Here is a 72,089-nt window from a genome sequence, read left to right on the forward strand (position 1 = left end):
ATGTGAAATTTGAAATTGCATAAGAGCAGTTTCAAATTGATTTTGTGATTAAAAAAAAATTTCAAAGACATTTGTAGGTATACATAAATGTATTTACAGTACAGTGCAAAACCGAGCAAATGTTTTGTGATTTTAACTTCAACACTCTACGAACATAAAAATACATAACCAAATTGTATGAAACTTCGGTATTTTATTCTTTAATGCTTGTTAACAATAACAAAATACAAAATATGATGAAAAATTTAATGGAGAAGGAGAATACAAAACGATCGTCAAAGAAACTCTATTTGCTCAGTTATGCACGTTTCGAAATTATGGTCTGTCTTTATGTTCTTAATACTTTGTCCATAGTCCCTTATTTTTTATGACGCTTGAACACCTTTTGGGCAAACTCTCAACTAAATTTTGAATAAAATCATTGGGTATTTGGTCCCGCTCATGTTGTACACGACGCCACAGTTCGCCCCTGTTCTCAGATGCCCTTTGATATTTTCCGAGACGCTTTTTCACAATCGCCCACAAATTCTCAATTGGATTTAGATCGGGGGATTGAGCTGGCCACTCCATTACCTGGAAATGTTGCTGGGATAGCCATTCCTTGACTATTTTAGCCGTGTGTTTTGGATCTCCGTCCTGTTGAAAAATAACTTCCTCCTCGGGATACGCACATCGTTCGAAAAAGTCAGGCAAATTGGTCTGCAAAATGTTCAGGTAATCTTCATTCTTCATAATACCGTTTATTTTAACGAGTGGTCCAACATGCCACCATGTAAAGCAGCCCCACACCATCAAACTGCCTCCTCCATGTTTTACAGTCTGCTTCACGTGATGTCTTTGAATGGTTTCTTCATGTCGACGCCAGCAATACCGTATTCCATCTGACTGAAATCTGTTTATCTTAACTTCGTCAGACCAAATAACGCGTTTCCAATCCTCAGCGCTCCAATTTTTATGATTTTTGCAGAATGCTAATCGAGCTTTAACATTTTTTGCAGATAAAGCTGTTTTTTTCTTTTTAATAGCTGATACGAGTCCGATCCTATGCAAGGCTCTGCGTGCGGTCCACTCGCAAACAGTTTTATTTAAAACATATGCAGCCATTTTTGGGGTCATCGAACTGTTTTTCAGCATTTCCCTTTGCATTAAACGAGCATCCGAGTCTGAGAGTAGCTTAGGCCTTCCTCCAAGATGTGGCTCACATTGAAATTTTCGTCTTTTCTGGACATTTACTACTGTGCGTTGGCTAATGTTTCATTTTTTGCAATTTTTCGTGATGATTCACCTCTTTCGGTTAGCACAACAACGCTATTTTCTATTTCAGCAATTATTTTTCTCATTTTTGCAATGTTTTAACTTTAAATTGTTTTTTACTGCTAAAATCATGGACTAATAGCAAGCAAAGTCTAAGTGTAGAATCCAAAACAAATAACGGTACATTTTTCTATTCGTATATTCTATTCTTTCTTTCATTCTCTCAGAGAAATTGTAAGTTTATGAGCGTAAATGCGAAAGGTGCATAACTGAGCAAATAGAGTTTCATTGACGATCGTTTTGTATTCTCCTTCTCCTTTAAATTTTTCATCATATTTTGTTTGTTGTTATTGTTAACAAGCATTAAAGAATATAATACTGAATTTTCATTGAATTTGGTTGTGTATTTTTATATTTGCAGAGCGTCAAAGTTAAATTAACATAACATTTGCTCGGTTTTTCACGCTACTGTATATAATTTGAATGTATTTTTTGTTGTTTAGTTTCCAGACTATTTAATGAAATAAAGGCTGATTTTTTGAAACATTTGGTAATTCTGTTAGAAAAAGTTTGGCAGCCTTAAAAAGTTGCGGACTTTAGGTTATTCTCTAAAGTTTAAATACAATGAAGCTAAAATTCAAAAGGTTTGTTATACCAACAAACCAATATGACATTTAATTTTATTTGGCATACGCAATAATATTTACAGAAAAATGAATGAGAACCACGCACGAAATATTCATATGAATTATTTTTATCTTATATTATTAAGCAAAATTTAATATAATTTATGTAGCTCTGTATTTTAGCTTTTTTACCTTATTTATTATTTATTTATATTTTTCCTGTTTTTTTTACCTTAAAAATTTTAGATTCGCCTTAACAAATCCTATTGGCCTTTTTTTAGTATTATTATTATCATATTTCAAGTTTTAATTAAAACTTCATGCATCCCGCTAAATTTTCAGACCTTCAAGGATTTATATATTACTTAAGTTTTTCCTTTTTCGGAAAAAAATGTTTACTTTTTGCAAAAATGACCTTAAAATCTTAAATTTTGAAGTTTACCGGGGAGGTTATTAGTAAAGCCGTTGAACAATGGACCCACATTTCTATCCAAAACTATTTGAACATCTCCATATGTAAACCCAAGAATCTAAAAGTGACCTCAATATCAGATTTCAGAAATTAGTAACATATATGGATATGTTAGAACAATCTCCACTGCCCATCCAAGACACCAAGAGTGGTCAATTATTAGTACCAGTTTGTACTTTCCGAACAATTATAGTATGAATTTGCAAAACCACTAATGGATTTCAACACCAGATACAAATTATAGACCTCAATATCGAATTTCAGGATTCCAGCTCTATCCAAACCAAAACCAAATTTCGTACCACTTAGTACTTTTCGAACAATTATAGAATACATTTCCATAACCACCTCTATATTTTAGCCATAAAAACCAACAGTGACAACTATATCAAATTTCAGCTCTATTTCTTTACCCAATATCAAACTTTGTATAACTCTCAGATCAGCATAGATCTCAATATCAAATTTCGGGATGTCAGTTCTATCCCCAGGCCCAATGCAAAATTTAGTACCATTTAGAACTTTTAGTACAAATAAAGAACGCGTTTCCAAACCACCACCAAATCTCGCACACAGACACCATCAGTAACCCAAATAGCAAACATTAGAATTACATATATTTCCTATTCAGTACTTTTCGTTCAATTACAGCACACATTTCTGAAACCACGTCCATATGTCCAGGCTACACGTGAACAACAACCCCAATACCAAATTTCAGATTTCCAGCACTATCTATTCACCCAATTCCAAATTGTCCCAAATGTAGTACTGTCTTGTGCAATTTGTCCACTTCTGGTAAAGAATTCCTTTTTATCAAAAACCTACCACCAACAAGGACCTCATCCTCCACTATTCTATGGAGGGAACTCTTAGAAATACTGATGTCAGAGCCAATAGAGTAGATTTAGCGATGTCCGTCTGTATGTTGCAATCACACTATCTTTCGAACGAATTGGGATAGAAGCTTAAATTTTTGCACACATGTGTTTTTTGCCAGTAGGCAGGTTATGTTCGTAAATGGGCCATGTCGGTCAACGTTTTCATATAGCTCCATTTAACGCTACCTCCCAGTATTCCGTATTTAAATGATTTTAGCGACATTATTTACTGGAATTGTTTCAAATTACGTAGTTGAAGTTCGTAGTGATGATACAATCTATGGCAAAAAATTGTTTATGCAGGTCCACGTCTTCGTATCTACCCCATATAACGGTACTTCCTTATATTCGGTATTATGATTATTTTAGCGACACTTTTTCCCGGAATTGTTTCAAATTTCGTATTTGCCTATGCAAGTCCACGTCTTCGTATAGCCCCATATAACGGCACCTCCCTATATTCGGTGTTCTGACGATTTTAGTGGCATTACTCTCCGGAATTGTTTCAAATTTCGTGTTCGTAAGTTCTAAAACGGTACTACAGCCTATAACAAAAAATTACTAATGAAAGACCACGTCTTCTTATAGTCTCCATATAAGGATTTTCAGTTAGGAGGTATTTTTCTACTTTTTTTTTTTTTTTGTTTTTGGAAAATTTTAAAGTTCCTTTAAAATGGTGGAGGTTATTAAATCTGATTTTTGTTTGTTTTAAATATATTTTGAATTTGTGGCTAATTAAGGGGTAGGAACCAGTTCATCGAGACATGTGAGTGTTGTGACTTCAAAAAAAAAAAAAAAAAATATCAATTTATGAAAGTTATGATTGTTCCAAAATTTGACCACTTGTGGAGAAGGAACCAAATTTTTGGCGGTTCGAAAGATTGAACCTATGTGGACATAATTGTTGAGACACTGTGGTAGGAATTCATAGAGCTTAATTTAACTTCGTTAAAAATTTCACCAAATGCTAAAATTAGTCCTAATTAGGGATTTCTTTCGAGGTTTATCGTGCAAACCAGCCAAATAAACTGGTGAAAGTATCGACACCCCTGTGTCAAATTCATGCAGTTATTTCGATATTCTGTAACTATAAGACTAAGAGTAAAAACATTTATAACATATAAAGCGGATGGAAATTCACGATTCTGTCCATACTTTGTTTTTTTTTTTTTTTTTTTTTTTTTTTTTCTTACTTCCAAAAATATAAATTCAGTCAAATATTCCTTTCTCTGTGATTTACAGACAAATCACATTCAATGTTTGTGTTGTCCTAAAAATAATTCACTTTTAATTGGAACTACTTAATTTACTTAATTTTCTTCAGTAAAACGAAGATTCACCATTATGTCAATATGTGTCAGTATGTGCGCACATTCAACCCTACACGTACATCCACATTAAAATGCCAGTCATATGGTCAAACAAAATTTATTGATTTCACTAAATGATGAAGCACAACAATACAAACAGCAACTCGATCTCTGACCACTAACCGAGAAAAGAAACGAAGTAAATTGATTAGTCTCCTTCTTCATATTGTTGTTGCTATTGTACTTTAATATTGAATATCATTCATTGAAACAACATATGTCCTTGTTGTAAAAAACATTAATTTAGTGTCACTGCCCCTCAAATTAAGTCAATCGTTTTCGTTTCGTGCGTTCGCCCCGATGCTCTCATGTCTGGCAATTTATCTTGCGAGAAGTGTTCAATTTGGAGGGAACTGATTTATGAGCGAAATGGTGAACCACGTTCGCCTTTAACCGTTACTTCGTATCGATATATCTTATGATGTTAGTTAATGGGAATTTACGTGACTTGGATTTATTCTCTAGTTCGGATGGCATCAGACTGAACAGATTGTGAGTGGGTGTGTGTGTGTGTGTGCTCCATGAGATAGTTGTTTTTTCGAGGGGAAGAAGTTTGAGAGATTAGAGACAAGAGAACATAAGAATCATTTAAAGTGGGTGGGTGTATGGTGTATGGTTGAAGCAAATTCTGAACATATTTTTGTAATTCAAAACATTGACGTTTTGAGTAGTTCCGCAAGGAAGAATATTTCAATATCTTATAATCTCTCATCTAATATTACAAATAAAGTGCATACAAATAATAATGCGAATAGTTTGGAAAGTGAAATAAACCAGACACACAGTTTTCCATATATTTATTTATTTATTTTATTTATTTTTTTTTTTTTTTTTTTTTTGAGAACATATCATGTTATAATGATAAAACCGAAATTTTATAAATATGAAATTTTTTCAACGCTACTTTATTTGTAAAATTATAATAAAAAAATATGTAATTCACTCTGTGCGACAAAAAAAAAATAATTATAGGGAAAACTCGGTTCAGAGGCGACAGAGTTCCCCCCTTCCACGACACTTCTTTAAATTTTCGTTTGAGATTCTATGGAAATCTTTTATTTTAGGTATACAGTGTCTTCAGTAATATTACTGATAGCAACATGAGGATTATTTTCGTAGAAGTTGTTTACCCTCTAACGAGACATCTTTTGGTCCTTTTTTCAAAAAAGGGTTAATGGTTTATGGTTAAAAACTCCCTTTAAACGTGATCGTAGGAAGTCCAAATATTCTACAAATGTCTTTGTCATAAAATACTACTATGGATCCCGGAATACACAAAAAATAAATTGTACCTTATCGCCTGGGATTAGGAATATTAAAAACACATTTTGGGATTGAACCCGTACTTCATGCGAATTTGTGCAAAATTCTCCAATAACGCATAATTTTGGAAACACATAAATATTTTTCATATAATTTTACTTAAAGTCATATATGTCCGACTTTTTGGATTTTTTAGCCTATTTCGGGTGGATGTTTATGAGTACTATATAATCTCGATTCAGACTATAAGTGTCAAAAGAGGAAAAAAAACAACGTATCTATGCATAGTAGTCTTTTAAAAAAATGTGCATTCCCAATTTTTATAGCCTACACAACATGTTTGTAACATGGAGAAAGAAGCGAGATAGACCCATAGTTACTTTTGAGGATCTTCATAGAATCACTTTCTGAGTCGATTTATGCATGTCAGTCCGACCTTCCATATATTCTTGTGAAAAAAATGCAGGTCGCATTTGTTATCCAATTGGGATGAAATTTTCCAAACAATATTTGTTGGGCTTAAGGACGAACCCTATTGAAATTGGTGAGAATCGGTTCAAATTAAGATATGGCTCCCATATATTGTCAACCGATTTCGGGTTAATTGTGCACAAAATGGCCAATATAAGTCCAAATGACCTGGCACATCCAACCGAATTCAGTATAGAAGCAAGTACAGCAATTTAGTAAAAATCGGTTCAGATATACAGGGTGAGATAAAAAACTGCAACAAAATCAGACGTAATCATTTTTAATGTTTTTTTTTTTTTAATTTTATTGTAAGAGAGCAAAAAGTGTTGGAAATAGCATCAAATTTTAGAGTAAGTTTAGATTTGTTCGAATTGGTCACCTTTGGCACGAATTATGGCCTTCTAACGGCCAATAAAACTGTCACACTCTGCCCGAATGTTACTCTGCGGTATTTTGGCCCATTCCCGGCGAAGCGTTTGTTTGAGGTGATCGACATTTAGTATTTTTTATGTTCAACCTTGCTTTCCACGATAATCCAGACTCAATAGTCCAAAGGCAAGGATTGGTATCCGGAGATTTTGGTGGCCATTGTGCGCTGGAAACGAAGCGAGGAACCTCATTTTGTAATCATTCTTAGATGGCGCGTGCTGACTCCTGTTGGAATATCCAAGGTCTGCGGCCAAAATGTTTGAGTGCCCAAGGCTTTAATACACCTTCCAGAGTATTTTCGCGATAATATTCGGCATTTATTCTGATGCCACGGTCGATTAATACAAGCGTAGAGCGACCATCGGCTGTTAATGCGGCCCACACTATCACCATGGCCGGCGCTTAAGTTCTGGTGGCCAAACGAAGTTGCACATTTTCAGCTGACCTCATTGGAGAAAACCTTTCTGTTTTCTCATTGGAGAAAACCTAAAAACCAAATTCGGCAGTTCACCAGTTTCGGCCAAACGAAGCAACTTTTTAGCTCTATTGAATTTTGGAGCCAAAAGGATATCTACCTTCTTCGCAACTGGTCTTGTGTTGATAGAAATATTGAGTTTGAAAGGAATCGGATGCTCATTACGTTTTTCAAGCTTTAAGGCTATTAAAATTTTTTGTTAAAAAAATATTGATATGTTAGAAGTTTTAAGATAATCCGTCTCTTTTTCATATTTTATAAGAACCATATGGAGTCCAAATTTTGAACCTTTGTGGGGGAGGTACTTGATGGAGTGGGCCGATATTATTAATTTTGCACTTGACCTAGCACCGAAAAAAATGTTGGGACTTGCAAAGTTTGCACAAAATATACCTTTTGTGGAAGAAGTATCAGAGAGAATTTACGTATTACCCATCTCCGAACTCGATATATGATTGACAATAATATTACGATGTACCAAGTTTAGACCGAATCATATACTCTTATCGGGAGTTATCATGCGCACCAGCCAGACAGACTGACGGACAACCCTAGATCGACTAAAACTGAAACGGATTTTGACCAAAGGGAGCCAAAGTCTAAAACCGTTTTTTTTTTTTTTTTTTTTTTTTTGATGAAACACTTTTTGGCCGTATCTAATTATATATACTCTTTGTAGCCATATGGCTGAGGTTGTAAAAAAGCCTGTAACCGAACCATTTCATAATCACAAAATAATATATCTCATAGAAAGAAAAAAGCTTATCCGATTTGGATAAATCTTAACAAAACCTAATATTCAAACCCTAACAAAATCAGGCCACTTTTTATAGTATCTCCTCCACAAAGGGTTACAATTTTGAAAAATTATGAAATCTTCTAAGATGTGACACAAATTTCCGATGGTCTTAAAAAATTGTTACATGCCAATATAGACGGACCACTCATTTTGGCACCTTCAGCACAAAGATTCGAAATTTTGAACAATAGGGTTAGCGATTTTCATACACCTCAATATTTTTAACAACAATAGTTATATTGTGGATTCAAAAACCTCCCCCACAAAATGATAAAATTTAATTTAATTTTTAATTTGAATATAAATTTTTCATAATAATAACTCTCTCAACATGTTTTAATTCTTTAAATTACGTGTATAGAATTTTTTAAATCTTATATTTGTTATTTCAACTTACAGCCGCTCGAATTCGAATAGAGAGTGAAATTCGACTGAATATTTCGCTGCTCTGATTTAAACATATAACACTATTGCTGGTGAACTGTTTAACATAAGATAACTATTATATTTCCCTATTCAAAGCACACCCTTAAAGCTTATTGTGTAAACGTGAGATTCAGTTAAATTATATATCAAATAAATAAATATATTTATAAAACGCAAAAAATTTAAATATTAAATTAAATATAACCAGGTAGCAATTTTGGTGTCGAGTTTGTTACAAAAAAAAATGAATTTTGAACTACAAAGTAATTTTATTTTAAAAACATTTTTGGTTACTTCTCTAATTTTTTGAAACTGCAACACTGCACATTTTATACTGTATCAGAAATTTTTATTAATTTCTTTTTGTAAACTTCTTGTTCTTTATGCATTTTTTCAATCGCTCAGAAGTCAATATTATTTCAAATGCAATGATTTATACTTTCACTTAACTACAATTTTCCAATTGGCCAACCTCCATAGATGCAGCTATTTACATTTTGTAATGACCTGGAATAGAAACTTTTTAGTGTTCCACGAAAAGTGCTACCGCTTGCTTGCAAATATTTGCTATTGGCAATATTTTTAGCTTTTTTCCGTTCATTAAATTGAGAACACAAAAAACTTTCTTCCCGGGGCAAAGTAAGCAATTGCAACAGCTGTACTGCTGAATAAACAAACATTAAAATAGTTAATGGCAAGTGACCTTGAGAGCAATTATTGATTCAATGGAATTGTTTGTTCGTAGAACTATTGAAAAGTAATTGAGGTACTAGTTTTCTTTTGCATTTCGTTGCACTCGTTGCTTAGTTGGAAAAAGAATTGTAAATGTTCCTTCAAATTGTGAGAATTGGTAGAAAAATGTTTGCAAAATTAAATGTGAAAAAACCAATTAAAACAAGAAAGCAAAGGCTATAGTCGTGCGGGGCCGACCATGTGATACCCTACAACACTATAATAGATTAAAAGCCCCCTTATGTCCAAATCCAAAATTTTGGAAGATTTCGCTTTTGAAATTATGTGACGGAGCACTGTCCAGATATTACCCTTGGCATTTTGACAAGGGACATTTGCCCAATATTTACGCACTCCGTCGTATTTTTCGATCATCTCCAAAAGCAAGAGACCCCTCTGTATCTCCAAATTTAGACTCTTCTACGATATTTGGCTATATTCGTCAACGAAATCAGCAAAAAAAGGCAGAAGTTCACATTGTGTGAATTTCGGCTATCGCCTGTAAGTAATGTTGGTATTTTTCAGACAAAAGTAGTGATCCATTCTACCCGCTGTCCTAAACTCTAACTTCATGCGAGATTTCGTGTCCTTTGGTTTCTATTTATGACCTTTATAACGGCTGCAAAATCAGGAAATTTTTTAGTTGTTGATCCATTTCAACCCCTAAATGTATTGCGGATATCTTTAAAAACAATAGGTCAAGTCCTTCTGAGCCTAACCCTACCCTTTTCGTGAGGATCGGACGATAATTGCAATCTGTATATAATATCCCAAACCTGTGTTGTAATGTGAAAAATATTACAAAATGTACACCTTAATATTATAAGTCAAATTGAAAAAATCGCATGCGATAAAAAATATGAAATAATAAATAAGATAATTTTTGACTTATTTTTATGCGATTTTTTTAGATTTTATACTTTTATGTCAAGAGGGCATTCTGAATTGACAAAATTTGTCAAAATCGATCCAGCCATTCTTGAAATATAAGCATTCCATCTAACATTCCTTTCCTTTGTGTATACACATTGTATATATTTCGCTATATATATCCGATATGTTTACCATCGGCATCTACGTAACGGTCAGAATTGACCTGTTCGTCTATTTATGATTTCGCCGGGACTAAAAATATTCGCAGTATAATGGAAATTTGACTTTTTTTCACCCACTAAATATTACCCGATGACCATCAAAATCGGAAGGCTTCTGCCCAGCCCGAAGCCTTAGCCCCATGCTAATTTCCGCGTCGATTGCTCCATAATTGCGACCTGTAGAGCAACTGCAAAATCAGGATTTTTCAGTTTTTGGTCCATTTCGACCCCTAAATATTGTGCGATCATCTTCAAAAGAAATAGGGTTCTAATCTGACCTTATCCCCACCTCCATTCTAAACTTCGTGAAGATCGGGCAATAATTGCGACCTGTAGAGTGATTACAAATTAACATGGACAGACGGACGGATGGACGGACGGACATACATAGCTAGATCGACTCAGCTCGGCGAGCTAGGAAGATCCATATATACCATATACTAGGAAGATCCATATATATATTTTAACCAAATTCCACAAAATTGAAACGAATGTCCGAAATTCACTCTATTTGGGCTGATATTAGCCATTATATCCAAATCTAAACCGATCTCCATAAAATTTAGCAAAGGTATTTTCGAGATCTATAAGATATCTGGTATCAAATATCATTGTTGTCGAATGAATTTGTTGTTGCAAAATGGTCAGGCTTTATCCCTTTATTGTTGTTTTTATAAAAACAACGTTTGTTTATTAGTGGGGAACGATGGTAATGTTTACCAGGGGGTAAGGCAGGGAATACCTATAACATAAATGTGAGCTATATCCAAATCTGAACTGACATCGATAAAATTTGGCAAAATCATTTCTGGGCTGTATCTGATATCTGGTACCAAATATCACTCTTTTGGAGTGCACATTACGAATGTGAGGGACTTAAACACCAGATCGGATGAAACACATACAGGGTGAAATAAAAAACCTGCAACAAAGTCAAAGCCATGATTTTTACTTTTTTTGTAAAATTTTATTGAATGAAAGCAAAAATGTCGGAAATAGCATCAGATTTTAGAATAAGTTTAGATTTGTTCGAATTGGTCACCTCTGGCACGAAATATGGCCTTCAAACGGCCAATGAAACCGTCACACGCTGCCCAAATGTTGCTCTACGGTATTTTGGCCCATTCCCGGCGAAGCGCTTGCTTGAGGCGATCGACACTTTGGTATTTTTTAGTGCCAACCTTGATTCCCAAAATACTCCAGACAAAATAGTCCAACGGATTGGTATCCGGAACCTCATTTTGTAACCATTCTTGGATGGCGCGTGCTGAGTCCTATTGGAATGTCCAAGATCTGCAAAATGTTTACATGCCCAAGGCTTTAATACACACTCCAGAATATTTTCGCGATAAAATTCGGCATTTATTTTGATGCCACGGTCGATTAATACGAGCGTAGAGCAATCATCGGCTGTTATGGCGGCCCGCACCATCATCATGGCCGGCGCTTGAGTTCTGATGGCCAACCGAATGTGCACATTTTCACCTGACCTCTTTGGCAAGTAAAGACGATAATTTTGTTCGTTTACAAACTGCTGGACAACGAATGTTTTCTCATCGGAGACGGAGAAAACCAGATTCGGCAGTTCACCACTTTCTGCCAAGCGAAGCATCTCTTTAGCTCTTTTGAGTATATTTTCTTACTGTTGCGGTGTAAGTTCTTGCACTTTTTGGAATTTTAATAGCTTTACTCCGAGCTCATTTTTCAATATTTGCCGAATGGAATATTGCGATATGTTCAGCTCACGAGCCATTTTTCGGCCACTACGACGCGGCTTTCGATCAAATCGCTTCTTTACTTTTCGAACCATTTCTGCTGATGTTGATGTTATCTTCCGTCCACTTCCTTGACATCGGGCTACGCTACCAGTATCACGGTAACGAACGAGGGTACGAGACACAAAAGATTTATTCACATTTAAATGCTGGAGTTCTTTAACGATAGCCACTTGTAGTTTTCCAGTCAAATATAAAGAAATCACACTATCACACTTGAATTCTATTACGAATAATTTTTTTTTCTGGAAAATTCTCACCAAAATGTTTTTGTACGCTTGTAAACAATATAATGAGCTATCACTGGAATAATTTTAACAGCTGTCGGACGAGTAGTTTAGAAATGACAGCAGTTTGAAGTTGGTGGCAGTTTTTTCATTTAACCCTATATACTTTATGGAGTCTACGACGAATATTTAGGGATTTTACAAAGGGAATGACAACGTTAATATACCCTCATTTTCAAGGTGGAGGGTATAAATATATAAGTAAGAATTATGGAAATTTTAAAATTATTGTTCCTACTTCATTATTATTATTGATTATTCTATTATATTACGATGAAAAAAATCTATTCTCTTTTAATATCCGCTCCCACTTACCTGAAAACCTCCCTCCAACTTAAAACCCTGTCTCACTTAATTACTCCATCATAATCCCTGTCATAGCCAACTTTGGCAACCTTTGGTTTGTGTTTCTAATTACTTCCTTTTAATTTCTCAATTGTATTTTGTGTTTATGGACGCCATTATCAGACAACTCAACTGTCATTTTTGGTTTATCTTCAAGTGACACTTATTCTTGCGAAAATAAATATAATTTGGCTAAGTGAGCACGTCTTTTGTGTGTTTCACAGCACAACTATTTTCCTGAACTTGAGCACACCCCTCTCCCACCAACCACCCAACGAACTTGTTAAAAGAGAGATATTTAACTACAGAGTAGTAACATAATTGTCAGTAGTCTTGTAAATAAGCAAAAGTTTTATTTCGTTTTTCTTGATTGTGTTTGTCTACCAAATGGTTAGCTGCTGCTGCTGTTGCCGATTCTTTTGTTCCTCTGCAATTCTTAGGAATCTGCCACTAAAGGCATCCTATATATTTACTTGCAAACAATGAATGAATGAACGAGTTCTTCCAATCTTAAGGGTTTAAGTTTTGCCAAAAATGATTTGTTTATTGTTTTGAGAGATTATTTTAAGTGCAATTAAGCACAATTAAAAGCACAACAACACAAGCTTATCTTTATTCAAATGGCTTGGTATTCCTAGGACCAGCATGTGCAGACCAACATATTTAAGATGCTAGACAGAAACTAGATTTGTGTATTGACTAAAGTATGAAAACCACCAGCACTTAGTTGGAATTTTGTAAGTGTAAGGAATAGAATTAGAATAAACTGTATATACCTGGGATATATGCTCCTTTTTAATATATGCTGTAGTAGGCTATTTAATGAAGATTTCGAGAGCAAATTAATATTTTAATATCAGAAAAAAAATTCAGAATATATTTAATATATGTCCAATATTCTGCATATCATCCCAAATCGCCCCTTCAATTTCTGTAATCTATATTAAAAGAAGGATTAAATAATTGACTGACTTAACGATTCATCGACGCCCAGACGAAACGGCTTAAGCTACGATCTGGGAAATTTTTGATGAGGGTTATTTTTGGTCCCAGGCTGGATTTTTAGAAATCCGTATGCAAAGGATTTGAGGAAGCAGTAAAGCTAGAATTCTTCAATTTGGAATGAGGGTCGCTGATGGAGTGTATAGAGTGAATAGATGTACCATAGGGTTTTGTGTAAAAGTACTAATATGTACCGTTAGAGCATTCAAATGAGAATCAAGATTGATGAGTAGAGTCGATGTACGGTACTAAATTTAGTAAAATTTGAACTTTGAACTAAAATTACTGGCGGAGTGTAGGATTGGAATATGGAGGAAGTTCTTCTCAAAAATTGTACTTATGTATACTAAATAGTACTAAATTTGTAGCGTTGGAATATTGAAATTTGAAAATTAGGTTTTTGTTGGACTGTAGTTATGAACATTTGTACTTAAGGGTACTGAAATTGATACAATTTGGATATGGGTGAACCAATAGAACTGGTATCTTGAAAATAGGAAATAAGATTACTGTTAGAGTATAAAATTGGGATATATAGGTAGTTTTGAAAATGTGTATTTTTTGTACTAAAATATACTAAATAAAATGCAATTTGTATTTGGGCGAACCAACAGGGGTGGAATCCTAAAATTTGGAATTGGAATTACTGTGGGATCGGCGTATGTAGGAAGCTTTGGAAATTCGCACTTATATGTACAAAATGTTCCTAAATTTTGGTACAAATTGGAATTGTGATGAACCTTTCAGACCTGGAATTCTAAAATTTGGAATGAGAGTCAAAGTCTATAGGGGTCGAATCCTGAAATTTATTATTGGGATTATTGTAGGTGTGTAAGATTGGATTATGAAGAAAGCTTTAAAAATTCGATGATACAACTTGTATTTGGGTGAAAGCGCTGGATATATATACTGTAGGTTTGGGGATATGAAATTCTGAAATTTTATATTTAGATTTGAAAGATTTTTTTTCGAAAAGTACTAAATAGTACTATATTGGTCTGTTTCTGTTTGTGTTTGGAATTAAAAACATGGATGGGGGGCTTCGGAAACGTGTACTAAATTGGGGATTGGGTAAAGGGGTAGTGCTATAATCCTAAAATTTTATATGGATGTCGCAGTTGGTGTCTGTGGTTACGAATTGGAGTTGTTGTTGAAAATGTGTACTATACAGGGAGAGATAAAAAATTGCAACAGTCAAACGCCACATGAAAGCAACAAATGTCAGAAATAGCATCAAATTTTAGAATAAGTTTATATTTTTTCGAATTGGTCACCTTTGGCACGAATTATGGGCTTCAAACGGCCAATGAAGTCGTCACATGCTGCCCCTATGTTGCTCTGCGGTATTTTGGCCCATTCCCGGCGAAGCGCTTGCTTGAGGTGATCGACACTTTGGCATTTGTTAGTGCCAACCTTTCTTTCCAAACTACTCCAGACACAATAGTCCAAAGGATTGGTATCCGGAGATTTTGGTGGCCATTGTGCGCTGGAAATGAAGCGAGGAAACTCATTTTGTAACCATTCTTGGTTGGCGCATGCTGAGTCCTGTTGAAATATCCAAGGTCTGCCGCCAAAATGTTTGCGTGCCCAAGGCATTTCGGAATTTAATCTGATGTCACGGTCGATTAATACGAGCGGAGTGCGACCATTGGCTGTAATGGCGGCCCACACCATCTCCATGGCCGGCGATTGAGCTCTGATGGCCAACCGAAGGTGCACATTATCAGCTGACCTCTTTGGCAAGTAAACACGATCATTTTGTTCGTTTACAAACTGCTGGACAACGAATGTTTTGTCATCGGAGATAACCAAATTCGGCTGTTCACCACTTTCGGCCAAGCGAAGTAACTCTTTAGCTCTTTTGAGTCTCTTTTTCTGTTGTCTTTTTTCTGTTTGTATGGCTTTACCCCGAGCTCATCATCATCATTTCAATATTTACCGAATGAATTATTGCGATATGTTCAGTTCAGAGCCATTTTTCGGCCACTGCGACGAAGGTTTCGATGAAGTCGCTTCTTTACTTTTCGAACCATTTCTGCTGATGTTGCTGTTTTCTTCCGTCCACTTCATTGACGTTGGGCTACGCTACCAGTATTACGATAACGAGCCATGGTACGAGACACAAAAGATTTTTTCACATTTAAATGCAGGAGTGCTCTAACGATAACCACTTTTGGTTACCCAGCCAAATATAAAGAAATCACACTATCACCAAAATGCTTTTGTACGCTTGTAAACAATATAATGAGCTGTCACTGGAATAATTTTAACAGCTGTCGGAAATTGGTTGCAGTTTTTCATCTCCCCCTATATTTCACTTATTTTACTTTCCTTCCTTTTACATTTGTTAATTTCAGAATTTCCATACGTGTTTTGTATTTGAACTTCAAAACATTCTTCAAAACTACTGTCAAGATTTCAAACCACTCTGCATCACTGAGTCTTCCAACACTTTAAACCCCTAATGACAGTCATCACATCAACAACAGCATTCACTTTTACTTTTGCTAATGGGATTCAGGTGGCCAGACACAATCACCAGATTTTGCTGATCTGCATTGTGGCAACAGCTAACTTGTTCCATTGAAACTATCGTTATTACTTTAAATTCTCAACTGTGTTTAATTTCACGAGTGATAACGTTTTTGAAATTTTCTTTCTTTATATCAAAATTATGCAAAGTGCCAGACAGATGAGACCATGGCATTCTATGAATGACAAAGCGTGTTATTTTAAATCTATTCAACGAAAATGATACAGTCGGTTGAATTGAGTTGTTCTGTCAATAGTTTACCTTCCCCCCAAAAAGTATCTGTTTAAAGAAATCTTAATCTCGTCTCAGACACCACAATCTTATTTGTAATGGTGTTACAGTGGCAAATGGCAGGGATGGGATTTTTCTAAATCTTAAATAGGTGAAAATATTACTGAGTAAGTATTTTATCTGAAGAGTCACCATTGGAGTACGGGAATATTTCTAAAAATTGATATTTAATTCTAAAAATTTACCTTTTCGTATATTTGAAAATTCGCTAGAATTAAAAGTATTTGCGGTTTAATATAAATATTATCCGTGACCATCCTAAACTCTAACCCCGTGCCATGTGTCTACAGAGAGGAAATATCATTTGATACGACCAAATTATGCCTCATCGATTTAACGGTTTTAGACCTTATGTTTGTTTGTACCATATCCGTTTCAGGACATTTGGAGTCGATCTAGGGATGTCAGTCAGTCTGTCTGGCTGGCTGGCTGGCTGGTGCGTAAGATAACACTCGAATGAAGTATTTAATTTGCTCCAAACTTGGCACATGGTTATATTATTATCAAACTTAGATCGAGTTCGGAGATGGGTAACATCTACCTACAAATTCCGGCACATTCCCCACAAAAGGTCAACATTTTCACGGAAAATAAATTACCTTATAAAACAAGAACCAATCATCCAATGTTGTGCATACATTGCAAATCATAATATCAGTGCCAGGTCTGTTGTGAAAACAGATAATGCCGACCCACTCTAGTACCTCTCCACAAATTGTCAAATTTTGAAATATTTAAAGACCTCATAGACTGCGAAATAAATATCCGATTCCTTTTTAACACCACACAGCTAATACTTCTATCAGCACAATGTCTGGTCTGAAGATAAGTCCATACATAAGTCCACTCCTTGCCGGGTCAAGGAGTGGACTTGACCCCCACAAAGGGTCAAAATTTGGAATAATTTAAACTATCATAAAATACGAAATAAGTATCCGATTCCTTTCAAACTCGGCACGTCTTAATACTTCTATTAAAACAAAATATATCGTCCTACTCCTTGTGGTATCTTCCCTACAAAGGTGTCAAAATGTTGACACTTTTTTGCTGATACGGCTCAAGCTTTAATCCTGAAATTTTACACGAGGGACAGTCTTGGTGGGTAGAGGTGAGATAAGGCTCAATATTTTTAGTAACACAAAATCGTATAGATGTCGGTCCACCCATTCTTCTACCTCCCCTATTAAGGGCCTCGATTTTCAGTACTAATATCCTAACTTGCCAAACAAGTCAGTGAATATTTTCAAACTTTTTATACCCTCTACCATACGATGGAGGGTATATTAACTTTGTCATTCCGTTTGTAACTCCTTGATCAGCGTAAAATTCTAAGTCGATTTAGCCATGTCCGTCTGTCTGTCTGTTGTAGTCACGCTATCTTTCGAACGAATTGATATAGAGGGCTAAAAATTTGCACACATGTTTATTTAGCCAGTAGGCAGGTTAAGTTTGTAAATGGCCATGTAGGACCAAGTTTTCATATAGCCCCCATATAACGGTACCTCCCAATATTCGGTATTTTGATGATTTTAGCGTCATTATTTACCAGAATTGTTTCACATTACGTATTTAGAGTTCGTAATGGGAACTACAGCCTATGAAAGAAAATTGTCTGTGCAGGTCCAGGTCTTCGTATAGGCCCCATATATCAGTACCTCACTATATTCGGTATTTTGATGATTGAAATTTATTGAGATTTCGTATTTGAAGTTCGTAATGGATGTTACAGCCTGTAACAGAAAATTGGCTATGCTGGTCCAGGTCTTCGCACAGTTCCGATATAACGATACCACCCTATATACGATATTTTGATGATTTTAGTTAAATTATTCACCGTTTATTTCAAGTTTCGAATTTGAATATGGTAATGACTTATGACAAACAATGCCTCTTTAGGTCCACATCGTATATACCCCAATACAACGGCTATATTCAGGATTTTTACAATTTTAACAGAATTTTTTAAGGATATTATTTTTTTTTAAATAGCCAAATAAGTTCCTAATGGTGGAGGGTATTCAAAGTTCGGCCCGGTTGAACTTACTGCTTCTTAACTTGTTATTTCTAATATTTAAACTTTAGATCTTCTGTGAATATCACATTCATCAGCTCACTCTATCTCGTTCCTACCTCCCAAAGGGGTAGGTACTTCGGTCCACTATATCTGGCACCACATGTCATGTCAACATTTTTCAAAAAATATCGGATATCTCATTTATATATATATATATATAGTCGCAATTTCGGAATCTTCACTAGAAAGTATCATCAGATTTAACAATCGATAAAAATCGAAATATTCTAAAATACACGAACATTGGCTGAGGGTATTTATCTGTCGCCAAAACCTACTGACACTTATTAACCTGTTACACCCTACACTACACTGTAGTCAGGGTATTATGTCTTAGTACATTTGTTTGTAACATGGAGAAGAAATCGAGATAGACCCCAATTTCTTTCTGATGATCTGCATGGAATCATATTCAACAATTTAAAGTTTCAATCCATTAATTTTTCTTTACAACATTCTTGTGTCATTTACAATTTACGTATTTCACAAAATATTACAGCATTCAACATAAAACATTTCGTCACTTCAAAACTAACATTTCACTTAATTTTTTGCCGTACAATGAACTACAACTTTAAAGATATCAATCTTAGTCATGCCCTTCCTCAAGCTTTACTCCCTGTAGACATCCTTGGCATATTTCCATGCTAATGGAAAATTAAGGATATTAAATGGAATTTAAAATAGTTTTATTACCAGAAGTAATATTTTAAATATCAAATGTCTGACCTCTTAAAATTTATGACATTACAGTTAGGATTTTCCATACCCACACGTATGTATGTTTGTACATACACATTCAATTTATGTAAAATTACAAAAATTTCTACATGACTTGAAGTTCATCGTCAAACTGCATGTCAAACGTTTTGAACTCCGAAAAAGTCTTTGGTCACCAATTCTCTTCGTACCGGTAAATATGGATTCCATGCATGTCAACTTTGTTCGTTCTTTACCCTGCACACATACATACACACATACATAGACATCATGGATTACATGTCTTGGCACGTACAAGCAAAAGTTCCAAAGGCAATTCTCAACATTTACAACTTCTTTAGATTTTATGTATTTTTCTTCGTGTTGCTATTGTTGTTGTTGTTATCGTCCTTGCCTCTATCTTCTAAAGTTTATACGAAGAAAACTCAACATTTTGTTGAACGTAATATTTTTCCAGTATTTACAGTGTCAAGAACTACGGTACGTACATATGTATCTGCATATGCACATAAATTTATATGTATATGGCTTTTCAATAAGTGTCTGGAGAGGTGATGTTGCATGTTTCTGCTAAGGACTGTTATGGATTATAGAGGTTTTTGGGAAGAGAATTATCTCCTACAAATAAATGTAGGTGTAAAATGTCCCAAATATAAGTAGGGGTAATATAGGGACTAAACCAAAATTTGGGCATAGGGCTGCGATTTTTATTAGAGTATTGTTAAGTAAATGGGTCTTTTGAATAACGCTTCTCAATTCAGACAATGACTATAGCAAAATTTTCCATCCTTACTCGGGAGCACTCATTATTCTGTCAAATTGCTAAGAACCCCGAAAAAATTAAAATGAATGCATTAAGATTTTTTATACCCTACACCACATATTGGTAAGGGTTTTATGTCTTTGTGAAATTGTAAGCTAAGTAGACCCATAGTTACTTTTGAGGATCTTCATAGAATCCTATCTATGCATCAGTACGTCCGCCTGTCCATGTACTTTTGTGAACAAAATGCAGGTCGCATATATTATCCGATTGAGATGAAAACAATTTTTGTTTGTCTCAAGGACAAGTCCTATTGAAATTGGTGAGAATAGGTTCAAATTTAAATATAGCTCTCATATATATCTTCAACCGAATTCGGCCAATATCACCAAATGGCCAATATCAGTGCAAATGACCTGTCTAATTCAGTCTAGAAGCAAGTGCATCAAATTTGGAAAAAAATCGGTTCAAATATAGCTATAGCACCAATAAACAGGGTGAAATAAAAAAAACTGCAACAAAGTCAAACCCCATAATTTTTACTTTTTTTTTTAATTTTATTGAATGAAAGCAAAAAATGTCGGAAATAGCATCAAATTTTAGAATAAGTTTTGATTAGTTCTAAATGGTCACCTTTGGCACGATTTATTGCCTTCAAACTGCCAACAAAGGCGTCACACGCTGCTCGAATGTTGCTTTGCGGTATTTTGGCCCATTCCCGTCGAAGCGCTTGCTTGAGCTGATCGACACTTTTGTATTTTTTAGTGCCAACCTTGCTTTCTCAAATACTCCAGACACAAAAGTCCAACGGATTGGTATCCGGAAATTTTGGTGGCCATTGTGTGCTGGGTGGCGCGTGCTGAGTGCGATGGTGCTGAGTACTGTTGGAATGTCCAAGGTCTGCGGCCAAAATGTTTAAATGCCCAAGGCTTTAATACACCCTCCAGAATATTTTCGCGATAATATTCCGCATTTATTCTGTAGCCACGGTCGATTAATACGAGCGGAGAGCGACCATCAGCTGTTATGGCGGCCCACACCAGGCCATCGCTTGAATTTTGGTGGCCAACCGAAGGTGCATATTTTCAGCTGACCTCTTTGGCAAGTAAACACCATAATTTTGTTTGTTTACAAACTGCTGGACAACGAATGTTTTCTCATCGGAGAAAACCAAATTCGTCAGTTCAACACTTTCGGCCAAGCGAAGCAACTCTTTAGCTCTTTTGAGTCTATTTTCTATCACTTGTGGTGTAAGTTCTAGCACTTTTTGGAATTTCAATGGCTTTACCCCGAGCGTATTTTTCAAATTTTTCCGAATTGAATATTGCGATATGTTCAGCCTACGAGCAATTTTCCGGCCACTGCGAAGCGGGTTTCGATCAAGTCGCTACTTTACTTTTCGAAACATTTCTGCTGATGTTGCTGTTTTCTTCCGACTTCAAAGAAGTGGACGCTACGCTACCAGTATCACGGTAACGAGCGATGGTACGAGACACAAACGATTTATTCACATTTAAATGATGGAATGCTTTAGCGATAGCCCTTTGTGGTTATCCAGCTAAATATAAAGAAATCACACTATCACGCTTGAATTCCACCACGAATAACTATTTTTCTGGAAAAATCTCACCAAAATCTTTTTGTACTCTTGTAAACAATAATTTTAACAACTGTCGGACGACTTAGAAATTGCAGCAGTCTTAAGTTGGTTGCAGCTTTTTCATCTCACCCAGTACATCAAATTTGGAGAAAATCGGTTCAGATATAGCTATAGCTTACATATTTGTGTTTCATCCGATTTGAGGTTGTAAGTCCCTCTCATGCGTAATATACACTACTCACCAATGTTTGGTACCGGGCATCAGATACTGCTCGAAAATACCTCTGCCAAATTTTATCCACCTCAGCAGAATAATATTTAATATCAGATAACTAATGAAATTCAAAAATACCTCTGTCAAATTTTATTGAGATCGGATCAGATTTGGATATAGCTCCCATCTATATCTTTATCCCATTTCAGGTTTATTGTGCACCAAATGCACTGAATTTTGGCAATTCCGATTGAATTCATCCTAGAAACAAGTACTTCATCTTTGGAGGAAATCGGTTCAGATAGTGCTGTAGCTCCCATATATATGCTTTATCCGATTTTGTTTTTAAGTTCCTCACATGTGTAATATGCACTCCATAACAACGATCTTTAGTACCAGATATCAGATACAGCTCCCATATTTATCGTTATCCTATTCCAGGTTAATTGTGCAATTGTGTTAATTGTGAAATGGCTAATATCAGCCCAAATGGACTGAATTTTGGCACTTCCGACGGAACTCGACCTACAAGCAAGCGCTTCAGTTTTTGGTGAAAATCTATTCAGATATAGCCATGGCTCCCGTTTATATGTTTTATCCGATTTGGCGCTAAAGTCCCCCAAATGCGTAATATACACTACTCACCAATGATATTTGATACCGGGCATCAGATACTGCTATAAAATACATCTGCCAAATTTTATCGAGATCGGTTCAGATTTTTACCTACATAGCTTCGATATACTTCTTTATCCGATTTTACGGTTATTGCTCCCAATATATGTAATATCAGGCCAAATTGGATACATTTCTTTATATTTCATAGAATTTAACCATTTGGTGAAACTCCGTTCGGTATATCTATTGCTCAAATAAATAATTTTTAATATAATCCTTATCGAAGTCATATCATGCACAATCCAGCAATATTTACTTTTTTGCTACGGGAGCTCTACAAAATATGCATACTGGTGTAGGATATCATATAGTCCGCCCGCCCGACTTTTGACCTTTCCTTACTGGTTTTAATCATACAGCCATATAAGTTTTTCCGTATAAAATCTACCTATAACTTTTACGAAAACGGTCCTTATTCCATCCACCATATGCACAAACACATTTCACATCATCCCTGTGTAAAACGTACTATCTTTGTAAACATAAGTGTACATAAAATAGTGTTGTTTTGCAATCCATATGCTGCTAGCTGCTGGTTCAATGTATTTGCATGCAGCCCATATGCCAGACGTCAGCACCACGTAGATTTCCATCTGAACGCCTTTTGAACAAAAACTCTTATGCAAATACACACACGCATGCATATACACACTCACTCACATACATACATGGCTTGTTGTAATGGCAAACAATATTCCTGTAACTAGATTAACCCTTTGCTTGTTTATAAGACTATAAACAAGCAATTGTTAAAGGTTTCATCAGCAAGAACAAGATGAAGAAGAAGAACAACAACAACATGTTAGACATGAAGGTATTGACGACACAAAGGACATTCTCTGTTTAGATACAGATATCTAGAAAACAACTATATTTTTGCTGCAGCTACGAAGAATGAATGCATGAAGAGCAAAAAAGAGAGGGAACAATTCTAAAACATGTTAATGCTCCACTGCAGTAAAAGAACGAATATCAATTGATTCACCATCCCCCAAACCCGAGGAAATATTTGCCATACAAATGTACAACAGAAATTCTTGGAAGCATTTAACTTAAGAGATGAACAAAAACAAAGTATTTTGTTATTCTTTCGTTATCATGTTTTACAAAGTTATGTGCACTAATATGAATTATTTCATACATCCATACACACATATAGGTGTAAATGTATGTGCATATGTCCATAGAACTTTTTGTTGTCATTATTACATTTATGAGATATTATCGTCGGAACAAATTTCAATTTGTATTTTTTGCATATATTTTTTTGTTCTCATATCTGAAGAGTCATGCAATTATTCATGTTATAATGTAAATGAAAAACAATTCATAGGTATGATTGAAAATGGGGAGATATATTTCACATACATAAATGTGCATATCAATATACATATGATAAGCTATACTTTTAAATATTAGAGTTCATTATGAAAAAAATATATATTTTTATTAATTTCAACTTTTTGTTTTTTATTACAAGTCTCTATCTTTTGATATTGGGACCTGAGGTCGTATGATCAATTAGAATCCAGATTGCTTATGTGTTGATCATACGTAATACGTAATCCCAACAAATATGCACACAATTTCAATAAAAACCTAAAAAGTTAAAATACAAAAAATAATTGTGTAATGTTCTTACTTATTTTCGAAAGCTTATTTAATTTACAAGTAAGCAAAGGCTATAGTCGTGCTGCGCCGAAAATATGATACCCTACAACAAAACAACATGTTAGAAGCCCCTTTATGTTCAAATCCACTTTTGAAGATTTCGCTCTTAAATTTATGTCAGGGACATTTGCCCAATATTTACGCACTCCATCGTGCTGTTAGTTGTTGTGGTTCATTTTACAGCTTAATATAATCCAATGGTCATCCAAAATGCTAGAACTCTTCCCTGTCCTTAACTCTCTTCTCAGGTGTGTCGATTGGTATAAATTGTGTGATCAGGAAATTTTTTTCTGTTTTTGGTTCATTTGAACCCCTAAATATTTTGTGATCATCATTGTGTATCAAAAACTTAGACTCATCTATTTGCCTGTAAGGTATTTTCAGCGTTTCGGTAGAATGGAAATGTTGGTATTTTTTTCACACAAAAGTAGTGGTCCATTCTACCCGTTGTCCTAAACTCTAACTTCATGCGAGATTTCGTGTCCTTTGGTTTCTATTTGTGGTCTTTATAACATCTTCAAAATCAGGAACATTTTTAGTTGTTGGTCCATTTCAACCCCTAACTATATTGCGTACATCTTTGAAAACAATAGGCCTAGCCCTAATGAGCCTAACCCTACCCTTGTGAAAATTTTCATGAGGATCGGAAGATAATTGCAATCTGTTTATAATAACCCCAACCTGTGTTGTCAGGTGAAAAAAATATTACAAAATACAAACTTTAATATTAAAATTCAAATTGAAAAGATGACATGCGATAAAAAATATGAAAAAATAAAAAAATGTTACAAAATACTACAGAGTCAGAATTGACCTGTTCGTAAATTTGTGATTTTGCCGGGCTTAAAAGTATTCGCGGTTTAATGGAAAATTTGACTTTTATTTAACACAAATGTTATGGTCTATTTCACCCACTAAATATTACCCGATAACTAGAAGACTACTGCCCAGCTCGAAGCTCTAGCCCTGTGCTAATTTTCGCTGCAATTGGTGTATAATTGCGACCTGTAGAGTAACTGCAAAATCAAGAAATATTTCAGTTTTTGGTCCATTTCAACCCCTAAATATTATGCGATCATTCTATTCTGACCCTATCCCGACCTCTATTTTCAATTTCTTGATGGTCGGGCCATAATTGCGACCTGTAGAGTGATTACAAATTAACATGTACAGACTGGCAGACGGACGGACGGACATATATAGCTAGATCCACTCAGCTCGTCGATATAGGAAGATCCATATATACTTTCCTATTTCGAGAGTATAAAAGGCACTCAAAGGATATAGTCGCTCGGCGCCGACGATGTGATATCTGCAACACTATAATATTTTGGAAGCCCCTTGCCCTATACTCATGCTTTTTGTTGCACTGATAAGTGTTAAACCAATTTAAAAAGTATACGTCGGTTTTGCCGACAGATGTATACCCTAAGCCAATGTTCGCTGATTTAAATATATGTTGATTTCTGTTATGATTATTAAAATTGTTTACCCTCTATGGCGTAGGTTCCGAAGGAATAGGCTAATATTGACCATTTCGTATCGAATTTAAATAAATATGATATAAATACTGCGACATGCCAGGTTTGGACTATATTGGTTATTTCCTTCACTTTGTATGAGGTATGTGATCATTTTTAGAAAATGTTAAAATGTGTGTGAGTTAGAAGATAGAGCCGACTGAAGTATCCATTTTCATACAAAACAGTCTGAGATTGGTTGCAGTTTTGTCATCTCACCCTGTACATTCCTATGTCGGTGTTACATAATATTTGGCCCAAAAAAGCTATGAAATGACGATGTCAAAGGCAACGCCAATGTGGGAGCTAGGCCAAATAATGCATTTCTTATGCACTGTATGGAGGATATATGTCCCACTCTACTTTAAAAAGCAAGTTACAACTACTGTGTTTCTAAATCAAAACACCAATTAGTAAACTTTTGGAAAACTATTTTTGCGAATAAAAAAACCTCACATTCCAACCACCTTAAATTTATAATTATTTGTAATTTGGTTAACAAATTCTGGATCAATATATATTTTTTGCTAAAAAAATTGCACATAATCTGAATCCGAATCAAGTTGGAACTGATGGATTTGGGAATTGTGGCTGGATGCTTCAAAATACCAAAAATCGGGAGTTACAATTATATGGCGCCTACACTTAAAAATAAACAGATAAAACCCTATCATCTTAGACACAATGTCAAATATTGTGCCACATTTTAGAGCTCTATATAAAATAATAAGAAGCGTTGATTTCAACATACAAACGCATATTATTAAATCAATTCAAAATTTTATGGTGATCAAGAATCCTATGAACATTTTTTGGTATTTTAAACGGAAAGAAATTTTTAATATACCCTCCATTTTATTGTATAGCATATAATATTTTCTAGTTATTCATCTTTTTCCCAATATTTTATCATTTCCCCTTCCTGTATCTCCATACCAACAGCTCATAGATATTTTGTTTAATTTTTTATCCCCACCACTAAAAGCTGTTAGCATGCGATATCCCCCCGTGTAACATCATTCAAAATGTAATTGTTTTTCTTTTGGCATTTTTCATCCCTCAGAATTTGTTTTATTACTCTATAGATGTCCACTACTCTTTTTGAATAAATACATATGAATAGATATTCTACAATGGATTTTCTGGGTCGCAATATTAAAAGCTTATAACTGAACTACTGAATTGGCGAACAATGCAAATGAAGATTTATGTTTACTGCAACAATTGCGACTAACGATTTGATTGGGGAGGTTATTTGTTGGCGCTCTAGTTTGGCATGATTCCGCTAACTGTCCTTTCTACATAAATATTTAATAGTTCTTTGCAAAGAGAAGATAACAATCCAAACACAAAGAGAATAAAATTGGTAAATAAAAGGAAGTACATAAAATATTAAATATATGTATGTATGTATGTTGAAGAGGATATATATCTCCATTTAGATTCATTTAAAAGAGAATGCGAAATCAATGCCGTTGTTTTATTTTCTATGTTAAATTATAATGATATTGATGATTTAGAATTTTCAAGACATGATATGAGAAAGAATGACCATTTTTAGTAGCTGTACCCGGATAGTTTTGTTATATAATTTTGTGGAAGCAATGAGCATCCCGACCAAGTCCCGGCGATTCGCTTAAAATAAGATTTGGGTATGATTTTTGAAAACTATGTAAGGGAGGTAACGTAAAGTCCGTAAAAATGTCCGGAAACGAATTTCTTTCAAAGAAATCGTTAACAATTTGATATTCATTTCTATAAGACGCATATCAAATGATACAATCCGCATTATGCTGAGAATTGAGTGGTTCTCCTTATAATTATAGTAATTCGAATTTTAAATCGAACTATTCGAAAATTAGACACATTTCAAGTTTTAACTGAAATTCTCGAATTATAAGTTAAGTTTTGCAAATCTCATGTGAAACGTATAAAGTAGTTGTCCTACATATTCCATCCTCACGCCACATCTTGCTACAGAAGAAATATTGGGATGTTTCGAAATTGTAGAGAATTGGATGCTCAATTTGCATTTTATGCTCGTTTTGGTTATTGAAAATATTGATATTTTGTGGGGAGATACACATGGAGTCGCCCGATGTATTCCATCTTCACAACAGAGATTGTATTGATAGAATCATTAGGATATGCAGAGTTTGAAAGGCATTCGATGCTCATTCCGCGTTTTATAAGCTTCATGGATATTAATAATGCGGGGGATGTACCAGAAGGAGCCGAATGATATAGCCCAGCATCATTAGAATATATTTGAAGAGAATCGGATGGTTATTTCGCATTATAGAAAGTTATATTTAATCAAAATTTTGAACCTTTGTGGGGAAGGTACTTGATGGAGTGGGCCAGTAAAGTGAGATATTGTGATTTCTTTATATTTGGCTGGAAAACCACAAGTGGCTATCGTTAGAGCACTCCAGCATTTAAAAGTGAATAAATCTTTTGTGTCTCGTACCATCGCTAGTTACCGTGATACTGGTAGCGTAGAAGTGACTTGATCGAAACCCGCGTCGCAGTGGCCGAAAAATGGCTCGTGAGCTGAACATATCGCAATATTCTATTCGGCAAATATTGACCGGTTTTGGCATTTCTCCGATGAGAAAACATTCGTTGTCCAGCAGTTTATAAACAAACAAAATAATCATGTTTACCTGCCAAAGAGGTCAGCTGAAAATGTGCACCTTCGGTTGGCCAGAACTCAAGCGCCGGATGGTGTGGGCCGCCATAACAGCCGATGGTCGCTGTAAGCTCGTATTAATCGACCGTGGCATCAGAATAAATGCCGAATATTATCACGAAAATATTCTGGAGGGAGTAAAGCCTTGGGCACGCAAACATTTTGGCTGCAGACCTTGAACATTCCAACAGGAATCAGTACCATAGCACTTAGCACGCGCTTCCCAAGAATGGTTACAAAATTATGTTCCTCGCTTCATTTCCGGCGCACAATGGCCACTAAAATCTCTGGATACCAATCCGTTGGACTACTGTGTCTGGAGTATTTTGGAAAGCAAGCACTACAAAATACCAAAGCGTCGGTCACCTCAAGCAAGCGCTTCGCCGTGAATGGGACGAAATACCGCTGAGCAAATTTCGGGCAGCGTGAAACGGTTTCATTGGCCATTTGAAGGCCATAATTTGTGCCAAAGGTGACCAATTCGAACAAAGCTAAACTTATTCTAAAATTTGATGCTATTTCCGATATTTTTTGTCCACCCCCTCCGTCTTCAGATTTTGTTTTAGTAATAATATTGTATGAAATTTCAAGAGAATTGTATGCTCAGATCGCGTTTTATGATCGTTTTGGTTATTAAAAATGTTGACTCATAATGGGGAAGGTACCTGAAGGAATGGACGGATATTTATCTTCTTCACAACAGATTTTGTTTTGCTACCAATAGTGGATTGAGGCGCATTTCAAAGGAGTCGGATGCTCATTTCGAGTTTACGAGCTTCTCAAAATATTTACTCAAGGAGGAGAAAACAGATTTATGCCATCTTGTATTAACAAAAATATTGGCATGTTTGAAATTTGAAGACAGTCGGACTCTTATTTCCCATTTTATGAGAGATATAATTATTACAAATTTTGACCGGTACCCCAAAAGAGGTCAACATTTGGGGTGGTTTTATATATTCCATCTTCACATTAGATTTATTGTTGGCAAAAATATCCAGTTCAAGTCAGACAGACATACGGACGTACGGACATATCTAGATCGACTCCAAATGTCCTGAAACGGACTTAGTCCAAAGGGACCTAGGGTAAAATGGGCCGAAAATATATATGAGAACTATATCCAGATCTGAACCGATTTATAAAAAAAAATATTTTTGTACCAAATTCCGTTATAATTTCCAAATTTGAAGACTGTATCTACAACCGCTCAGTAATATCTCTAAACGATTTGATGGAGGTTACTCCGATTCTGATGCTATATTTCCAGTTCCAGGTGGAATTTCAAAAATTTATATAGCCTATGAACCCTTTGACTTTTATTTCTATAAGACGGAGTTTGGCCATATCAAATAATATAATCACCTTTGTAACCATAAGGCTGAGAGTTCCAATTATAAATGGAGAAATTAAAATTACAATTGAAATATTTAGAATTTTAAATGAAATTCTCAAATTTTAAATTAAATTTTACGAATTTTAAATTAAATGTTTCGAATCACAGCTGAAAAAATCGTTGCTAAATGTTGGGAAATCCATACAGGTTACTTTTGAATACAATTTTTAGAGATAAAGGTTTGGCAGCAGAACTTTCGGACAGGTAAAAAACTATTACGATGTGTACGGTCTAAGTCTGAGAGCATAAATATAAGTAGACGCTGAAATCGACTAATACGGTTCTCCTTGTTTAGGTAGAGGTTTGAGCCACCCTAAAGATTTAGATCATTAGCCAGCAACTTAACTAATTTAATTTTAAACGCGTATAGCCATGCAGACGAGCAGAGAATTATATCCCTTTTTCGCATCACAAAATGAAAAATATTTGGACTCTCTTAGGCAGATAATCGTGCTTCCCTGTGCCAGGAGGTCCCAAACAAAGAATGCAGAAATTAATATCTACCTCGCGGAAAGGCTTACCCGATTTAATTTTTTACTGTGAATTTTAAAAATATTTAAAAAGTAATATAAGCTAAGTCTGCAGGACTTTTGGTATTGGAAATGGGTGATGTAGGTCCACGTTTTGGTATAGCCCCCATATAATGGTACCTTCCATTTTTCGGTATTTTGGAGATTTAAGCGATAATATTCACCGGAAATGTTTCAAATTTGGTATTTGAAATTCGTAAATTCGGATTCTAATTTTCTATGACAGAAAATTGTCTGTGCAAGACCACGTATTCATATAGGCCCCATACAACGGTACCTCCCAATATTCGGTATTTTGATAATTATAGCTACAATATTTACCGGAATTGTTTCAAATTTGATATTTAAATGGATACTACAGCTTATATCTGAAAATTTTCTGTGCAGGCGTTTTGGTATAGCCAACATATAATGGTATCTCCCTGTATTCTGTATTTTGATGATGGTAGCAACATTATTCACCGATTTTTTTTCAAGTTTCGAATTTAAATATTGTAATGGCTTATGACAAAAGTCGTCGAATAGACCATAATATAAAGGCTACATTCGGTATTTTTAAGATTTTAACAGAAAAGATTTTATTATTATTATTATTATTATTATTATTATTATTATTTTTTTTTTTTTTTTTTTTTTTGAAAAGTGCCAAATTCTTTCCAACTGGTGGAGGGTATTAAAAGTTCGGCTTCGGCTTTTATTATCTGCTTTTTTACTTTTTTTGTATATATCGCGACTTTGATCTCTATGATGTGTTTGAAGGACATATGTTGGCTATCAAGTTAAGTACACAATATTTTTGTTCTTTTCTAGTTCCAGGAATCATATTCACTTTACTTCTTGACATACATTTCAACATTTATTTTTATCCACAGACAATGAAATATTGCTTAATTCACTTTAAACATTGTTTCCACATAATTTAATATCCAAGCACATTTATAGAATGTTATTGATTTTATTTCAAGTTTAACAAAAGTCATTGACCGCCTTCTCTCCAAACCCCGAATACTGCTCCCTTCGATTACCCGCTTAGCTAAGCTTTGGAATTACAATTCAATTAAAGTGTCAACAGGATATTTTCCTACATAATCCCACCATTTCGAATTCAACTTTTCCATCGAAGTAATTTATTGTGTCAACATGAAACAAACAACGAACATCGAACTTATTCCCGCGCCCCGCGTCCCTAACACAAATACACACACATATATACGTACAGATTTCGTTTTGGGAAAGTAAATAGCAAAAAGGCAAGAAAGCAAAAACCATTGTCAAAATATTGTCGAACAAATTCGTTTGGCTTAAAAGCATTTTCCAAGCATTACAATTGTATTAGCAGATAATACGTTGCTGATGTTGTTGTTCGACTCGAGAGAGGAAAAGAGAGTGGAATGTGACTGAGATTCGCTGAGATAGTGTTACAGTTACGCTTATTCTGTTTTCCTTTTGCTAGCGCAATAAGTGACAGCATTATCGATAAATGACAATTGCAAGGAAGAGATGGAAGGGAGGGATGCAGTATTTATACGGAACTTATATTATCGAATAGCAAATATATTTTAGTGAAGAGAAATTGGAATTCAACGAAAGCCCAGAGTATGTTTATTTTTTGGTACTTCTTAAACTGAAAGGTATCTCGGACCTAGCATTTCATTCAAACATTACCTTGTAGCACATAAGTAGTTACTTACTGTAAACTAAAGTTTTTTGTTTCTTTAATCTTTCTAAACAAATATCATTCATAAACTGTTCACCAGCATTAGTTAATTCATCGGGGAAATTATTTTATTTCCATGTTGTTCGCCTAATACTTCGACAACAATTTGTATTTCAGGGAAACCCAATTCTCACAGCATTATTCTTTGCAGTTGTACCATTCGCACGCAGTAAATCTTCTCAGACGCATTTCGAATGAGAAATGGCGGAAATCCCTAGCCACAAGTGGCATATTTTACAAATGTCATGATAGCAGCACAGCAACAAGGCGGAGATAAAACAATCAGCGAAGGATATTTCAAAATCAGTATTGAACAAAAATATCTTTAGTATAAAGTGAAACTTATTTACACAATTACGAAACCAAAAACGGAGATGACAAAATCCGATGGAAACATGTGATCTAATGTGCTTCCCGAAAACTGTCTCTATATCTATATCAGCTTCGAAATTATTCTATTTTTATTAGTTTATGAAAGAGTAAGAGTAAGAGCAAATTCGAATTGTCTGTACTATTTGTAGTATTGAAGAGGACAGTTGTTTCTACCATTTCTGAAAATTTACAATTTGACTTTTTTAGCGAAAATAACTTATTTTATAAGGCACTAATTTTTATGCATCATGGAGGGTATATTAAATTTTCCATTCCGTTTGTTAATGTCCGCCCGCCTCTCCGTACGACACTCTAGCTTCCGAACTGAAACGGGATGTGGCTAAAATTGCACTCAATTGTACTTAAGGTGCATAGACATGTTGGCATTTAATATGGGTTGTATTGGATATAGAGGTTTGTTATAGCTCCCATATAACGGTACAACCCAAATTGTGGTGTTGTTGGGGTTTTTGTCGTATTTTTCAACAACATTGGTTGTAAATTAGTAGTTTGTGTACCCAGCGCACAAAGAAAATCCTTGCAAGGAACAACCCTGACCCAAGTCCTGGCTTTAATTATATTGTAATTCCACAGCTTGTGCGGATTTTGCGGTCAATGACTTTTGTTAAATTTGAAACAAAATCAATAATTTTCTATATATGTGTGGACGTCATATTGTGTGGAATAATGTTTAAAGCGAATTATGCAATATTTCATTGTCTGTGGATAGAAATAAAATGGGAAATGTATGTCAAGAAGTGAATAAAGTGAATATGATTCCTGGAACTAGAAAAAACATGAATATTGTGTATTTAACTTGAAAGCCAACATATGTCCTTAACACACATCAAGAGATCAAAATTATGACAAAATAAGTAAAATAACAGGTAAGTTCGGCCGGTCCAAACTTTTAATACCCCCAACCATTCTGAAGGAATATAGAATATTAAAAAGAAAAATCCGTTGAAAAATGAAACCTGTTATATGAGGCATATACGAAAACGTCGTCCTTCATAAGTATGTTTTGTCATATTCCGAAATTCAAATGCGAAATTTAAAACAATTCCGGTAAAAAAATGTCGGTATATTATGTAGAGGCTATTCGAAGATGTGAACACAAGTACTCCATGTTTTGTCATAGTCTGTATTAGTCATGAAGATCTTCAAATGCGAAATTTGAAACATTTCGGGATGTACCGTTATATGTGGGCTATACGAAGACGTGGACCTGCACAGACAATTATCTGTCATAGGCTGTAGTATCTATTACGAACTGCAAATACCAAACATGAAGCAATTCCGGTGAATGATGCCGCTAAAAGCAACAAAATACTGAATATCGGGAGGTATCGTTATATGGGGGTTATACGAAGACGTGGACCTGCACAGACAATTTTCTGTCATAGGATGTAGTATATATTACAAACTTCAAATACCAAATTTGAAACAATTCCAGTGAATAATGTCGCTAAAATCATCAAAATACAGAAAATATGGAGATACCATTATATGGGGGCTATACCAAAACATGGACCTACATGGCCCATTATCAATATCAAAAATCCTGCAGAGATAATATAAATTTGAGTAAAATTGTATGAACCTACTTTATTTCGTTCGGAAGCTAGAGTGATTTCCACAGACAGCTAAATCGACATAGATTTTTGTGCTGATCAAGAATATGCATACATACTTTGTGGGGTCTAAAATGTATATTTCGAAGTGTTACAAACGGAATAATATACCCCCCATATTATAGTGGAGGGTATAAAAAGTAAATGTCTGAAATTGCAGGAAAAATGGTGACTGTATTTTCTATTCGGCTGTATATATGAGGGTTATATAAAATTGCTGCAGTAATTTGCTGGCTATTGTTCTGAATCTGAATCTACCTAGAAAAGTAGAAGCATGGAATAGAATTGTTGGAAGTTTGGTATTTGGAATTCTCAATAGGTTCTTCCTTCTCTGGCAGATAATTGCCTATATGGGTTTACATTTTGTGTAGCCCCCATGCGTCTAACTTTCGAAGGGATTGGCCTAACATGTGTTTTCTTCAGGACAGTGCCACACAGCACGCGTTGCAATGGGTTTATTGAGAAGAGAATTCGTTGACAATTTTATTTCTCGCTCAGAACCGGTTAATTGGCCGCATAGAGCATGCAATTTGACGCCTTAAAACGGCTTAAAATTCACACTGTTATGTTCGTTTAATTAAATTAATATTTGTCGTACTCTTCATTAATTTTATGTGAGAAAAAGTTTCATTCACAAATTCACTTAAAAATAAAATTAAAACGGAAATTTTAAAACTGACATTTTAAATATAAATCAATACAGACGGTATCGCTAGATGGACTCACAGTGAACCTGTTTTTAAAAGAAATTCTCTACCTAGTGATAACTTGCAAAACCAACTTTAAAGTAAATTCAGTTCGAAATTGTGGTCAAGGCATTTAAAATGCCGTACATATTAAAATACGGTACATGATCACTTATATGGAAAGCTTTTGATAAAGAACTTCTAAACAAATGAAAAAATTTTTCCCCATATAATAGTCAATTGCAAAATTGCGTTAAATTTAAAAATAACTTAAGAATATAGAAAATATTAATACGAGAGCTAACTTGGGCCTTAACTTATCCACTCAAAAGTTGCAAAATTTCGACGTGAAACCCCGAATCTGAATCATTCTAGGACATAAGTAAAAGTGCCGTAAAACTGCAGAAACAATTTAAAAGCCCTTCTAAAACAATGAGAGAATAGTGTCGGCATTTTTTTTTTTTTTTTTTTTTTTTGATACCCGCGTCACGATTATGATCACGTCTTGATGTATACATTTCATAAAGATTCCGAGTTTTTTCCCTGTCTTTGTTGTTAGGCCAAGCGAAGTCTCACTGTCATCAGGAACTTAATCGCAGTATATATTTCTCATTTAATTCAGTATTGTCACTTAATTTAAATATTTGCTACCTATTAAATTCCCTTCACAAATGCATTGTACAGCGGATCGTATGATTATTAGTACAAGCATTCGTAATATATATCATACGCACGATAAATACATCTTGTTCCATGTCATTTATCCTATACGGACAATAATGTAAGATGTATTTTTGTGTGTATCATTTTTTTTCCGTAAAGGATAAATTAAGTGCAACTGATGAATTTATGATGCGTATGATATATATAACGCATGTTTTAACCTTCATCTTTAATCATCCATCATCCGACCCATTGTACAATGCATTTATGAAGGGAATTCAATAATTTAATACATATTTCAAATATATTAGATTTACAACCTTTCTGCTTCATACGTTGACAAATTGAATTATTTTTATCAAAATCATTACTATTTTACATGTCTGTACATATTATATAAAAGTTAATGTATTCTAGGCAAATATGCATTCATATGTTTTTTCGTCCATAGAAAGTTCAACAAACTCGATAAAAGGTAATATAACGTTATCTTAATTTTATGCGCATATGAATGTCAATCAAGCGGGTACATTTACATATTGAACATTATTTTCGGCAACCCTTTTCCATAAAATGATGTCTTCCATTCAAAGGTATTAGATACATGAGCGTGTTCAAGTTAATGACATGCGAAATCTGTAAGCATAAATGAGTAAGGTGTTTTTGGCGTGATTGTCCATCCCTGTCATTGATACATGTATAAAGTGTAGAGTTTTTCGATATTCGATCAAGAAGAAACAAATAAAGTCATCAAATCTGATAAATTCAATGGCTGGTAGTATTTATATAAATAACAGAACGTTACTTACACTCCCACCAGTTAATTCTAAATTTTAACTGCAAAAGTGACCCCCAAGTAAATTTTAGAACTCTAGCTTTACTTTTCTGCACATTGTACTATTACTACCGTTTTTGTGCCAGAAAACTACAATATTTGCATAGAAATCTGTATACAAAATTCCAAGAGTCTAGCTCTTGGAGTATAGTATTAAATACCATCTTGGCCATATTCCAATAACCACTGCTATATACCGATATTAATTTACTTGCAAGGAACGTATTTAAGACTTCTTTTTACCAACTAAATTTTATATTTAAATTCTGTTTGCTATATTTTCTTGTTATATATCGCAAAAAAAATATTAAATCATCTCTTAAATTTACGATAGATGCATTTAAAACTAAAACCTTTTCTAAATCCATTTTTCTACATTTCTCATATTTCCAATGTCATATTTGCCACTCAATATGGCCTCACAATTCCAAGACAGCATACGAAAAACACTTAAAATTTCATTTCGAATAAGTTGCTGTCATATCTGCATTTTAGCAACTGTCATACGGCCATAAGTTTTACTTTGGCTCTGTCAGAATGCATCTTCATTCCATTAGAAGAGAAACATAAAACATTATTTAAATTATATTAAACTTTTCCATTTTTGTTGCCGTTGTTATTCTAGGGGGCTTTTATGAGCAATGAAAATATAACTTAGACAATCTTGGCTATGAATGAAAGAATGAATGAATGAATGAATGTGTTGTGCGTACAAAACTAGGAAAAAATATAAAAAATAAAAAAATATGAAGAAAGACAAACCTTGAAAATGCATTTCCTGTTAACGAACTGCTGTGCCATGAAACTATAAATTCTACCAAACAGACAGTCACTGTGGCCAGGGAATGTATGATAAATAAATAAGTAATTCTTAGAAATTTTTCTTAGAAATTTAGACAATACATATTTAAATAAATACAAAAAAAATATTAAGTTCGGCCTGGCCGATCTAATGTTTTACCCTCCACCATTGGGTAAAGAAAACATTTATATATATATAATTATTTGAATTCAAACGTGTTCCACTATAAGCTACAAATACCTGTAAAGCCGTTAGGATAATTCTGTTAAACTTTTCAAAGAAACAATAAAGAGGATGAGCCAGTTATATGGGGGCCATACCAAAACGGGAACCTCCATAGACAATTTGATACTTCAAGGATAATCATCTGCTAAATCTTCTTAAACACCAAATTTGAAACAGTTTCCTGTGTAAATGTGGCTAGGATTATCAAAATACCGTATATTGGTGGGTATAGTATTATATGCGCGCTATAGGAAAACGTGAACCTAAATATTCAATGTTCAGTCACTGGCGCTAGAACCCATTATGACCTACAAATACCAATTTGTAGACAAATCCGCGGAAAAATGTGGCAAAAATCTTCAAAATACCGAATATCAGGAGGTACCTTTATATGGGGTTCAAACTAAAACATGGACCCATATATGCTATGTTCCGCCACCAGAGTAGAATCCATTACAAACTTCAAATACTAATTTTTTAACAAATCCGTGGAAAAAATGGTAAAAATCATCCTGGGCCTTTGCTACAATGTTTCGCCACCGGAGCTAAAACCAATTATGGCCTACAAATACCAATTTTTAGACAAATCCGAAAAAAATGTGGCTAAAATCATCATAATACCGAATATCGAGAGGAACCGTTTTATGGGGGTTAAACTAAAACATGGACCCATATATACTATGTTCCGCCACCAGAGCTAGAATCCATTACAAACTTCAAATACCAAGTTTTGGACAAATCCGTGGAAAAAATGGTAAAAATCATCGTGGACCCGTGCTACAATGTTTCGCCATCGGAGCTAAAACCAATTATGACCTACAAATACCAATTTTGTAGGCAACTTCGTGGCAAATTGTGGCGAAAATCATCAAAATACCGAAAATCGGGAGGTACCGTTATATGGGGGCTATACTAAAACGTGGACCTATATATTTCTCTTTCAAAACCAATCATCCTAGACATAATAGAAATTGTTCTGCCAAATTTTGAAGCCCTACGTCAAATAATGTGGGCTGTATCGTGATATCTACAGACAGACGGGCAGGCAGGCGAGACAGACGGGCATGGTTAAATGAACTTAGATTTTTATGCTGATCGTGAATATATATGCTTTATGGGTCTATGGCGAATATTTATGGATGTTACAAACGGTAACACCTCTTTAGGGTGGAGGGTATAAAAATAAACTGGAACTAATTATTTCTACGAGAAAATCCACAAAAAAAATGGTTGGGGATGTCATTAAAACTTATGACTGAAAATTCCAATTTAGTTTTTCAAAACATTTCTCTAAGATTTATGGCGCAGAAGTCCGCAGTAGTCCGATAATGTTCAAAAATGACCTCAATTAGGACTAAAATGGAAAAATAATTGTCTTACATAGGAGCGGTACTAGGTACAACATGGACGTTTCGATATTATCTTTATAAATCAATACGAACAGGAAATATTAGGAGTGCACATATATAGCCCACTTTTACGCCGGAGTTTATTTTGCCAATAATTTTACAAAGAGAAGAGTTTGACAGAGAGATTTATGATTTTTGAAAATTTTTAAATTTTGTGGAAGGAAGGGCCACCTGAAAAAGTGGACTGGTATTCTCCATTTTGACAACTAGACGCAAACTTCAGAAAAATATATATTTCTTGAATAATTCACAGTTTTCCGGAAGGTAATAGGGGGTGTATAAACCAAACTAACTGTATTGGAGTATATAATAATCTTTAGTTATAATGGCTTTTATATTGTCCTCTAACCACTCACATTCCCTCTATCAATTAATTTTCGTAAAATTCTTGCCACTGTGCACCACAAATATAAACTCTGCATGAATACCCTTCAAGATACTCTAATATAAAGTGGCACTTTGTTGCCGTGCATTTGACATGTCTTTTTTGTCGTCCTGTAAAGCAGTTACATTTTTCGCATTTTTTTGCTCTCCACCAACAGTTACATGAATGTTGGTGGCTGCCTCGGTTCAGTTCATGGGCAGTATTTGAATATTTTGTTGACACATTTATTAAAAAGCATGCCTTAAGTGGCTTCTGCATTCCAAATAATGTAAGTGACATTGAATATGTTAAATCATGCAATGTCTTCTAAGCTACTTTTAAAGGCTAGTACACTTTTAGAAATTTGATAATCACGCTATTTTTAGAAAGAAATTACATAACATATGTATATTATGCCAGTACGAAGGCTAACTTCCCCAACGGACAACCCTTGAAATGTTTAATATTAAAGAAATTAGAAAACATCAGTAGGTTTTGCTGATATATGTGTACCCTCCGCAAACGACCATTTAAGAAAATATTTTTTTTTTAACTTGCATTATGATAATTTATATGTTGACCCGGTTGGTACCGAAGGAGTGGGCCAATATATTTCGAAACTGCCCTTTGTCAGATATAAATATTACAACGTGCCAGATTTTGAATATATCGATTACTTCCTTTACTCCATCTGAGATATGTGATAATTTCTGGAAAATATTGAAATGTACGTTAGCTTCCATATATAGTGGACCGATATATTCCATTTTATCTAATATTTATTAAAATATTGGAATGTGCAAAATTTGCAGAAAGTCAAACATTTATTTGTAATTTTATGCGAATAATATAATTTAAAGAGGAACGAATGCTATCTTCAGAAGGAGTGGATAGATATGTTTCATCTATTCACCAGATAATATGTTCATAGAAATATTGGGAGTAGTGAAAATTTAAGAAATTTAGGTGTTTATTTTTATACCCTCCATCACAGTATGGAGGCTATATTAAGTTTGTCCTTCCGTTTGTAACACCTCGGAATATACATTTTAGACCCAACAAGGTATATATTCTTGATCAGCATAAAATTCTATGTCGATCAGTCTATCCTTCTGCGGAAATCATTCAAGCTTCCGAACGAAATGAAATAGGTGGATAACAGTTTACTAAAATATATACTATGTCTACAGGCCTTTTGGTATTGGAAATGGGTCATGTAGGTCCACGTTTTTGTATAGCCCCCATTTAATAGTACTTCCCTTTTTTCGGTAGTTTGGTGATTTAAGCGACATTATTCACAGGAAACATTTCTGTCATTTGGTATCTGAAGTTCGTAATGAATAGTATAGCCTAAGACAGAAAATTATCTGTGCAGGCCCACCTGTTCGTATAGCTCCCATACAACAGTACCTCCCGATATTCGGTATTTTGATGATTTTAGTGATATTATTTACCGGAATTGTATCAAATTTGGTATTTGAAGTTCGAAATGCATACTACAGCCTGAGACAGAAAATTGTCTGAGCAGGTCCACGTCTTCGTATAGCCCCAATATAACGGTACCTCCTTATATTCGGATTTTATCTACATTATTCACGCATTTAAATATTGTAATGGCTTAAGACAAAAGTTGCCATGCAGGTTCACGTCGTCGTATAGACCCTAATATAACGGCTATATTCGGTATTTTTGAAATTTTAAGATAATTTTTTATGATTTAATTTATTTAATTAATTTAATTCAAAATTGCCAAATTCGTTCCTAATAATGGATCGACCAGGCCGAACTTACAGCTTTTCTACTTGTTTATATTGTGAGATGTAGTTATTCAAAATTTCCATCCTTTGTGTCGGAAGTACCAGAAAGAGTGATCCGATATATTCCACTTTCCCACCTTATCTTGTGTTACTAAAAATATTGATACGCGCCAAGGTTGAAAATAATCGGATGTTCATTTAGAGTTTTATGAGCTTCGTGATTTTTAAAAATGTTGAGCCCTTTGTGGGTTAGGTACCAGAAGAAGTTGTTCGATATCTAACATCTTCACGCCAGGTCTTGTACTAGTAGGAATATTAGGGCGTGTGATCTGTGAAGAGAATCGAATTATTATTTTGAATTTTATATGAGTTAGAATGACTCAAAACTTTTACCTATCGGGGAGAGGAACTAAAAGGAGTGATCTAGTATATTCTATCTTCACAGCTGACCTAGTGTTAGTAGAAATATTGAGAAGTGCCGAGTTTGAAAGTGATCGGATGCTCATTTTGCTTTTTAAGCACTTCAAGGCTATTCAAAATTTTGACCCGTTGTGGAAGAGGTACCGAAAGGAGTATATTACACTTTGACACATTATCTTGCGTTGATAGAATTATTGGAATGTGTGAAATTTAAAGAGAATTGGATGTTTATTACGCATTTTAAAGAAATATAATCATTCAAAATGTTGGCCCTTTGTGGAGGAGGTATGTGATGTCGTGGACCGATATTGTAAATTTTTGCACCTGTTTTAGCGCTGATATAAGTATTGGGATTTTCTGAGTTTTCACAAAATCGGATAGAATTTTCTTGTTTTATACGGTAAATTATTTTTAAATGTTTGTCATTTTGTGGTTGAGGTACCAGAAGGAGTAAACCGATATTGTCATCTCCAAGCTCAATCTAAGTTTTACAAAATTATTACGATATATCATGTTTGGACCAAATCGGGTACTCCCTCCGACACTTATCGTGAGCACCAGCCAGACAGTCGGACGGACACCTCTGGACGGACACCAAATATCCTGAAACCGATTGAAATGGAGACTTAGTGTCTAAAAGAGTTATTTTGATTAGGCACGTTTTGCCCGTATTAAACGATATTGAGGGTATACGGCCTTGCCTTAGAAAAACAATTGTTTTATCCGTATGGCTGAGGATATAAAAACGAATATTTAAACGCAAAAAAAATAATAATAGTGGAGTTATGGCCAAACTAGGAAAATGAAATCCTTAACATAAAAAATGAAGATTTAAAATTTATGGCCTCATATATCGTTACCTCCCGATTTTTTGCCATTTTATTGATTTATTTTTTTTCCAGAATTTCTTTGGGTAGGGTTTGTTATCGGTTCTATTTCCTGTTTCATTGCGTGAATAGATCCATTTTTTCTTACATCCAACAATGATTGTTTCAAGAAATCACCCATTAGATTTCAGTTTTGGTGCCGCTTCCAACCTATTTGATTGGAAAAAATTGAAACTCGCTCGAATATTCAATCCCGCTTAACGCTTTATACTATCTGTCTTTAAATTTAAGATTCCCATTCAAAAATACCTTGTGTTTCACTTTAAAGTTTCAACAAAAGTCTTTGGGGGTCATTGCAAAATATCCATTATTTTCCGCTTTTTACCGACTGCCATTTGCAGTGCTGTTTTAACATTAATGTTTGTTTTATCATCATGAGATTTGTCTGACTTTGCTTTGTCTGCTGGCCGAAGAGTTCTTTAACTTTTATTTACTGTAAAATGTAACGGATAAGTGGCAGTGGCTATAAAAAGACAACGGTTACAACGGTCCCCGGAGACTTGCTGATAATTTATAAATGACAAAAATGGCTTTGTCCGCAAACAGTCCAAACAAACGGCATTCAGTAGTTGAGGATTATGATGAAACAAGAATACATATTTTGAACAAATTTTAAAGAAAATATAGAAAATTTCTATAGAATTTTTTTCAGGGAATGAAATGAGAAATTTTTGGAAGATGCGTTTGGTTTGTGTACTCTATAAGCAGCGATTATTGAGCGGATATGGTGTAAGGCTAAAAATGTTAGAATAACACTTCATCTGAAAGAATTAAGGAATAATTTTGAATTTTATAATTTCTACGAGGTCCGCATTAAAACGCGAATTTTTATATATTTTCAACAAATACCAAGCCAAGAAAAAGGAGAAATATAATTTTAAGGACCAAGAAACCTAGAAACAATGACCTTTAGAGTACAAAACGTGGATTTTTTTCAAATTATTTTGTTAAGAGCTATCTAATGAGGAGACATCGATTTTTTAAGAATTTTTCGCAGGGGATCATCAAATTAAAATGGTCAGAAATATTGTATTCGGGGTTTTCGAACTTGAGGGATACGAAAAAAAAAACTATTGGGTTATGAATATGGTATCGCATGAATTTGTCGAGCTTCTGGATCTAAATCTGTAATGAAGTGCTAAATAGATAAATAAAATAGCTTTTGAACTTTTTATGAATATTCGCACAATTTACTCACCACTTGAATTGGGAGAACGCAAGGAGATACAATGAAATTAAGAACACTACTGGCATTGTAGACTGCAATCCACATTTGTCAATAAATATTAAATTTCTCATTCCGTTTGCAACACCTCGAAATATTGATCAGAGACCCCAAAAACTATATAGATCAGGAATAGGATCAGAATAAAATTATAAGGCGATTTAGCGATATTCGTCTGTATGTTGAAATCTCGATAGAGTCCACATTATTTAATCCAGAGCTTTGAAATTTGGCACAAATGTTTATATTGTATGCAGGCTAATTGTTATTTAAAATGGGCAATATTGGTACATTCATATATTCGGAATATTGAAATTTTCTGCCACAATTTCCAACCAAATTAGCTGAAATTTAACATTTAGGGTACTTGGGAGGTCTGTTTTCTCCCTGCAAAATATATTCTCCACAGGTCTACCACTTGGTATTGCCCCATATAACGGTATCTCTCAATTTTCGGAATTTTGAATTTCTCAGGCACAATTTTCAACCAAATTCGGAATTTGGTTTTTTTTTTCTGCCATAATTTCCAACCACATTACCGGAAACTTGCAGTCGGAGTTCTCGTTAGGTATCTTCTCTCTATGAAAAAATGTTCAATTCAGGTGGCATAGCCCCCATGTAACATCCCGATCTTCGCTATTTTGGAGATTTCTGCCACAATTTTCAACCAAATCACAAAAAACTTGGCATTTGGAGTTCTGAAAAGGTCTGTACTCTCCTTGCGAAAAAATGTTCGATAAAAGTTCTCTAATTAGTATAGACTCTATATAACGGTATCTCCCGATTTTCGGCATTTTTTTGGGGATTTCTGCCGCAATTCCCAACCAATTTAGCTTAAAATTGATCTTTTCTCTTCTAGCGAAAAAGAGTTCGTTAAAGGTCTTCTAACTAGTATAGTCTCGATATAACGGTACTTCCCAATGCCCTGGATTTATAAGATTTCTGCAACAATATCCAAGAAAATTGTCTCCAATTTAGCATTTAGCAGTTCGGAGATGGGCAATATCATTCCACTTCTTCTGGTACCTCCCACACAAAATGTTAAAATTTTCAAAGAAAATAGTTTATTGCAGAAAAAGACTCCAATATTGCAAATCCTAATATTTGCATCAGTGCTAGACCAGGTGCGAAAATGGACAAAATGGGTTCACTCCATCAGAGGGTAAACATGCTGAATAATTATGACTCTAATAAAATGTGATGTAAGAGTTCGATTGCCTTCACATTACACACATAACAATATTTTAATGTGTCTGCTGTTAAGATGGAATACATCGGACCATTCCTTCTGGTACATCCACCACAAAGGTAAAAGTTGTGAAAAACCAAAACGATTATAAAATCTGATATATTATATTTCACACATCCCTTTATTTCTACTAGCACTAGATCTGATGCGAAGACAAAATATATCGGACCACTCCTTCTGTAATCTCCCCCAAAAAGGGTCAACATTTTGAATGCCCATGAAGCTCATAAAAAGCTAAATTAACATCCGATTCCATTCAAACAAATAAGTTTATGTTTTGAGATAGTTTGAGTATTTTAAAGGGTTTAACCACAATGAATTTTTCTATAATGTGGTACTTGGAGGTCATAGAACGGTTTCGTTAGATTTAAAGTACCTTCAAAGTATTAATTTCCCATCAAATTAGCTGACAAGTGGCATTTTGTGCCTGCAAAGTTTAGAACCCATCTCAGTCCTGATTTTTTTTTTTTCTATTTTCAATGCTTAGGCTGAGCCAGCTTTATCGCCGTTTTACTTTTTATTTTTTGTTTACATCTGTTAATAAAAGGCTATGAATATATTGATGAATCTATATTATCTCACTATCGATATCTATGTTTGGTATTCTAGAAAAAAATACTTTAAAAATTCTACACAGCCTCTAGACAGTTTCCTCCTTTTAGTATACCACTTATATCGCACATACAAATCCTCCCGAGAACCCCATACAACGACTGCTGTTTAACTTTTACCAAAAACGATGCACCGGACGAGGAGTACAAAAATGATTCGTTTAACAGCGTATCTGAATCACTATTAGTTGGGCTGTCGTTGACAATTTCCACACATAGGAAGTTGTTTTTTGTCATTGCCTTTTGATGTAGCCACTTGACGTTGAACTTCTAGTCTACGAAACTGCAGCTGAGGAGAAGACTGCCAGAGTATAAAACGATTCCCCATTGTCGCTTAAATACATAATCCACTCTTAAGGGCATCAGATAACTTGGATGGCAGAGCTTTAAAACGAATCTTAATGGAGGTGCATTGATGATGTTGTATGACACTCGGCTAAATGTGCACAGATTCATCCGTTGCACCATCAATGCTTTTGCAAATGTCCTAAATCTAAAGTCTCATTTGAATGGATTCGAACAAAACATGGAGATATATGAAAGGGACAATTAGGAGAGAGAGAGAGAGAGTAGAGAAACAAAGCACACCGTTAGTATGAAACAATAGAGGGGTTAAATTAAGACTTGTCATAAAGTAGAGAACGTCATTTCTTTACAGTTCGTTTGTGAATCAAGGGAAGAATCCCAAACTCGTTTCGAAAATAAATATTGCAAAATGAACAGTTGAGAAGAAAATTGTTTGATTATATGGTAGTTTGATTTAAACAAATTTTAGTAATGAACGAATTTTGTACTGCAGAACTAAAAGTATGGGGCTCGGAAAATATAATATATACTAATACTATGTTAGAAAGCATGAGCGCACTTTCAAACAGGTATGTACCATCAGGGTGTAACTTGACCTAAATTCTCTCATTTTACGATGGGCAAAACTTGGATTTTTAAGCTATTTTCGAAATCTTGATTCACTTCAAAAGTTACGCACTTCGAATTATTTAAAATATTTGAATTCTCCTCTAAAATTAAAAATTTTGATAGGGAAGTATGCGGGAAAAATTGCCGAACAATCTCATTTTTACACCAGGAAATAATTTTATTTTTCCTTTTCAAAAGGTTCACTTTCTTTGGGGTAGGTAAAATATAAAAATCTTTAATTATTTCGCAGTCGGCCTAACTTGTAATTAAATATTAGGATTTTGAAATTGAACCATTAAATTTGTACTATATATTTTTTATACCCTCCACCATACAATTTAGAGTATATAGGGTGAGATAAAAAAACTGCCACAAGCCACTAGCTCGACAGCTGTTAAAATTATTCCAGTGATAGGTCATTATATTGTTTACAAGCGTGCAAAAGCATTTTGATGACAATCTTCCAGAAAAAAGTTATTCGTGATGGAATTGAAGCGTGATTGTGTGATTTCTTTATATTTGGCTGGAAAACCAAAAGTGACTATCGTTAGAGCACTTCAGCATTTAAATTTGAATAAATCTTTTGTGTCTCGTACCATCGCTTACTACCGTGATATTGGTAGCGTAGCCCGACGTCAAGGAAGTGGACGGAGACGGAAGAACAGAATTGTTTCAAAATGAGGTTCCTCGCTTCATTTCCAGCGCACAATGGTCACCAAAATCTCCGTATACCAATCCGTTGCACTATTGTGTCTGGAGTATTTTGGAAAGCAAGGGTGGCACTAAAAAATATCAAAGTGTCGATCACCTCAAGCAAGCGCTTCGCCGGGAATGAGTGAAAAAAACGCAGCGTGTGACGGTTTCATTGGCCGTTTGAAGGCCATAATTCGTGCCAAAGGTGACCAATTCGAACAATTCTAAACTTTTTCTATTAAATTAAAAAAAAAAAAAAAAATAAATAAATATTATGGCGTTTATCTTGGTTGAAGTTTTTTTATTTCAACCTGTAACAGTAGTTCGAGATTTTCAGTAATTTGGGGATTCTGACACAATTTCTAACTAAATTAGACGAAACTTCACATTTGAGGTTCTTGAAAGGTCTGTTCTCTTATCGCAAGAATTTTTCAGGTCCTGTAATTGGTATAGCCCCCATGTAACGGTACCTCCCAATTTTTAATATTTTGAAGGTATCTGCCACAATTTCAAACCAAATTGACAATTGAAGTTTTCTGTTGGTCTGTTCTTTCCTTGCAAAAATGTTCGATTCAGGTGCCGTACTTTGTATAGCACCCGTATAACGGTTCCCCCGATTTTAGGAGTTTTCAAGGTTTCTGTTGCAATTTCCAAATATATGACATGAAATTTGACAATTGGGGCTCTCGGTAGATCTGTGCACTCCCTGCAAAAAATGTTCAAATAGATATAGCCCCTATATAACGGTAGCTCCACATTTTCTGTAATTTGCAGGTTTTTGCCACAATTTAAAACTTTTAGGTTATTTTTCTTATTTTGGTTAAAACGGATTGATTATTTAAATTTACTTTGATAAGCATAGTGGTGGAGGGTATGCAAATTTCACCTCGACCTAACTCAAAGATCAGGTTGCAAATCTTTGCTAATACTTAATTTATTTTATGATACCCTACAAGACTATGTGCTGGGGGTATTACAAGTTTGATTGTGCCAAAAACTTTGTAACATCTCGAAATATTGGTCCCCGACATAGAAAACTATGTATGCATCTTCCTATCTCACTGAGCAGGGCTATGCATGTCCGTCCGTCTGTCCATGTTAATTTGTAATCTCGTTGCAGGTCGCAATTATGGTCCGATCCTCATGAAATTGCAAATAGAGTCTGATTAGAGTCAGAATAAGGCCTATTGTTTTTGCATATGATCGCAAAGTTTCAAGGGGCTGGATTGAAAAAAACGGGGGTTGAAATGGACCAAAAACAGACCATGGTCCTGATTTTGCTTTTGCTCTATAAACCACAATTATAAACTAATCGACGCGGAATTTTGAACGGAGTTATAGTTTAAGGTTAGACAGAAGTTAACCATTTGGGACGGTCATCGACAATATTTAGCGAGAAAAATAAACCATATATTTCATGTCAAAAAAAAAAAAAAACGAAAATGTCCATTAAATCGCAAATATTTTTACTCCCTGCCACATCATAACTACACTAAAGATAACTTCTGACCATTAAAGAGATTCTGCTAGCCAATATTATCGGATATATGGTAAAAAATATTTACTATAATATATGTAAAAGAAAAAAATTGGACTGATTTTCACAATTCTCTTCAAATCGGAATGGTCTCTTGCCAGAAAAGAAGAAAATCGCGTAAAAATATACCAATAAAAAGTGAATACTTTTTGCTACATTTTTTTAATTTTTGTCAAATTTTTATCTCATGCAGTTTTTTCAAATTGACTTAGAATTTTGAAATGCACATTTCTTAAATTTTTTCTACATCCCGCAACACTATGTATTGATGGTATAATTTACAGGTCATCCAATCTTCACGAAATTTTGCATCATGGTCAGAATTGAAGCCCATTTTGCTGAAGATTTAATTAAGGTGTTCAAGTGAATCAGCTTGAGGAGAGAGTTTAGGACAGACCAGAAGTGTAGATTTTTGGATGACCATTGGATTATATTTAGCTGTAGAATGGATTACAACTTTTGTGAATTTATTTCGAATACATAACAACACGGCGGATGCGTAAATAAGGGTAACATCTGTGCACGGCTCTATGACATTATTTCAAAAACGAAATCTTCCAAAAAGGATTTGGACATAAGGGGGATTCCGACATATTGAAGTTTTGGTCAGCCCTGCACGACTATAGACTTTGTTTAATTGTTTTATTTTCATAATGTTTATGTTAAAATTTTACAAATAAGTGTAGAATACATTACTCTATTTTTTGGTAAGAAACTTCACTCGGGCGAATATTCAGATCTTTAAAAACCAATTTTTCCATTGATTTCTATATTTAGTAAGTCAAGTGTATTCTCATAGAGGTTCATAGCTCATTGTCAACTTTGGAAGACTACATGATTTTCTCTCCAATTCAATGTGGGCCATAGAGACCACATCCATTCCTTGATGCAGTTGATGGCAAGCATTTAAACAAGGCGACAATGCTATTTCACAAAAGCCGAATTTAGTAAATGACTAAAGGCTTTCATTTACCCTTACAATTTCAGTGCAGTCTTTGTTCGATTTGAATGCGATGAGAGAGAAGGAGTACGAGTGCGTGTGTGTGTGTGTGAGTGTGAATACAATGTTCTTTCAGGCAAAACCCATTTCATTACATTCCACAATTCCCATTGATGCGGGGCCAACACAAAGACAGTTCCAGATTTTACCGAATTTGTATGACTACAATGATATTCCAACATGCTTTGACGATGTTGAAAACTGATGGAGGTAATAAATTTACAATGGGTACTTAATTGAAGTATTGTGCACTCATACATAGCCTATCCACCTATCTAGCAACCATCGAACCAGTCAACCACAAGTACTCATTTTATTTTTATTGTCTGCTCAATGATGGCCATGTTACTGACATTGATGAAGATGCGACAATTATTTGATTTATTCATGAACTCTTTGCCGTCGAATTTAAATATTATTATTATTCACACTTGACTGGCATTTTTAAAGCCCGCAATTGTTTAATCACCCTGTCAATTGCGGCGCAATATAACCGTCATATATGTCAAATGCAATGCTTGGATTATCGTCATAAAATAAGTAGCTATTGTGGTATTGAAAATAAATTGTCAAGAAAATACGTTATCATAAAGAATAATTGAATGCTTTGGAATTGTTTTTAAAAATAGAAATTAATAAAAAAGAATATCTAAAACAAAAGAACCACGGAGCGTATTGTTAACAGAAGTAGCTATGACAACAAGGCGTATACGCAATGATGACCCAATTCAATGAACAAAATCCTATTGTGAGCTAATTTCGGGGAATATATTACGAATAAAATACACATAGACTCATAACTTCGATATTAGTATAATATTGACATTTCGGGGTTTTTAGCCATTATTTGTGATCATTTTCTTAAAGAGGAAAAATAGCATACTTTAAAATGGTCATAACTCCTTAATAATTGACATTTCGGGGTTTTTAGCTATAATTTGTGATCAGTGTTTTAAAGAGGAAAAATAGCATACTTTAAAATGGCCATAACTCCTTAAATATTGACATTTCGGGGTTTTTAGCTATTATTTGTGATCAGTTTTTTAAAGAGGAAAAATAGCATACTTTAAAATGGCCTTAACTCCTTAAATATTGACATTCCGGGGTTTTTAGCTATTATTTGTGATCAATTTTTAAAGAGGAATAATAGTATACTTTAAAATGGCCATAACTCCTTAAATATTGACATTTTGGGGTTTTAAGCTATTATTTGTGATCAGTTTTTCAAAAGGGAAAAATAGCATACTTTAAAATGGCCATAACTCCTTAAATATTTACATTTCGGGTTTTTAGCTATTATTTCTGATCAGTTTTTTGAAGTGGAAAAACAGCATACTTTAAAATGGCCATAGCTCCTTAAATATTGACATTTCGAGGTTTTTAGCTATTATTTGTGATCAGTTTTTTTAAGAGGAAAAATAGCATACTTTAAAATGGCCATAACTCCTTAAATATTGACATTTTGAGGTTTTTAGCTATTATTTGTGATCAGTTTTTTAAAGAGGAAAAATAGCATACTTTAGAATGGCCATAGCTCCTTAAATATTGACATTTCGGGGTTTTTAGCTATTATTTGTGATAAGTTTTTTAAAGACGAAAAATAGCTTACTTTAAAATGGCCATAACTCCTTAAATATTGACATTTCGGGGTTTTTTAGCTATTATTTGTGATCAGTTTTTTAAAGAGGAAAAATAGCATACTTTGAAATGGCCATAACTCCTTAAATATTGACATTTCGGGGTTTTTAGCTATTATTTGTGATAAGTTTTTTAAAGACGAAAAATAGCATACTTTAAAATGGCCATAACTTCTTAAATATTGACATTTCGGGGTTTTTAGCTATTATTTGTAATCAGTTTTTTAAAGAGGAAAAAAAGCATACTTTAAAATGGCCATAACTCCTTAAATATTGACATTTCGAGGCTTTTAGCTATTATTTGTGATCAGTGTTTTAAAGAGGAAAAATAGCATACTTTAAAATGGCCATAACTTCTTAAATATTGACATTTCGGGGTTTTTAGCTATTATTTGTGATCAGTTTTTTAAAGAGGAAAAATAGCATACTTCAAAATGGCCATAACTCCATCAATATTGACATTTCGGGGTTTTTAGCTATTATTTGTGATCAGTTTTTTAAGAGGAAAAATAGCATATTTTAAAATGGCCATAACTGCTTAAATATTGACATTTCGGGGTTTTTAGCTATTATTTGTGATCAGTTTTTTAAAGAGGAAAAATAGCATACTTTAAAATGGCCATAACTCCTTAAATATTGACATTTCGGGGTTTTTAGCTATTATTTGTGATAAGTTTTTTAAAGAGGAAAAATAGCATATTTTAAAATGGCCATAACTGCTTAAATATTGACATTTCGGGGTTTTTAGCTATTATTTGTGATCATTTCTTTAATTTTAGGTAATATTTGTGATCAGTTTTTTAAAGAGGAAAAATAGCATACTTTAAAATGGCCATAACTCCTTAAATATTGACATTTCGGGGTTTTTAGCTATTATTTGTGATCAGTTTTTTAAAGAGGAAAAATAGCATACTTTAAAATGGCCATAACTCCTTAAATATTGACATTTCGGGGTTTTTAGCAATTATTTGTGATCAGTTTTTTAAAGAGGAAAAATAGCATACTTTAAAATGGCCATAACTCCTTAAATATTGACATTTCGGGGTTTTTAGCAATTATTTGTGTTCAGTTTTTTAAAGAGAAAAAATAGCATACTTTAAAACGGCCATAACTCCATAAATATTGACATTTCGGGGTTTTTAGCTATTATTTGTGATTAGTTTTTTTTAAAGAGGAAAAAGAGCATACTTTAAAATGGCCATAACTCCTTAAATATTGACATTTCGGGGTTTTTAGCTATTATTTGTGATCAGTTTTTTAAAGAGGAAAAATAGCATACTTTAAAATGGCCATAACTCCTTAAATATTGACATTTCGAGGTTTTGTGATCAGTTTTTTAAAGAGCAAAAATAGCATACTTTGAAATGGCCATAACTCCTTAAATATTGACATTTCGGGGATTTTAGCTATTATTTCTGATCAGTTTTTTAAAGAGGAAAAATAGCATACCTTAAAATGGCCATAACTCCTTAAATATTGACATTTCGAGGTTTTTAGCTATTATTTGTGATCAGTTTTTTAAAGAGGAAAAATAGCATACTTTAAAATGGCCATAACTCCTTAAATATTGACATTTCAAGGTTTTTAGCTATTATTTGTGATCAGTTTTTTAAAGAGGAAAAATAGCCACATATTGTGAAAGAAATAAATTCCGATTTTCATATTACTACTACCAATCACAATTTTACGGAGCACTTACATTTTTCGGACCAAATTTAGCCTCTCATAAATAATACAATTTTGCCAATGGACATCCTTTTATAATAAAAAAATTTCATTTTCCAAATAATTTCAACACACAAAAAGCGGAAACCAAAATTTCCCTTATTACTTCATTTCCAATTTCCTTGAACTCTTTAATACTCCACTCCGCTATTTATTTTTTTGTGTATATAAAAGAGGGATTGAGAACAATAGTATTGTTGATTTGAATTCAAATCCAATAACAATTTCATTCTTATTTTATGGCATTTCACACAAAAAAGGAAATATATAACACTAGGGGAGTGGAATAAAGAATTGCCAAGTAAGACCACAAGAAATGAGGAACAAGTGTAATAAACCACAAGAAGTAGAAGAAAACACCCGTTCTGCCTAAGCGGCTGTGTTAACATTATCATAATCCTGGGCTAAAGAATTGAATTGCAAAACGGAAGTGTTTTAACAACATCTTGCCCTAAACCCTTTTTTGGCTTTGTTCTCTCTTGCAAAAGCCAGGCCAATACATAGAAAGGTCTTCGGGCTGTTTTATGTTAAACTATACTCTGTTGCCATTTCATTTCCATATGTTTTTTGCATTGTTTTTTTTTTGGGTTTTTTTTGCATTGTTTTTTTATATGTTAACACTTCCATTACTACGGATTCTATACAATTGACAGCGGTTAAGTTGGGGATTTGGAATGTAATGCCAAAGAGCATGACACTAACCCCGACTGTCTTGCAATTTTAGCCCAGCATCAGAAGTGGAAAAAACTACGATTAGAATAAAACTATTGTGTGCACTTTGTAACAAAGTGGGAGTGGAACATGATGCCTTTTCTTGTTAAATATTTATTTTGCCAAAATGATAGTCAAGCCAAGTAAATACACCATTTTTTTCTCATTACTTCATTGTTTTAGTGTCCAAAACTGAAAAACGTTGTACTTTATGTAAGAAAGAGTAGTTCAAATTTGTATAAAATCTGCAATAAATGCATTTTTTAATTAGTCTTCAGGAAGGTGGGCACATTTTAGAAATAACAAATAAACACAACAAAGTTAAAATCTATTTCAAAATGTAATTAAAAAATTTAAATTAAAAAATTATTTTCGTCTATCATAACAAAATGGTGTATAAAAATTATATATGAAGTGATTAGAAAATTGCCAAAATCGTTGATAACATTTGAAATTCCTAAATGCCAAGGCCAACAGCACAAAGTAAATATATGTAGGATGAGATGAAAAAACTGCAACTAACTTCAGGCGGATGTCATTTCCAAGCCATTAGTCCGACAGCTGTTAAATTTTTTTCCAGCGACAGCTTATAATATTGTATATAAGCGTAAAAGCATTTTGGTGAGAATTTTCCAGAAAAACAGGTTATTCGTGATAGAATTCAAGGATAGAAATTCAAGGAAAACCACAACTGGCTATCATTAGAGCACTCCATTATTTAAATGGGAATAAATCTTTTGTGACTCGTAACATCGCTCATTACTGTGATACTGGTAGCGTAGCCCGACGTCAAGGAAGTGGACTGCAGAAAACAGCAACATCAGTAGAAATACAAAAAAATTAAAAGTAAAGAAGCGACTTGATCCATTCCATTCGGAAAATATTGAAAAACAAGCTCGGGATAAAACCATTTAAATTCCAAAAAGTGCAAAAACTTACACGTAAAGAAAATATACTCAAAAGAGCTAAAGAGTTCCTTCGCTTGGCCGAGAGTGGTGAACTGCCGAATTTGATTTTCTTTGATGAGAAAACATTCGTTTTCCAGCAGTTTGTAAACAAACAAAATAATCATGTTTACATGTCAAAGAGGTCAGCTGAAAATGTGCACCTTCGGTTGGCCACCAGAACCCAAGCGCCGGCAGGTGATGGTGAGGGCTGCCATAACAGCCGATGGTCGCTCTTCGCTCGTATTAATAGACCGTTGCATCAGAATAAATGCGAATATTGTCGCGAAAATATTCTGGAGGGTGTATAAAAGCCTTGGACACGCAAACATTTTGGCCGCAGACCTTGGAAATTCCAACAGGAATTCTCAGCACGCACCACCAAAGAATGGTTACAAAATAAGATTCCTCGCTTCATTTCCAGCGTTGAACTATTGTGTCTGGAGCAATTTGGAAAGCAAGGTTGGCACCAAAAAACACCAAAGTGTTGATCATCTCAAGCAAGCGCTTCGCCGGGAATGGGTCAAAATACCACAGAGCAACATTCGGGCAGCGTGTGACGGTTTCATAGGTCGTTTGAAGGCAATAATTCGTATCAAAGGCCAATTCTAACAAATCTAAACTTATTCTAAAATTTTATATTTTCGAATTTTTTTGCTTTCGTTTAATAAAATTAAAAAAAAGTAAAAATTATGGCGTTTGACTTTGTTGCAGTTGTTTTATTTGTGTATTTTACTAAAAATCTCAGGTTTTAGCACAGGAAATCTAAACTAGGATAAGAAATTTTTGAAATTTTAATTTTATTGGAGTGGAGCAAAAAATGGGCCTAGTTTTTATTTTTAGGAATTTCAAGATTTTGAGTGCTTCTCTGGGGTTATCAAAAGCTATAAACCGAAAAGTTGAGATGTGCGAAATTTAGAGGTTTGAGCTCTTGACCTAAGTCTAGTATAAATATTATAATATGCTGATACTTATTCCGCATAAAATTCAGCATAAAATTGTATGACGATTTTGCGATGTCCGTCCGTCAGTAGAAATCACTCAAGCTTCCGAACAAAATGAAGTAGGTTGATAAAATTATATAGGTTTGCCCATATTCGACGGACGCATGACTCTTTGGGCCCATTCCAATCGACGAGGCTTGTCCGCAGGCAACATTCTTTGCGTCAATTGAATTTTGTTCGGAAACAAATGCAAATCAATGCGAATAATCCGTTGTAAAGTGGACCGAGCCATGCCCAACTGCTGAGAACGGCGTTTTTGGGATGTTCTTGGGGACCTCTCAACACTGGCTCGTACGGCAGCGATATTCTCGGCCGATTGCCTTGGTCGACTTTTATATGGCCTCTTCGTATTAGAAAGAGCCTTACCAGTCGAAATTTTTTCGTATAAACGCTTAATGATGTTCTTAGAAGGCGCACTTCTCACATTTTTTAATGTTTTAAAAGCACGTTGAGTTTTCACAATTGACTTCTTCTTTTGAATGTAAATTTCAACTATTTCAGAGCGCTCGCGTGGCGTGTATTGGTTCATGGAAAAATCTGCTTGGACTGACGCTTCAAACGCGGTATGTCATTAAGCGATGTGACATCTCTGTCAAAAGTTATGGCGTTGCCAGATGGGTCCGTCGAATATGGACAACCCTGTACTCAAATGTATATTATGTCTGCTGGACTTTTGGTGTTGAGAATGAGCTGTTTTGTTATACTCCCATATAATGGTATCTCCCTATTTTCAGTATTTTGATGATTTTAGCTATATTATTGAACGGAATTGTTTCAAATGTGGTATTTGAAGTTAGTAATAGATATTACAGCCTATGACAGAAAATTGTCTGTGCAGGTTCACGACTTCGTATAGCCCTCATATAACGGAACTCCCGTTATTCGGTATTTTAACATCGACTCTATGTGTCCTAAAACGGATTTGATTAAAAACCTTGAGTCTAAAATCGTAAAGGCGATTAGTTATTTTTTTGTCGCAACGTTTTACAACGTACTTTTTGTCATAAGAATAATGGTTAAAAATTGGGGAACAATGTCAGGGACCAAAACGTTTTCCAATATAATTATTCATAGACCTTTTTAAAAGGGCAAAGTTAACAATGTTTAAACAATTTACTTGTTGTAGTAATCTTGTTAGGCAAACATGCGAATTTATTGTTACATCTAATCTGGTCTATCTTCAATGCTATAAAAAAGGAGCACCGACCCCTTCGAACTTGTAAGCTGTCCACAATTGCTTTGTATAACAAATTCAATTTCCAAAAAAGGTTTATGATCCTACAATTTCCCCTCTGGAATTAAATTTGTGTATATTCCCCTTTTGGAACCTCCCACCACCCCTCCTTTTGTTTGGTAATTAAACACAAAACCAATTATTTGTACATTATCACCTAATTAGCCATAAATTGAAATTGAATTAAAGAGACAAATACTTTAAGTGGCTTGTGGTTGGTATGCGTTAGTGTGTATGGTTGTTGTTGTTGCTCGTTGGTTCGTTCGCTTGTTTGTTTGTTTGTGTCTATCTCTCTCTCTCTCGGCCAAATCGAGTTAAGTGTATTTTAACGAGGTTCTGGTTGGCATCAAATGTTATAATCAATGATTGTTGCCGCTGCTGCTGTTGATGGTTTTGTAATTATTATTTCCCACAGGGCTCATTTATTCCAAAAATCAAATGTTCGATACGACTGCAATAGCGGCAACCGGTGTTTGGTGTATGGTAAATCTAGCTCACCCAGCAACAGGGAAACAAATTGTATAGACGTGACATTTGGTATTTCACACAAGTTTTTTTTTTTTTTTTTTTTTTTTTTTTTTTTTTTGGTTACATATATACAAAGTTTTATGAAGAGGCGCTAAAACAAAATTCTAACAAATAACTTAATGAAAATAATTAAATTAATGTATTTTATTTTGGGTGTTATGAATAATTTATTAAGTAATTATTTTATTAAATTATTGTTTATCAAATAACACGAGCTATTTTTCAAAAACATTTTATAGAACATGGGGACATATACACTTACTTATGTATAACTTTTTTTCAGGTCAGCTATTAAAGGAACAACTATATTGTAAGTAGAGTTGTGGCAATCTAGTTTATACTTCAGTACAAAAGTTCCTAAACGTATGAGTGATTTCATAAATGTCGTATATTTCTCATCACTCATACGCAACGTTTTCACACAAACGACCGGAGCCCTCAGAACGAGATTAGGAACCAGTTCGTTCGATCGAACAACACAACTCTTATTGTAAGTAAAAAACTTCTTAGTAAACACACTTTGAAGCAAACCGATTTCTTATTGGAACTTCAATTCATTTTCCACGAACTATTTTCTTAACATTTCCCCGAAAATTGTTTCCATTAATACCTACTTTTCCCCATAATTACACATATTTGGCCATTTAATTTTTCAAAAAGCCTCCCAAAAACCACAACTGCAATTATTTTCGACAATATCTGTAACGATATACGCACATAATTTTGTCGGCATGGAGTTGGCTAATTCCGTCCCACTTAATAATCACAGTTACTTTCTCGGTCACTGCGTGTTTTTTGGGAAGGCAATTGTTTTATGGGAGTAATGACCGTTACTACACACAAAGCTACAACAGTAATTGCCATATGTGCATGGATACTGCAATTCGAGGGAAAATCTGTGAATTTGGAAACAGATTTTTTGCAGAGTTGAATTTGGTGTGTATGACATTATTAATACGCTATTAATACAAGTAAAAAAGCTGTAAGTTCGACCGGGCCGAAATTTGAAATATTCAAATACGAAACTTAAAAAAAAAATATCAGTGAATAATGTAGCTAAAATCATCAAAATACTGAATATCTGAAGGTACCGCTCGTTATATGGGGGCTATACGAAGACATTTACCTGCACTGACATTTTTTTGTCTTAGGTTGTAGTATCCATTACGAAATTCAAATACCATATTTGAAACAATTCCGGTGAATAATGTCGCTAAAACCATCAAAATACCGAATATCGGGAGGGGCCGTTATATAGGGGCTATACGAAGACGTGGACATGCACAGACAAATTTCTGTCTTAGGCTGTAGTATCCATTACGAACTTCAAATACCAAATTTGAAACAACTTCGCTAAAACCATCAAATTACCGAATATCTGGAGGTACCGTTATATGAGGAATATACGAAGACGTGGACCTGCACAGACAATTTTCTGTGTGGAGGGGCCGTTATATAGGGACTATACGAACACGTAAACCTGTCATAGGCTGTCGTATTAATTTGGAACTTCAAATACCAAATTTGAAACAATTCCGGTGAATAATGTCGCTAAAGTCATCAACACCGAATATATGGAGGTAAAGTTATATGGGATCAATACCAAAACGTGGACTTATATGGCCCATTTTTAATATCAAAAGTCCTGTAGACATACTATACATTTGAGTAAAATTTTGTCAATCTACTTCATTTCGTTCGGAAGCTAGAGTGATTTCCACAGACGGAAGATAACAGCAACAGCAGCTGAAATGGTTTGAAAAGTAAAGAAACGACTTGATCGAAACCCGCGTCGCAGTGGCCGAAATATGTCTCGTGAGCAGAACATATCGCAATTTTCCATTCGGCAAATATTGAAAAATGGGCTCGGGGTAAAGCCATTGAAATTCCAAAAAGTGCAAGAATTTACAGCGCAACAGAAACAAAATAGACTCAAAAGAGCTTCGGTGGGCCAGCAGAACTCAAGCGCCGGCCATTGTGATGGTGTGGGCCTCAATAACAGCCGATGGTCGCTCTCCGTTGGTATTAATCGACCATGGCATCAGAATAAATGCCGAATATTATTGCGAAAATATTCTGGGAGGGTGTATTAAAGCCTTGGGCACGCAAAAATTTTGGCCGCAGACATTGGGCATTCCAACAGGGCTCAGCACCATCGCATTCAAAGCGCGCCACCCAAGAATGGTTACAAAATTAGGTTCCTCGCTTCATTTGCAACGCACAATGGTCACTAAAATCTCCGGATACCAATCCGTTGGACTATTGTATCTGGAGTATTTTGGAAAGAAAAGCTTGCACTAAAAAATACCAAAGTGTCTATCACCTCAAGCAAGCGCTTAGCCGGGAATGGGCCAAAATACCGCAGAGCCACATTCGGGCGGCGTGTGACGGTTTCATTTGCCGTTTGAAGGCCATAATTTCTGCCAAAGGTGACCAATTCGAACAAATCAAAACTTGTTCTAAAATTGTATGCTATTTCCGACATTTTTTGCTTTCATTCAATAAAATTTACAAAAAAGGTAAAAATCATGGTGTTTGACTTTGTTGCAGTTTTTTATTTCCCCCTGTGTATGTTTCATACAATTTGGTGCTTAAGTCCCTCTCATTCGTAATATGCATTCAACAACCATGATATTTGGTACCAGATATTTTATACAGCTCGGAAATACCTTTACCAAATTTTATCGAGAACGGCTAAGATTTGGATATAGCTCTCATATGTATATCCTTAATCCGATTTTAAGTTTATTGTGCAAATAATGGCTAATATCAGCCCAAATGAAGTGAATTTCGGGACGTACGTTTCCATTTTGTGGAACTCGGACCTGATACATATTTATACCCTACACCACATAGTGGTAAGGGTATTATGTCTTTGTCCATTTGTTTGTAACATGGAGAAGGAAGCGAGAAAGACCCATAGCTACTTTTGAGGATCTCCATAGAATCACTTTCTGAGTTGATTTATGCATGTCAGTCCGTCTGTCCGTCCGTCCGTCTGTCCATGTATTCTTGTGAACAAAATGCATGTCACATTTTTTACCCGATCCAGATGAAATTTTGCACAAATCATTTGTTTGGCCCAAGGTCGAACCCTATTGAAATTGGAGATAATCGGTCAAAATTTAGATATAGCTCTCTTAGATATCTTCGTCCGATTTGCCTTTTATTGTGCACCGACTTTAAGACTTTCTTTACTGGTTTAAAAATAATTTTATGTTCTGTCCACTGGAAATGCAGAGGTTAGAGTAACTGAGGGTGTTTATGTGTCAATAAATCGTTATTTTTTCATTTTTTTTCACATTCGAGCGGACGAGGAATTGCAATTCTACGTTTTATATTCGAATCTGATCAAAGTATAATATAATATGACGATGTACAAAATGTTAATCAAATCGAGAACTTCCGAATCGTAATAAACTAGAGTTGTTAAATATTTCAACTTCTACCTGAAAATTTAAATCCCGCCCCCGCCAATTTAACTTTAATTAAACAAACCCAATTCCTGTTGCAAATTTTGTGCTATGGCCATTTCAACAAATTACATTTAGCCAGACGATAAATTTAAACGTTTTGTGACATTGTGCTCACATTTACGGTAATGAAATTATAAAATAAAATAAAATATTATTTAGTTGTTAGGCTCTTTTTCCGCTGTTTTTTTTTTTTTTTTTTTTTTTTTTTTTTTGAATAAATATTAAATGAAATTGTCGTTGCATTAAAGCGGTGTTTCGACATTGCCGTTGTGGCAGCGGCAATATTGAATAAACAAACTGTCATTGTTGCGGATGCACTTATGTTGGTAATGAATTTAGACACAATTCAATTTGCATGCAGTTTTCTCGTTGACACGTCATCCAACCAATACAAATGCAATGGCAATGGCCATAAAAATAATACCAAAACAAGGACAAAAGGAATATTGGAATAAATTGTTATTGCAAAATGCTGTTCAAGATCAATCATTTAGAAAAATACAAGTAATAAAATTACTGCATTTGTTTTTTGTTTGGTTGTTTGTGCATTTATTTGGTTAAACAAATTCGACCGCATCGATATTTCAAAACACAATATTCCAACAATTAGTGGGTATTTAAACCATATATGACTAAATATTGAAATGTCAAATGTTTTCAAAATATATTATGGTTTTAATTTTGATAAAACAAACCAAACCGGAATATGAATGTAGGTTTAATAAAATTGGAAATATCACATATTAAAAACCATTAAAATATTAAAACAGTATTATAATAATTATTCGTAGCAATTGTAGTTGATTAAAATTAAAATGAATTACTCCATGGCCAATGTGGGTCAACAAGGGTATTGTAGATAGGAATGTAGAAGCCAGATTGTAGCAAAAACAAGTTGAAAAGTATCAGTCGGTTTTGCCGACAGATCTGTACACTCTACCAATATTCGATTATATAAATATATTTTGATTTCTGCTATGATTTTTCATATTGTTGACCGAAAAATTGGCCAATATTATCCATTTCGTATCGGACCAAAATAAATATGAACTAAATATTGCGACGTGTCTGGTTTGGACTATATTGCCTTCTTCCTTTACGATATATCAGATATGTGATAATTTTAAGAAAATGTTAAAATGTGCCTGAGGTGTCAGATACAGTCGACCGACGCATTAAATTTTCATACTACATTTATTACAGATAAAATTATTGGTATGGGCAAAATTACAAGAAAATCGAACATATATACCCAATTTTATGCGAAATCATAAATTCCACATTCATCTCAAGTTTCTGGTTAAGAGAACTGTTTAGATATAGCGAGCTGTAAAGAATTGCCGATTTGTTTCGCAAGTTATGACAGATAAAAGTATTGAAAATTGTTGTCAGAAGGGGTTGGTAGATATATATCATCTTTACAAGGGGTTTCGCAGATGTATATCATCTTAGCAAAAATATTCATATGCGTCAAATTTGAAGGGAATTGGATGCTTATTCTGCTTTCTTTGTTTTTCAAATTCTTGAACCCTATGTGGGAGAGGTACCAGAATAAATGATCCGATCTTTACCATCTTTATAACGGATTTGGTATTGATGTGGACATTGAGATGTAGCAAGTCTTAATGGAATCGGATGTTAATTACGCATTTTATGAGGTTCATGGTGATTCAAAATTTGGACCCTTTGCTTGGGGAGGTACCAGAAGGAATGGAGCGATATATCCCAGCTTCATTTTTCAAAACTTTGACCCTTTGTGAGGGAGGTGCCAGAAGGAATGGTCCGATCTCTACCATCTTTAAAACAGATCTTGTGTTGATGGAAATATTGAGCTATACCACGACTGAATGGAATCTAATGATAATTTCGCCTTTATGAGGTTCATCGATACTCTACAAATTTTGATCCTTTGTGGGGAGGTACCAGAAGGAGTGGCCTGATTTATTCAATCTTAACACCAGTCCTTGGGTTAATATAAAAATTGGGATGTGTGAATTTGAAGACAATCGGACTCTTACATCACATTTTATGAGAGTTGTAATTATTCAAAATGTTAACCAGTTGATGGGGGAGGTACTTGATGGAGTGTACGGGTATTGTCCATTTTCACACCTGACCTAGCACTGACGCACATATTAGGATTGGCAAAGTTGGAGCAAAATCGGATCATCCTTCTTTCCTCTTTCTTTGCAGCAAAATATTTTTTTGAAAATTTGGACTTTTCGTGGGGGAAGTACCAGAAGGAGTGGTCCGATTTCCGAACTCGATCTAAGTTTGATAATAATAGTACCAAGTTGGGACAAAATCGGATACTCTCAACGAGAGTTATCGAACGCACCAGCCAGACAAACGGACGGACATCGCTAGATCAACTCAAAATGTCCTGAAAAGAAAGCGACCTAAATCTAAAATTTTGTTGCGATGAGGCAAGTTTTGGCCGTATCAAATGATATATAACCTCTGTAGCCATATGGCTGAGAGTACAATAAGTACGTCGAAATTGTTATCAGTTGAAATGAAAACAAGTAAAAAAGCTGAAAGTTCGGCCGGGCGGAACTTTGAATACCCTTCATCATTTAGAAAGAATTTGGCCATTTTCAAAAAAATAAAATCCGTTAAAAATTCTGTTAAAATCTTTAAAATACCAAAAGTTGCCGTTATATTAGGGCCTATACGACAACGTGGACCAGCATAGGCAACTTTTGTTATAAGCTATTACAATATTCAAATGCGAAACTTGCAAAAAAATCGGAGAATAATGTAGCTAAAATCATCAAAATACCGAATATGGGGAGGTACCATTATATGGGGGCTATACCAAAACGTGGACCTGCACAGAAAATTTTCTGTCATAGTCTGTAGTATCTATTATGAACTACAAACACCAAATTTGTAGTATCTATTACGAACTTCAAATACCAAATTTGAAACAATTTCGGTGAATAATGTCGCTAAATTCCTCAAAATACCGAATATTGGGAGGTGTCGTTATATGGGGTATCATATAGTCTGCTACGACTATCTTTTGTCCCTTATTATACAAAACATCTAACATATCAAAACATATTTTTAAACATAATAGAAAAAAGTCTAAAGTGACCGCTTTCTGCAAGAACACACATAAAATCTAATCTCTCTCTCTCTCGCATTTAACACAACAAATGTTTTCATGGTATTAGTATAAATTTAATTAATATAAAATTTACACAAACCTCTTTCAGCAAATATATAAATTTTATAAAAAAAAACAACCTTTTCTCTTTCCCACTCGAAAAAACTTTTCAATAGTAACAAAAGTTTACATTGGATTTAAGCCTTTGGCCAAAAAACCCCGTCTAGTTAATCCCTGCTGTACAAAATGATACTCTGCACAAAAAAAGGTAAAATTTTGTGTAACACCTTCAAATAAAAAAAGTGAAACAAAAACGACCGGAGCTTGTATTAGCCTTTGTAGCTTGTGTGTCAGTCTGCTTAAGAGAAAATCCCTAAAATAGTTAAATAGTTTTTGCTTACAAAACCACATAAAAGTGTTGGGGGAGTGGGCTTTTTAAGCCTTCGAGGGTTGTGGTGTTGCATTTGAGCGATTTTTCAAAATTTTATAAAAAGTTAAATTATAAAAGTTAATAAATATAAATGTTGTGTTCTTTCTGGGGGTTTGGGCTGAATTCCAGTGTCTTTAAAAGTCTCGGATTTTTTTTCTGGATGTAGGTATTATTACCCTAATTCATTGAAGTATTTTTATTTTTTTGCTGTGGATAATATACCTATGTATAATTTGAATGCTTAAATACATATCCAACAAGTGGCCACATGTTGATGATGTTATTTGAAACGGTTCGGGAGATCAAAACTATCGATTTTTGTACCAAGATTAAAAAAAAATCCACAAAAGGGGAAAAAAGATAAAAAAAATTCAGTTACAGCTGACACTATAACCTCTGCAAAATTCTACAAAATGTGTAATTATTTTTCTAGGATCCAGAGTTAATGGACTTTGAAACTAGACAACTTGATTCTTTTCAGTATATTAAAATTATGTATAAAAACCTTAACTTCACGTAGACTTTATAGATAGGAGAAGCCCCGGCCGAAGCCCGGCTACATGCCTGCCCACGTTTTCGTATAACCCCATATAACGGTACCTCTTAATATTCGGTATTTTAGTAATTCTAGTGACATTATAGACCGGAATTGTTTCAAATTTTGTATTTGAAGTAAGTAATGAGTACTACAACCCATGACGGAAATTTACCTATGCAGGTCCATTCGCATTCGTTTAGGCCATAATTAATGGTACCTCCCTTTATTCGATATTTTGATAATATTAGCGACGTTATTAACTGGAATTGTTACAAATTTAGTATGTGAAGTTTGGAATTGACTTTTGACTATGAAAAAAAAGATTGTGCAGGTCCGCGACTTCGTATAGCCCCAATACAACTGTTTTAACTTAAAAGGTATTTTAACCACACAGTGTTGAGGGTATTATATCATTGTGTATTCGTTTTTAACATGGAGAAGGAACCGAGATAGACCCATAGTTACTTTTGAGGATATTCATGGAATCACTTTCTGAGCCAATTTATGTATGTCAGTCCGTCCGCCGTCTGTGCTGTGAACAAAATTCAAGTCGCATTTGTTATCCGATTGAGATGAAATTTTGCAAACAATATTTGTTTTGCCCAAGGACGAACCCTATTGGAATTGGTGAGAATCAGTTAAAATTTAGATATAGCTCTCATATATACCTTCAACCGATTTCGGATTAATTGTGTACCAAATGGTCAATATCAGCCCAAATGAAGAATTGAGTCTAGAAGCCAGTACATCGTATTTGGTGAAAATCGGTGCAGATATAGCTATAGCTCCCATATATATGTATCTTCCGCTTTGGTGTTTAAGTCCCTCACATGCGCAATATGCACTCCAAAACAGAGATGGGCATAATGCACTGTACTTTTAGTGCACTAATAATTTCACTATCACTGTTCATTTAGTGGTAGTGCAATTTTTAATTCCACTACCACTTAAGGTTTAGTGGTAGTGAAAAATAAATTGCACTACCACTAACCCTTTAGTGATATTAAAAAAATTGCACTACCACTAAATTTTAGTGGTAGCGCAGAAGCAAGTACTTCAAATGTTGGTGAAAATCGGTTCAGATATAGATATAGCTCCCATATATATGTTTCATCCGATTCGGCCCGGCTGAACTTAGAGCCATTTTTACTTACTTTTTAAGTAAAGTTGACATCACTGGCAAAAAAATTCCAAACAGTGTGTATCAGTTACACTTTCAAACAAAAAACCTTCACAAAAGCCAACACCATCTTCTCATACAAACATTTGCTTTTGTAACTGAAATTGCTGTGTGTATTTTTTTATGACCTCCAGGTGTGATGGAACACTGGCAGTCGGCATAGATGTTAACTAGGGATTACTGATGGATTTTGAGGCACATACGTTTTTTAAGTGTTTAAATGACGAAAGGGTTAATGTCTTGCTTTATTCGCACGCATATAGTGCGACTATGCAAAAGCCCAGCCTTATCCCACCACTACACACATTGCACATAGGTGCAAAATTTCAAGATTCCAGCATCAGCTATTTCGCCTGGGCGTTGATAAATCAGTCACTTATCACTCTAATCTTTCATATGTATGTACAGGGTGAGATAAAAAAAACTGCAATCGACTTCAGACTGCTGTCATTTCTAAGCCATTCGTCCGACAGCTGTTAAAATTATTCCAGTGACAGCTCATAATATTGTTTACAAGCGTACAATAGCATTTTGGTAAAAATTTTCCAGAAAAAAAGTTATTCGTGATGGAATTCAATCGTGATGGTGCGATTTCTTTATATTTTTCGTTAGAGCACTCCAGAATTTAAATGTCAATAAATCTTTTGTGTCTGGTACCATCGCTCGTTACCGTGATACTGGTAGCGTAGCTCTATGACCAGGAAGTGGACGGAAGAAAACAGCAGATGGTTCGAAATTAAAAAAAAACGACTTGATCGAAACCCGCGTCGGAGTGGCCGAAAAATGGCTCGTGAACTGATCATATCGCAATATTCCATTCAGCAAATATTGAAAAATGAGCTCGGAGCAAAGCCATTGAAATTCCAAGAAGTGCAAGAACTTACACCACGACAGAAAGAAATAGACTCAAAAGAGCTAAAGAGTTGCTTCGATTGGCCGAAAGTGGTGAACTGCTGAATTTGGGTTTCTCCGTCCCCGATGAGAAAACATTCATTATCCAGCAGTTCGCAAACAAATAAAATGATCGTGTTTACTTGCTAAAGAGGTTAGCTGAAAATGTGCAACTTCGGTTGGCCACCAGAACTCAAGCGTCGGTCATGGTGATTGTGTGGGTCGCCATAACAACCGATGGTGTCTCTTAATAGACCGTGGCATAAGAATAAATGCCAAATACTATCGCGAAAATATTCTAGAGGATGTATTAAAGCCTTGGGCAAACAAACATTTTGGTCGCAGACCTTGGACAAGAATCGCACTGAGCACGCGCCACTTTAAAATGGTTATAAAATGAGTTTCTTCACTTCATTTCCAGCGCACAATGACCACCAAAATCTCCGGGTACCAATCCTTTGGACTATTGTGTCTTGAGTATTTTGGAAAGCAAGGTTGGTACTAAAAAATACCAAAGTGTCGATCACCTCAAGCAAGCTCCTCGCCGGGAATGAGTCAAAAAACCGCAGAGCAACATTCAGGCAGCTTGTGACGGTTTCGTTGGCCGTTTGAAGGCCATAATTCGTGTCAAAGGTGACCAATTCGAACAAATCTAAACTTATTCTAAAATTTGATGTTTTTTCCGAAATTTAAAAAAAAATAAATATTATGTCGTTTGACTTTTTTGCAGTTTTTATATCTCACCCTGAATAATTGGTGAGGTATGAGTGTGATTTTCATAGATTCAACCTACCTACCTACCACAACTTCTGAAATGTCATATAACCTTTGCAAGAAAAGTTAACATGGTCTAATGTTAAATCAATTAGTTTCTATTTATACAATTAATGGCAATAAGACCTGATTTATTTTAATTAGTGAGAAATATTTTCATACAACTGGTACCTATCACCCGTATATGTAGATCGCTTCGATAAAACTTTCTTCCCTTTTTATTAATTTATGATAAACACTTTGTCACGTAGTTTACTAAACATGTGTTTAACATCGGCTGACAGTGGCATACCACTGTTTGTGTGTTTATTCATAGGTTTTAACACACAATTGCCACAAAATGTTATAATTTAGTTGAGGAAATTTTCGGCGAAATTGCTCTTCAATACGACAAACTGTAATTATGTGTTACAAGTGACTTTGTTGGTAGTTTGAAAAGTCTGGTCTTAAATATTGAATATAAGAAAATGACTTCAATTTGGAAGAAAGACATTATAGCGAAGAAGGAGGAAAAGGATCATTAAAGAAATTCCCCTCAGTTTAATATCTCAACACAAATAAACAGCTCCTTTCATGTCACTCCAGAGCTACCCCCATGGCAAATTGTAAATAATTAGTAGCTGAAATTTATGATAAAACTGTCTGGTCGCAACGCTTTGTCACTTTTTTTCAACTTCATCTACATTCAGTTGCTCTTCTCCAGCTTTACCGCCAGCCGGCAATGAACTCCACCACACAAACTAATTTCCAACATCTAACAACTAAAAACGCTTTCAAACCAACCAACTTCGCGTTTATGAATGGGGGAAAAAGTGCTGACCAACTACTAAATAATAAATGAATAAATATGCTGTTTGGTCGGCGACAACCTCAGCGCATCTGACGGCAAAAGCCAAAGGTGCAATGTTAATGTAATGCATCTGTAAGTATCCTTAAGGCTAATAAAAATAAAATGCTTTTTTTTTGCTCATCAGGATGCACTTTGGCTGCAAAATGACAAAGTTGTGAATGGTCAGCAGCAGACAAATGATAAGCCAAACTTATTTGCATTAGAAATGTTTTCTGTGATGAAGGGTAGTTTAAGGGGAAAATATTGTGGGTGAATTTCAAATAATTGCTGAATTTGTCAAATAATGTGACTAAGGCTTTAAAGTTCTTGAAATCCCACACCATGGATTTTTTGTGCCTACATTAATATATTTATATATTTTTATGCCCTCCACCATACTGTTTGTAACCCCTCGAAATATTCATATTAGACCCAATAAAATATATGTATTCTTGACCAGCTTCAAATTCTAAGTCGATTTCTTTCGTTCTGTCTAACCGTCTGTTTGTTGTAATCACGCTTTCTTTGGAACAAATTGTGATAGAAGGTGAGATTTTGCCAGTAGGCAGGTTAAGATCCCCCATATAACGATATCACCCGATATTCGATATTTTAATGTTTAGCGACATTATAGACCGGGATTATCTCAAATTTCGTACTGGAAGCTCGTACAGCCTGCAGAATTGTCTATGCAGGACCACGTCTTCATATAGCCCTCATATAACGAATCTGCCGATATTTGATATTTCTATGATTTTCTATTTGAAGTTCGTAATGGGTATGCAGGTGCACGTCTTCGTAAAAACCAAATATAACGATACCTCACGATGTTTGGTATTTTGTTGATATTATTCACCAGAATTGCTTCACGTTAGATGGAATTGTTTCAAATTTTGTATATGAAGAATCGGTACTACAGCCTATGTCAAAAAATGTAGTATGCAGGTCTAGGTCTTCGTATAGCCCCCTATATAATGTTTTTCATTTCAACGATTTTTTCCAAATGGTGGAAGTTATTAAAACTTCGGACGAAGTTCCAAGAAGACCAAGACAGTCCTTTAAAAAATATGTTTAAAAAAATAAGAATTTAGACACTGATTAAAAAATGACAAAAATGGCAAAAATTTATTCCTAGAAAGCTCCATAAAAACATATTTTTAAAAAAGAATGGATCTCTCCGATTAAGAAAAATATGGTCCAACAACTTTTGATTGAGGCCCTAATAGCTCTTTTAGGTAGCTCTTTGAAATCAATGATTACGACATTGAAAACACTTCAAAATATGTTTAAATATATGTCTAACAAATTCCATAAAATTCCAAGATTTCGCTTATAAAAGTTAAAATCAAAATAGGACATTCAAGACCGGAAAGCGCTTAAAATATTGTTTCAAGTTATCGATAGCTTTTGAAAAAAAAAAATTGTGGGAGATATTGCCCATCCTTGAACACGATAAAAGTTTAGTAAAAATATTACGATGAACAGGCGGGCAGAAGAACAAACAAGAGACCTAGGTTTTAGAACCTGAGGCAAATGTTGTCCGTATCAAATAATATACAGCCTCCATGGCTATTAGTCTATAGGTGTAATAATTAAAATTGAATTACGTATTATTTGTGGTTTGCTGACATTTTAGCATGGAATGATACTTTCTAATTTGCAACGATTCGGAATTGCAACGACTAGATAAGGGGCGGAAGAATTTATTTTTTTGTATGGCGCCAACTTTATTAAGAGGCCACATTCAAATTAGCTTTATGTATTCAAAATATTTTAATATTTTATAAACATTTCTATCTAACCCAGTTCTAGCTCTAAGATAGCATCGCTAATTTCAATGTGGCCTCTTTTATTTTTTCAAGAAGATGTCTTAATAAATTTTATGCCATACGAATATATAAATTCTACTCCTACTTATCTATTCGTTGCAATCCCCGGGCAGACTATTAAATTTCAAAACTTGTCTAAAATAATAATTTATTACACAATGTGTGCACATTGGAGAGGGAGGGAAAAATAAGTTTGAGTCAAAAAAGGTAGGGTATGTAAATGTGGAAACGAGTATGATATTTAAAACAGCTAGGAGAAGCTTTTAAAAAAATTAATTTACATAAAATATTAATAATTAGCTTCAGCTTCTCAGCTCAGCTTCTTGATAACACACACTACAAAATTTTCTCAAAAATTTTATTTTTTATATCCTCAGACATATGGTTACAGGGGGTATATATCACTTAATACGGCCAAAACTTGCATCATCGAAATAGACCCTAGGTCTCTCTGGACAAAATCCGTTTCAGGACATTTGGCTGGTGCCCACGATAACTCTCGTAGGGAGTATAAGATTTGGTCCAAACTTGGCACATTGTAATATTATTTTTAAGCTCACATCGGTCCACTCTTTTGGTACCTCCCCCCACCAAAATTCAACATTTTCAAAGAAAATAATTTCCCTCATAGAAAGAGAAAGGACTACTATATTTTGTGCGAACTTTTTAAATCCCAATATTTTTGACTGTGCTACGTCATTTGCGAAAATGGACAATACCGATCTAGTGTGAAGACCTCCTCACAAAGGGTCAAAATTTAAAATAATTAAAAATCCTATAAAATGTGAAATATGAGTCCGACTGTCTTCAAAATCCCAACATTTCTACCAACACAAAATCTGGTGTGAAGACAAAATCTATCGAATCACTCCATCAAATACATCCGCCACAAAGATTCATTTGTCTTCAAATTTCACACATTCCAATATTTTTCTTAACGAAAGGTCTGGTGTGAAGGTAGAACATATCGGTCCACACCTTCAGGTACCTCCCCCACAATCGGTCAACATTTTGATAATTATATCTCTAATAAAGCATTAGATTTCATTCAAATTTCATGTGCCCCAATATTTTTTACCAATGCAAGTTCAGGTGGGAAAATTATGGACATCAGCCTACCTTTCTGTTAGCTCTCCCACAAATGGTTCACGGTTTGGAATACTTATATCTCTCATAATGTGCGAAACATCAGGTTATTCCTAAACAAGTAAAAAAGCAGTAAGTTCGGCCGGCCCGAGCTTTGAATACCCTCCACCATTAGGAACGAATTAGAAAATTTTCAAAAAAAAAAAAAATCCGTTAAAATTTTTGTTAAAATCTTAAAAATATCTAATATCTGAAGGTGCTAATATATGGGGGGATATACGATATTGTGGACGTATATAGACAAATACCTTTGAGGGGTTAAAGTGCTCACAAAGAACTCCTTGTGTGGATTTGCAGAAAATATCATTGAAAAATATGGCTAAAATCATCAAAATACCGAATATCGGGGGTACCGTTATATGGGGGATATACGATATCATGGACCTATATAGATAATTCTCTTCCGAGGTATAAAGTACCCACAAAGTACTCGTTGTGTGGATTTTCAGACAACTCCGTTGAAAAATGTGGGTAAAATCATCAAAATTCCGAATATCGGGGGTACCATTATATGGGGATAAACGATATCGTGGACCTATATAGACAACTCTCTTTCAGGGGGTAAAGTACTCACAAAGAACTCCTTGTGTAGAATTTCAGACAATTCCGTTGAAAAATGTGTTTAAAATCATCAAAATACGGAATATCGAGGGGTTCCGTTATATGGGGGCTATACGATATCGTTGACCTATATAGATAATTATCTTCCAAGGGATA

The sequence above is a fragment of the Musca domestica genome, unplaced genomic scaffold, assembly GCF_030504385.1.
Source record: "Musca domestica strain aabys unplaced genomic scaffold, Musca_domestica.polishedcontigs.V.1.1 15, whole genome shotgun sequence".
NCBI lineage: Eukaryota > Metazoa > Arthropoda > Insecta > Diptera > Muscidae > Musca > Musca domestica.